Source organism: Apium graveolens, chromosome 11 (genome assembly GCF_009905375.1).
Source record: "Apium graveolens cultivar Ventura chromosome 11, ASM990537v1, whole genome shotgun sequence".
NCBI classification, from domain to species: domain Eukaryota; kingdom Viridiplantae; phylum Streptophyta; class Magnoliopsida; order Apiales; family Apiaceae; genus Apium; species Apium graveolens.
The window spans coordinates 143,513,118-143,585,206 of NC_133657.1; the positions used below are offsets into that span (position 1 = coordinate 143,513,118).

The following is a 72,089-nucleotide window of genomic DNA, read 5'->3' on the forward strand; positions in this document are numbered from 1 at the left end:
CTAGACTTACTCGGAAAACAGAAAAGTTTGTTTAGACAGAGAAATGTGAGGAGAGTTTCCAAGAATTGAAGAAAAGGATGGTATCGGCCCCAGTGCTGGCCCTACCAGACGATAAAGGGAACTTTGTGATTTATAGTGATGCGTCCCATAAGGGTTTGGGATGTGTGCTGATGCAGCACGGTAAGGTGATTGCCTATGCATCCAGGCAATTAAAGGAATATGAAATGAGGTACCCCACCCATGACTTAGAATTAGCCGTCATAATGTTTGCCCTTAAGATGTGGAGACATTACCTATACGGAGAAAAGTGTGAGATTTATACTGACCACAAGAGTCTTAAATGTATCTTCTCCCAGAAAGAGCTAAAAATGAGGCAGAGAAGGTGGTTAGAATTGATTAAGGACTACAACTGCGAAATTCTTTATCACCCGGGGAAGGCCAATGTGGTGGTCGATGCCCTTAGTCGTAAGGAAAGATTGAAAAGGATCACCACGTCAGAGGATTTGATCAGAGAATTTGAAAAGTTAGAGATTGAGGTCAAGGTCGCTGAACCAGGGACCGAAGGCTTGTATGAGATGGTTATGCAACCGGAGCTACTGGAAAAGATTAGGCGATGTCAAGAAATAGTGTTGAGGGAGAACAAGGAACTGGTAAGCGGAGAGGAGGCCAAGTGTGACCCAGACGAGAAGGGAATTATGAGGCATGCCTACAGGATATGGGTCCCTAACGTCCAAGAATTAAAGGATGAAATTTTACGTGAAGGACACAGCTCTAGATATACGGTCCATCCAGGAAGCAGCAAAATGTACCAAGATTTGAAGGAGTACTACTGGTGGCCTAACATGAAGAAGGATGTAGCGGAGTGGGTCAGTAAGTATATGACCTATCAGAGAGTAAAGGCAGAACACCAGCGACCAAGCAGACTCTTGCAACCCTTAGAAATTCCGATGTGGAAATGGGAGCAGATAACTATGGATTTTGTGGTAGGATTATCCCGAACTAAGACTAACCGTGATGCAATATGGGTAATTGTAGACCGACTAACCAAGTCAGCGCACTTTCTTCCAATCAAGGAAACCTACACAGTGGATAGATTAGCGGAGCTATACATTAAGGAAATTGTGGTAAGACATGGAGTGCCAGTAGCTATCGTATCTCACCGAGATCCCCGATTCAACTCCAGATTTTGGAGGAGCTTTCAGGAATACCTAGGAACCAAACTAAACATGAGCACCGCTTACCATCTAGAAATAAATGGACAAAGTGAGCGAACCATTTAGACATTGGAGGACATGTTGAGAATGTGTGTAATTGATTTTAAGGGTTTTTGGGATGAACACCTGTCTTTGATAGAGTTTGCCTACAACAACAATTATCATGCGAGTATCGGAATGCCCCCATACGAGGCGTTGTATGGCCGAAGGTGCCGTTCGCCCTTGTATTGGGATGAAGTTGGTGAGAGAAAGTTACCAGGTCCCGACTTGGTGCAAAGGACAAGGGACATAGTTCAATTAGTCAGAGGATGCATAGTAGCAGCCCAAGACCGACAGCGTAAATACGCCGATCTGGCACGGAAGGACAGAGAGTATGAAGTGGGTGACCAGGTATTTCTGAAAGTATCACCGTGGAAAGGATTGATGAGATTTGGGAAGAAGGGGAAGCTGAGCCCCCGTTATATTGGACCTTTCGAGATTCTAAGACGGATAGGACCCGTGGCATACGAGTTAGCTTTACCTCCAAATCTTCAGCAGGTTCATAATGTTTTTCATGTATCAATGTTGAGGAAGTATAATGCGGATGCCAAACATATAGTGGAGCATGAGCAAGTAGACCTTCAACCAGATCTGTCCTATGTTGAGCAGCCAGTCGAAATCATTGACCGAAAAGAACAAGTACTCCGGAACAAGAGTGTCAATCTAGTCAGAGTCTTATGGAGGCATCACAACGTCGAGGAGTCAACTTGGGAATTAGAGAGTCACATGCAAGAAAAGTACCCCCATCTATTTGTGGATTGATTCTGGGACGGAATCCTTTTAAGGGGGGAGACTGTAAGAACCCTGATTTTTGTAATATTTTAAAACTTCAGTGAATAGTACTGGAACTAATTATGTAATACGTATGGAGTTCATCACAAATATTAATAGTGGAATTTTGGAAATCCGAGATCATATTCTTGTTTATCGAGGAAAATAAGTGAATGCAAAAGTCGTCGGAATTCAAAGATTCACGATTATACTACGTGTTTTCATATCCGTAAGGAATGATGTAGAACCGGAAATACTACGTGGAATAAACATTATATCAAGGTGTTTCTATGATCAAGAGAAAGTAATAGAATTGGTTAATGGATTATAAGCGATAAAAGAATTCACTACGAAACGAAATGTTATACGATTAAACTATCGGAATGGAACGACAATCGCGTGTACGATAAATAATCGAATGAGAAATTAATTCAATGCAAGTTGGCCATGAAAAACCAAGCTAACTAGTGGTTGGGAGATGTAACTAGGGAATTAGAAGCTAACTAGAATGATTAGTGGAATAGTAGTAGAATAGTGAGTGAATAGTATTGGGGAGACAAGGAAGTGCAAGGCCATACCTCCCCATTTCTACTCATCTAAATTGTCAACCAAACCATTCCTTTTTCTGATTATTATGCCCATATATACACACTATCAAACCCATCTTATACACTCCACCACTTTAACAAAATCAAGCCAAACCCCCCCCCCTCACCTCTCTCTTACTCTCGGCTGTTCATGCTGGAAAAGAGGGAGAACCCTCTTCTTCACTTCACTTCTCCATCCTTCCCTCTATTAAAAATTCTATAAAAATTCACAAATATTCCTTACATCCTATTAAAGGTATGTCTATGATTTCATGGCCAAATTCTTTCTGGTTTGTGAGAAACAAATTCTTGAAGTTCAAGAACTTTATGGACTGTTTTGACTAACATCGTTTCTTGGTTTTGTTTCTTAAGGATATAGCCCTTCTAAGTGGTTTTCAAGCAAACCAAGCCCTAATCATCTTAGTACTAACCCTCCTAGTGCTCAAGAATGTATAACTTCCAACTCTTTAAAGTTTTAAGGGTGGGTTTAAGAGTTATTTATGATGTAGTGTCAATATCCAAAAGTTTGTGTATGTGTAAGGTTGTTTTGCTCATATTCTTGCTAAGTACTTGAGTTTGTGAGTTGTGATGCTTGTATGTAATGCTAGATGAAATATATAAGGTATATTTTGGTGGATCTTGAGAAGTAAAAAGTGTTGTGTTGGTCATAAGTAGTGATTGTGTCAAGAACAAGTAGTAGAAATGGAATGTGGAGCCTATTGCACTCGGTCTGCCTTCTGCAGTGTAATCGGCCATGTAAATGTTTGAAACTTGTGAGTCACTGGCCATGACTGGGTAGATCTTGATTTTTAGTTTCTGTACATGTGTGGATCGTCGCGAGTGGATTTACGGTTTAGAAGTTATGACCGTTTTAGTGTAGAGCGTTCATACGAAAAGCCCACTGCACATAGGCCACTTGCATGATGATTTTGAAAAACTAAAAATGATTTTGGAATCTTGGAAAAATCATGATAATTAAAGAAGACTGTCCAAAAAGAATTTTAAGAAAATATTAATTTTTCTATTTTAAAAAAATGTTTTAGTGAAGGGAATCGATAATCGCGTACTAACTAAGATCGTTGGTTATTGATTTTAGATCGCCACAAAAGCCCCGAGACCATACCACCCCTAGCACTCGAGGCAAGTTTACGAAACCCTATCACAGATTATCCATGCTATATATACTGTTGTAATATTAATGCCATGATTTACAGTTTGAAAATATAGGTTTGTCTGTGATATCAATACATTCAAATTATACGATTGTTTACGAAAACAAACTTCATTTTATACGAGTATGAGAAATTGAAACGTAATTTTAATATAATACAAGATAGTGGGAGTCAGAGATATTTTTTTAAATCGAGTTAATTCCGGAATGAGCCGGACGTGGAAGCTTTCTATTTTAATAAACAAATTACTTTCGCGTAACATACATATTAAGCGAACGATTGAGATTTGATTTATAACTATAAGAGATAATCGAATATTCACTCAAGGGATATCCTATTTGATTATTTATTTATAAGTAATACCTAAAGAGTTACTAAAATATCCGGAAAATACTTAAAGAGATATTGAAAAGTTTTTAAATCAATTCACTCTATCTAAAATGTATGTAACCATTCGAAGGATAATTATAAGATGTCAAATCATGTCTTAAGTATTTAATTAAGATGTTTATCAATTCATTGAACCTTATTGAGGAACATTTAGTACTTAAGGTTTTATCAATTCATTGAACCCTTCTTAAAAATATTATGAGAACGTAAATATTTAATATTCCGTACTTCTAAAAATCATTTAAAAATAGACATAATTCCCAAGGATATTTTCTAAATTATTCAAAATTCTTGGAAGAGATCAATCATCTGAAACCTATCAAAACCTTAGGGAACTTAGTCTAGAAGCATAAGGGTTTTGCTTCCTCGCTCAACGAAAAAACAAGTGAACAATATATGTAAAACTCTACTACAGTTAAGGGTTTGAAAAATGATTTTAAATTCAAAACTCCGACAACTCCCAAGGATCAATTGTATTAAAAGTGATGAATAAATCATCTTATTTAAAGGTCAACTCAGAACGATCTATTCCTTCGATAAAGGATTTTATGTAAATGAAATAATTATTTTGGGACTGGAATGTGGCCTGCCCGGCAAGGAGAGGTATCGGGTAGTGACCAAGCGCGGAGTGGCGCAGTATGCAGTTATATGGTCTCTGTGACCATTGACTTTCGGACTTGCACGAAAATGGGCAACCATCGTGTAATATCTTGATAAGCCCAAAGGCGGCTAGGTTTGTACTTCTTCTACTAGTAGAGAAAATTTCGTATTCGGCTGATCACCGGTACGTGGTTTATTCCAGTATAGTCCCTTTCCTCCACTTTGGATAAATTATTATGAAACCTACTGCAGAAGGCCGATAAGGCTGAGTTTTAAATAAGGATGTTGACGTATATATATCACATCCATATGAGAATCTTGGTTCAAGCATCATATTGAGATTTTGAGATGAAATGAGTATGAGTATAAACGGATTAAATTGATTCATTTAAAATTAAGTTTTCATAAAATTTGACAAGCATATAAACTTTTAGAAACCTTGAATATACAATGCTAAATGATTTTTTTCCCCTATTGATCATATTTAATTGATGGATATCTATATCTTGCTTAGCGTTAGTGCTCACTCTTTCCTGTATAAATATCATATCACAACAGATTACCAGCATGGCCCGAACCTGGACGACTGCCCGCAAGCGGGTAGGGGACGCACGTGAGTACCATAGACTGTTCGCCCGCCAGCCACCTCAGGTAGACGAGTAGAGATAGTTTCCTTTTGAATACTTGAACCAAGACTATTTGTGACCCGAGCTAGTCTCATGTAGAGCTGTTCTCGGCGTTCACCCTTTTGAGATAATTTCCTTTGGTCTGTAATAACTTAAATACTTTAACGTTAATTTAGTAATATTTCTGAGCATATAACCTGTGTGTGTGTGTGAGTTTGATTAAAAGGTCGAGTAATGATGTGACAAGAGGATTAATTATTTATTAGACAATATTAAGTGATCGTAACAACCCGAATTCCCGACCTTGAATTTGGGGGTGTTATTTTACCATCTTTATCTTCTTATAACAGCTTCAGTCTGTATATACTTCAAAATTTAAACAGTTATAGATCTTTGACTTGGCTTCAATTTTTGATCTCTTTGATATCAGGAGTTGTTCTGAGATAGTTCTTCAACAAACATCTCTCAGCATATTCAAGTTCATAGACCATCCTCCTTCTAGCATTTATCAATTCAGCTGTATCTTCACCAGTTTGAAAAATAGCTGCTCTGAGATCATTTATCTTAACTTTTCTTATCTCATGATCTAGTCTGATTAGATATGCCTTGTCAGACTCTAAATTGAATTCCACAACCTTATAACCCAGAAATAGTTATGATCTTAGCAGAGTTAGGCTTTATTTCGACAATATCACCTTTGTGATCTCTGTACTTGGGACAGTATGTTTTGTCAGACTTTACAGAATAAAGCTTCTTCTGTCTTTGAATTTGAGACTTTAAATAACCTGCAGCACTATCTGTTAATCTGTCTTTCACTTGAAGTAGGAATAGAACATGTTCCAGTTCTTCAAAATACTTCAGTGGTATAGCATTCTGCCTAATATGGTATACCCTTCCATCTGTCATAAAATATAACAAGATATGTTCTTTCAAAAAGGTATGGTAAACCATTTGTACAGATTCAAGTCGATTCAATCTTTCAGGAGTTGCTCCAACACCTGGTTCACTTAAGCAAGCTGGATCATTGGTAGTGTTGTGTACTCTTCTTTCATCAGAACTACCCAATCCAGATTTATCTCTTGCTTCCTTTCCTGTAATAACTCTTGCTTCAAAACCACTTGTTGCAGTCTTCAAAGTTTGAGTCTGTTTAGCTTTGGTGAATCCTGGTAGGAGTATCTTTGAAGGTTTAACATGAGCAATGTCAGAGGTTTACTTTTTCTTAACTTCTGATATCAAGCCAACTTGAGCTATGTCAGAGGTTGCTTGCTTCACTGTCATATAGAACTTACTACATCTTGACTCTGAACAACATGAGCCATGTCAGAGGTTGTTTGATAAATCTTCTTTTGCATCAGAGTAAGACTAGCATCTTCTTCATCATCAGTTATTTCTTCATCCATGACCGGCATATAAACCTTTATAGGTTCATCAACCTTTTCTTTGCTCTTGGACCTTGGATCAATTTCCACTTGTGATTTGACTTTGGTTGCCTCAGAATTTGTTCTTTCCTTTATCACAATACCCTTAGGTTTTGGAAATTTCTTTTCAACAACAAAAGCTTTAGATTTTGTCTTGACACCTTCTGCTTTGAGTCTAGCTTCTTCTTCCTTTAGACTCTCAAAGTCCATTCCTGTATTTTCTTTAAGAAATAACTCCTTTGAAATTTCTTCATCAAGTTCCAAATGTTTACCAGAACTTATCCTTTTACCAATATCAGAACTTATTCTTCTCCCAGTATCAGAACTTGTTCCTTGACTTGTAATTCTATCTTTACTTGATGAAAATCCTTTGCCTTGACCTTGACCTCTACCCTTGTTAGAGTTTCCCTGGTCATCATTTCCATCATCCTTTCCCTTCAGTGTCTGAATAGATTTTCATTTGGACTTAATCATTTTCTCCCCCTTTTTGGCATCAGCAGGTAAAAGAAGAGAGACAAGCAATTCCACTGAGGATTGGATCTCATTGAGTTTAGTTTGCTGAAAAGCTTGATTCTTTAGAATTTCATCAATCTAAGTTTGTTGCTTCTCCTGAGTTTTCTCAATGTAGGCAATTCTATCAAAGGCTGGCTTGAAAAATCTGTTCTTTTCAAGTTTCACATTCATATCTTGCTGGATCAAGGTTTCTTGAATTTTGTTCACCTTGGCATGAGTTGTGGAGTGTAGACCCTGAAGGTGCCTAGTACTCAATGCAGTAACTCTCAGATGTGCCTTGAAATCATCATTTATCAGCATTTTATCAGCTTTTGCCAGATGCTCAGCAAGAATCTTTTCAGAAGGAACAAAACTAACTGTGTTCCATTCCTTAGTCCACTCCTTTCCTCTAGGAGTTTCACTCCAAGGTACTGGTGCTTCCTTAACAAACTTCTTGATTAGATCAGCTTTATTAACTATTTGTTGAGGTGCATGTCCTGATGGACCAGCTGCATCAGCATCTAAATTAGTAGTAGCTTCACCGGTAGTTTCTTCATTGGCAGCATCAGAACTTGTAGATCCTACAGTATCAGCATCCTTTGATAAAATAGCAATATGTGAGGCTATAGAGGCTTCAACATCATCCTCTAAATTCTGATCTGCAGCCAGGTTTCGATCAACATCCAGAATTGATGTTGTTGGTGGAGTGAGTTGAATTGGTGGAGCTTCCAAGTACAAAACCTCAGGCACAATCAAGTTATGAATATCAATTTCAGCACTTGTACCTGGTTCTTCAGTATGTACTGGATCAACTATAGGTGACATAAGAGGTGTAGATATTCTGTCTTGAACAGTTTTTGGTTATGCAGAAGGAAGTGATTCAATAACAATTGGTTCCATTGAGATCAGAGATTCCTGATCCCCTTCCTTAGCTGCTTCCATTACATCCTCTGAATCTGACTCAACTATGTCCTTGTGAGCTCTCTGTTTCTTTAATTTCTTCAAAGGTGGAGACACTGTAGGAGCTTTATCATCAGAATTTAACTTTCTAAGCCTTTTGAGGGGCCTAAAACTCCCAGTTATAATATCTTTCTGAGAAGAAACCTTCTCAGCTTCTACAACAACAGGTTCTGATATGGGAACCTATTTCTCAGTTGTTTCCTCAAACCAACAGAATTTAATCAAAACATTCATCACAAAATAAAATTAAAAGTCGATGAAGTAAAGATTAATAAATTGCAATTAAACATGCACAGTCATATAATTTGAGAAACAAAGAACAAATCTTGCAATTTAAAGAAAATTTCATTGATATATCAGATGATTACATTTCATGAAATTTATCAATTACATGCAAAAATTACAAGATAGTCCTATTCTACGATTCTTAACATCAACAGCCTTAGTCCTAGTCTAAGAAGACCAAACGACTACTTCTTCTGCTGCTGACAAAGAGCACTGCAAGACGAATGATTCGTTCTTGCTGACAGAGAGCTTCTCTCCTTTCCTCTTCTAACCTATCAAGATGGAGGTGATACTCCATTGATAAGAACAAGAGTTCTGTGTGAACCTCTTGTGGAACTAAGTTCCAAAGCTTATCGGGAATGGCGGTGACATGCCACTCCTGTTGGCATTCATCACAACTCAACTCGATGTTAAAGGTTTCATAGTTCAGGAACAAGTTGAAACGAACCATATTTGTTGAGGAAAATAAAAAGAGAGTGAGTTTGTGAGAAAATGAAAGATGTATTGGCTGGAAGGAATGGTCGATTTAAATAACCAATAGAATACCAAGGGACGCGAGGACTGGTTAAAAATTACATGTAAAAATAATGACCCCTTGACTCCCTAGACTGATGTGTAATAATAACAGTCAGTAAAAGATCTAAAGCCAGAGTTAATGGGCACGGGATATAATAATTACTGTGCGCATGCAGTTTTTCAAGACATACACGCTAACCACTAACCCATAATGAATATGACTGATTTATCTCACTTAAACCAATATTCTGAGAAAATATAACCGTTCAAGTAATGACCAAAAATTAACCAAGTAAATAGATACTGCCACGTCAGCATCAGAACTTGATTATTATCAGGATTTAAAAGTCATCAGAATATGGCTCCTTAACTCGAAAAGTGAATGTGTATTCCTGTAATTCTTCACACAAATACTGAAATGGTTTCATCAGAATTTAATCATCAGAACTTAATCATCAGAACTTTCATCAGAACTTGTCCTCAGAATTTATGCAATCTAACAAATAGACTGTTCATCTAAAACAACATTTATCACCACGGTAATTTTCATCATTCATATGGAGTGTAAGTATGTGCATTAAGCTAAATATCAGACAAAGAGTAAAGTCTGATTCACTTCAGTATATCTTAGAAATAAGGCATAACTAAGAACTTTACTCAAAATCTGTCATTATTCTGAAGCCTACTATTGAATGAGTTCATGCACGAGTCCACCTCAACTGTTTTGTGCTCATTTTATGCATCTTTTGAAATTCCATTTTACAGTGGCTTCTCAGTGTAAGTGAGTCACGACTGCTTATCAGAATTTATGTTGTTATCAGAGTATTTCTCCAGTAATCATAGAGTGTGAAAAGTCACCAAGAAAATTTTATTTTGCTTTTCTAATGCATATTACTTAATACCAGCAATGCACTTGGGTATTCCCTTCCACATTTTTACTCTAGATCTCAAAGGAGTACCTGATTTTTATTTCTTTTCTTTTCTTTTTCTTTTGATAAGTGAGGCTTATCGGCACTTAGTACATCCATCAGATTTACTAACATCAGAACTTAACAGATAAGAAGCACTATTCTAGTTTTTGACTTAGTAATAAGATACACAAAGTAAACTCAACTAAGCTCAATATCGGAATTTGCTTGTGTTAAAAGATTTCCACATAAACAATTACTTCAAACATGGGATCTTTAGTATATTAAAGACTACTAGGTCAACATCTAGCACAGTTATCCTCATTGGATTGAATAGTCACAGAAACATTCATATCACTATCAGAGTTTAGAAATTCACATCAGACAACAATCAGTACTAAACAAATTTCAATTTAAGCACAGAATACAGAAAGATAGTAATATCTGTAAATACTGATCATAAAGTCTGATGTATCAGAACATAAACTAGGCAGATTTAGAGAAAGAACCAGAAACCATTCCAAGTTCATTTACCAATCTTGTAAAAGTAGCTTCACATAGTGGTTTTGTGAAGATATCTGCTAGTTGTTGATCTGTTGGAACAAAATGCAATTCCACTGTACCTTCATCCACATGTTCCCTTATGAAGTGGTACGTAATGATGATGTGTTTTGTCATTGAGTGTTGAACTGGATTACCTGTCATAACAATAGCACTTTGATTATCACATTAAATAGGGATTTTAGAAAATTCTAACCCATAATCCAGTAACTGATTCTTTATCCAAAGAATCTGTGCACAACAGCTTCCTGCAACAATGTATTCTGCTTCTGCAGTTGATGTGGAAATTGAGTTCTATTTCTTGCTAAACCAAGAAACCAATCTGCTTCCAAGAAATTGGCAGCTTCCACTTGTGCTTTTCCTGTCAATTTTGCATCCTGTAAAATCTGCATCTGAGTAACCTATTAGCTTAAAGTTTGATTCTCTAGGATACCACAATCCCAGATCAGTTGTACCCTTAAGGTACTTGAAAATTCTTTTCACAGCTGTTAAGTGAGGTTCTCTTGGATCTGCTTGAAATCTTGCACAAAGACAGGTAGCATACATGATATCAGGTCTACTTGCAGTCTGATAGAGTAGAGAGCCAATCATACCTCTGTAATCAGTAATATCTACTGATTTACCAGTATCTTTATCCAACTTTGTTGCAGTGGCCATGGGAGTGGATGCACTTGAACAATCTTGCATTCCAAATTTCTTCAATAAATTTCTGGTGTACTTAGATTGACAAATAAAAGTTCCTTCTTCATTCTGCTTGACTTGAAGGCCCAGAAAATAGTTAAGTTCTCCCATCATACTCATTTGATATCTTGACTGCATCAACTTGGCAAACTTCTTACAAAGTCTGTCATTTGTAGAACCAAAAATTATATCATCAACATATATTTGCACCAAAAGTAAGTCATTTCCATGGTTGAGATAGAATAAGGTTTTGTCAATAGTCCCTCTATTAAATCCACTTTCCAGAAGAAACTGAGCTAAAGGCTCATACCATGCTCTTGGAGCTTGCTTAAGGCCATAAAGTGCTTTACCAAGCCTGTAGACATGATTGGGAAATTTGGGATCAACAAAGCCTGGAGGTTGTTCAACATATACCTCTTCTTCCAATTCTCCATTGAGAAAATCACTTTTCACATCCATTTGAAAGACTTTAAACTTCTTGTGAGCAGCATAAGCCAAAAATATCCTTATGGCTTCCAATCTAGCAACTGGTGCAGATGTTTCATCATAATCAATTATCTCCTGTTGAGAGTATCCTTTTGCAACCAGCCTTGCTTTATTCCTTGTAATTATACCATCACTGTCAGTTTTGTTTCTGAACACCCACTTTGTACCAACAACAGACTTGTTCTTTGGTCTTGGCACTAGGGTCCAGGCTTTATTTCTTTCAAATCCATTTAACTTTTCTTGCATTGCTTGCACCCAATCAGCATCTTGAAGAGCTTCTTCCACTTTCTTTGGTTCAGTCTGAGAAAGAAAAGAATGATAAAGACATTCATTTGATGTAGTTGTTCTAGTTCTGACACCTGCATCAGGATTTCCAATAATTAAGTCAGGTGTATGTGCTTTAGTCCACTTCCTTGCAGATGAAAAGTTATCTCTAGAACTGGATGCTCCCCCATGATCCATGCTGTCTCCATCAACATTTTCTGATGCTCCCCCTGAAATTATGCTCTCTGAGTTGGATCCTTCAAAATTTGAGTTTCCAGAAATATCAGAACACGAGTTTCCAGAATTATCAGAACTTGGCCCATCAGAACTTGAAGAGCCTGTTGTAGGTTCTGATGCTTCTTGAGATGTGGTTGGATCTTCAGTATGCTCCCCCTTCACAAGTGCATTTTTCTTAGGCGTAGTCACCACAGTTTCAATAACATCGGAGTTTAATCCATCAGAGTTTGCAGTATTAGGATTTAGATTGTCAGGATTTACAGAATCAGAATTTAAAACTTCATTTTCGAATCTCAGATGATTATGATCATTGAAATCTTCAAGTACAGTAATCTTCTTATCATCAAAAGAGACATTGATAGATTCCATGACAACCCTTGTTCTTAAATTGTAGACTCTGAAGGCTTTTTTGGAAAATGGATATCCAACAAAAATTCCTTCATCAGCTTTTAGATCGAATTTGGATAGTTGTTCGGGATGAGTCTTAAGAACAAAACACTTGCATCTAAATACATGAAAATACTTCAGATTTGACTTCATTTTCTTCACCATCTCATATGGTATTTTTCCATGCTTGTTGATAAGTGTTGCATTCTGAGTAAAACAAGCAGTCTGCACAGCTTCAGACCAAAAGTAGGTTGGCAACTTTGCTTCATCAAGCATAGTTCGTGCAGCTTCAATAAGAGTTCTATTCTTTCTTTCAACAACTCCATTTTGTTCTGGAGTTCCAGGAGCAGAAAATTCCTGCTTTATTCCATGGTCTTTGCAGAACTCTTCCATAATCAAATTCTTGAACTCAGTGCCATTATCACTTTTTATGATTTTCACAGGGTCTTTGACCAATTTATCCAGTTGCTTGACATGATCAATCAAGACAGATGCAGTTTCACTTTTTGTGTGCAAGAAATACACCCATGTGTATCTGGTGAACTCATCCACTATGACCATAGCATATTTCTTCTTTGCAATAGACATGACATTAACTGGACCAAATAGATCAACATGTAGTAGGTGATGAGGCTCAAGAATTGATGATTCAGTCTTGCTCTTGAATGAAGATTTTCTTTGTTTTGCCTTCTGACATGAATCACAAAGGCATCAGGAGCAAATACTGATTTTGGCAGTCCTCTCACAAGATCTTTCTTGACTAGTTCATTTATATTGTTAAAATTTAAATGAGAGAGTTTCTTGTGCCAATCTCAGCTTTCTTCAATTGATGCTCTACTTAACAGACAGATTGCAGAACCATCAGTACTTGTTGAAAGCTTGGCTTCATAAAAGTTACCATGCATGTATCCTTTCAGAACAATTTTGCCTGAAGATTTGCTTACAACTTCACAGTGTTCTTCAAAGAAATCCACATAATAACCTCTGTCACAGATTTGACTCACACTCAGCAGATTGTGTTTAAATCCTGAGATCAGAGCTACTTTTTCAATGATGACATTCCCAAGATTGATATTGCCATATCCCAGAGTTTTTCCAATGTTGCCATCTCCATAAGAAACACCTGGGCCAGCTTTCTCCACAAAGTCTGATAGTAGGGCTTTATTTCCAGTCATATGTCCTGAACATCCACTGTCCAGAACTAGGATATTATTCATGTTGCCCTGCAATCACAAAGACCACTTATGATTAGTTTTAAGGATCCAGACTTGCTTGGATCCTTTGGCCTTATTAAGTTTGTTAACATTTGCAGCAGATTTAGCATCAGAGTTTATGTTAACAGTTTTCTTATCAGAATTTGTAATATCAGACTTTGCATCAGAACTTACACTAGAAGGAATAATGCTACTTTCTTTAAAGAGGGTTTTATTTGATAATAATCATAGTACAAACTATGATATTCCTTACAAGTATAAATGGAATTCCATAAATTACCACAATGAAAACAAGGTTTTTGTGGCTTATATCTAACAGACTGACTCTTAACTCCTGATTTTGAAGGTAAGGAGTTTATATTCTTATTCTTCCTGTAAAAAGAAGCCAGATGGTTAGAACTTCCACCGTTATGACATGTTTTTCTAGGAGCATTAGGAACAGGCTTATAATTGTTACTTTTGTTCACACCTTCCTTTCCATTCCTATTTTTCCTAGGTGGCTTTACCTTGTTTACATTCTTAACATCTTTCAGCTTATGCTTAAGCTGCTTCTTGGTCATTAAGTTTATGTTCACTTCAGTTGGCTTATCCTGTTTAGGTTTGTCAGAAGTTACCTTCTCCTTAACTTCTGATTTCTCAATATCAGACTTTGCAGTTACAAACTTGACAGGATTTACCTTTGATTTTTGTTTAACAACTATAGGCTCAGTTTCTACAGTTCCCTTACTGTTCTTATCATCTCCAAAACCTAAGCCCTTTTTCCAGTTTCCACTACTAAGAATATCCTGAGTTGCTTTACCAGAGTTAGTCCAAGTCCTGATAATCTCTCTTTCCTTTTCTAACTCAATTTTAAGAGATTCATTCATTTTTAGCACTTCATCCCTAACATAAAAAGGCATCATCTCTATCTTTCTGAGTTTGATGGAACATGACTAACTCTTTTTCTAAATAATCATTCCTCTTTTTATAAGCAAGATTTTCAGAAGTTAATCTTTCACATGTTAAAGTTTGATCTTTATAACTAATGAACATGGTTTTAAGATATCTTCTCAACTCAGTAATATCATCAGTATGAAAGGCATAAGTAGTTTGAGGTACCTTTAAGTCAGCAGTATCAAAAACTGCTATCAGCATTTTCCATCAAGGCATAGTTTTCCTCATCCTCAAAATCTGAAGCATCTGACCAGCTTTTCTTCTTTGTGACAAGAGCCTTGCCTTTGTCACTTTTTCCTTTTCTGCAATCAGGAGATATGTGGCCTTTCTCACCACAGTTGTAGCATTTAACATTTGAGTAATCTCCTCTGTCAGACTTTCCTTCTTTGCCTTCAGATTTTCTGAAACCTTTCTTATCAGAACTTACACCTTCCTTGGAAAACTTTTTTCCTCTCCTGAATTTCCTGTATGCAATCTTTGTGATTCCTTTCACCATATGAGCACACAGCTTCATCATCTCTTCATCAAGGTCCATCTCAGGTATACTTTCAGTTTTTGAGTCATCATCACTATCAGAACTTGATGACTCAGTATCAGAATTTATGATGAGAGCTTTTCCCTTGCCTTTCTTTGAGGCAGCAACTTTGGGACTTTCCTCCTCAGCCATAAAAGCAATTGTCCTTGACTTTCTTCCATTCCTCTTGCTTCTTTGTTCCATCTCAAGTTCATGAATCTTGAGCATCCCATAAATTTCATCAAGAGTTGTTTCATCAAGATTATAGTTGTCTCTTATTATTATGGCCTTTAAATCCCATCTTTCAGGAAGAGCTAACAGGAATTTAAGATTTGAATCTTCAATATCATACTCTTTGTCAACTAGTGACAAATCATTCAAGAGTTTGACAAATTTGTCATATAAATCAGTTAATGACTCATCAAGCTTTGAGTCAAAGTGCTCATACTCTTGAGTGAGTATAGTCTTCATGTTCTTCTTGATTGAATCAGTTCCCTGACACCTTGTTTCCAAAGCATCCCATATCTCTTTTGCAATCTTGCATTGAATTACCTTGTTTGACATGACATTATCTATGATACTATGCAGCAAGTGTCTTACCTTTGCATCCTGCGCAATCGATGAGATATCTTTAGCAGTGTAATCACTTTTCTCCTTTGGTACATACTTTGCTGGCTGACCTGCAACTTCCACAGAGAGTTTGGTGGCATATGTGGTCCTTCATTAATCCTGTCGAGATATTCTGGATCTGTAGCTTCCAGAAACATAGCCATCTTCACTTTCCATATGGAATACTCAGAAGGTTTCAACATGGGAACTCTTATAGTCTCATATCGATTATGGGTTATGGTTTTTGGAGGTTCTTCAGTTTTGGTGGGCTTGGTTGGAGTTTCTTCTTCAGACATGATTGTTTTTGGATCTTAAACTGTTTGTGTGTTAACAGATTGCTCTGATACTACTTGTTAGGTCACACGCACTGTAGAAGGGGGTTGAATACAGTGTTTACTACAATCAAATCGAATATAAGAACTCAAGTAACAGAAAATAGATTTTATTCAGCACAATAAACTCTGTTACAATATGGAACTGTCCTCTCACAGTGATGAACAGATTATCACGAGAGCTGCTTGGGTTATAATGAATAATAACTTCGATAATGATAACACATATAGTGTAAACCCTATGCCTGTGTTTATATACTACACAGTTACAAGATAAGTTCTAATTGATATGGAATATAATTCTGCTTCCTAAAATATATCAACTAGTTATTTCCAAGTATTCTATTCTTCATAGAATTCCTTCTTCATGCATATTTCTTTCTGTCTTAGTCTCGATCTTCTTTCCTTTCAATCAGCCGCCTGCCTTATCTGAAAGTCATCTTAAGTCCTGATATTATCTCCTGATAAATATCTTCTGATAACTTAAGTTCTGATATCTTAAGTTCTGTCTTCAGTATAAGTGCTGATTTCCAGTTAAGTACTGATTTGTCCTGTTAGGTAAGATCTGAAAACTAAACACAAATCATATTACACATGACATTATCAAATATATCTAACAGACTTATTGACACATTTACGTTATGTGCATATTTTTGATCAAATGTGGAATATGTTAGTCTAATGTAAGTAGACTAGTATATTATATGTGATGTTTTGAGAATACTGATAATAGTTGAATTTATTTGACTGTGTGCTAATTATGCGTTTTTGAATTTATTCAAAATAAATATTTCTCAGTACGGAGTATTTGATTTGATTAGTGAGCTAGTGGAATATCTTTTGCGTATAGGAAGGGTTATCTTTTGTGAAGTGTTCTTGAGTACTTGCATGGGGAATAGTTAAACCTTTTGTGTAATTGTTCTTGAGTACTTGCATGGGGAATAGTTAAAACTAGAAAGTTAAGTCACTTTTTAACTGCCTAAATACGCGTAGTGTGTGTGTGGTTAAAACACTTATTCACCGGGAAACTCAAGTGTCTCTTCGGTTTCTTTCCGTCCTCTATAAATTCAAATCCTTCTTTCCTCATTATTCATCACTATTCATTTTTCTCAACAAACATCCTTACACCAAACCCTCATCTTGTTCAAATCTCTCTAATGGATGCTCCTGTATTCTACAAGCTTAACAATGGTGTTTATCTACCAGCCCTTCATTTGGCTGATAACCAGGTCTGCTATGACCCTTTTGGGCTTCGGGTTCGCATCAGAGGGATCATTTACAGCCCTTTTGATGTTCCTCTTGAAGTTTTTAACGAACTCTCTTGGGACGATAAGATAAACATTCTATTTTTCGAGGGAGAAGTCTTTCTGGAGCAAGAGATACGTGCTTTGGTGGCTGAGCAGGAATGCATTGCTGCTCTGGAGCTGCAAGAGAGAATCATCTCTCTTGCACACTCCATGTCCAAGAGCGTACCAACGCAGGGAAAGGAGGATTGAAGCAGAGAAGAAGCAGAAACTAGAGTAGTTAGGATTAAGGTTTAAATTGTTAAAATCTAAACCTTATGTACTCTGTTTCTATATTAATGAAAATATTTCACCTTCTCTATTTTAAAGCTGTTTGTGTCTTGTTTGCTATGTGTTTACAATTTATCTAAATATCATATTTTCTGTAATACTGCATGCAACCGAAAATCTCTCTGCATATGTCAAACTAAAATATCATAAAGTTACATATGTTCAATGCAGTACAGGGTAAACACAATCTCTTCAAGACAACAACAAGAAACTCGGACAAATCACTTGAAGCAGAGATAACATATTTGGTTTCAACTGATGCATCAGACATATCAACGGATAAGTAAAGTAGAATATTACACAAAATCACTCTTGATTTATGTTTGAAATCTCCTAACTTTTGAATGTAAACATCTTTGAAAATCAAATTTTTGCAAAATTCTCTGAATTTGCCTAATTGCAAGAAACTTGTTATTTACAAGATTTCTGAGATCTATGGATCACTCAACAGGCATTTATGCTAAACTGCAGTTTTTACATCTTTCACAACCAAACTGCAGTTAACCTAGGCACAGCAACCCAAACACAAACTCAAACACAATCCCACTCTGGTGACTCTCAAAAGGAACCTGTTTTATAAAAGGACAGAAACCTCACAAAATGTTTCTCATTTATTTTGTTGTTTGAGAAAAGAAGGATACAATAAGCTAAGATCCTCATGCTTTTATAAAACTTTCAGAACTCATGAAGGGGATACTTGTGCTTACTAAATCAAACTGTCTCAAGATATTCTGATTCATCTCCAACAAAAGTACCAGAACTTCATCTAATGCTGGTCTTCTAAGAAGCTCATCAACCCTGTTATGTCAGACTTAAGGGTTCCTACAACAGCAAAGTCAAAAGAGAGTAAAGAAGATTACTCTTGTACATGTAGATGAGACTATCAAAAGATTCCCACTTCCTGGACCATGCACACAAGAACCTATGTCTTAATGGGGCATAGCAGCAACATCATTTCCTGATCCATGTTCCACAAGAACCTATAATTCACATAGCATAGAAGACAAGGAAGAATCTCTTGAAAAATATGACACAAACGCACAACAAATAGTGTTAACAAAAGCTAAGAATTCAGACAGTGGAGTAGAGTACACAAGAACCTGGATGTCAAAGTCATACAGAAACTCTTGAATCTCCATCCATACAAGAACCGTTACCTCAAAATGGTGATGAAGGCAGAATCACTTAGAACACTATGAGAACAGTTGAAACTGATGAAAGATGCAGCTGCATACTAATGTTAAATTAATCAGCTACTTCCTCAGAATCTCACAAGGTATGAAATGCATACCTACTCTTCTAATGACATGAGTATGATTAGACCTATATGGATCACCCCTAATCATATGATCACAGAAAACTCTTCTCAGCCACCTCTTATTTCTGTAGGTCAAACAACATTTGATCTTTTCATGTGAGGGTGAGAGAAAAGATTGAGAGAAAAACAGAAAATAAGAGAGGCAGGATCCTTCCTGGAAAAAGGAGAGGTAGATGAGTGTCTGGATTTAGTAATCCTTGTGAGGAAACTCTGACTCTTAACAGTCATGAGACTAGTGTAGTGAGAAGTAGTGAGACTACTTATTAAAAGAACAGAGAGTTTAGGACTTTTGTTACCGAAAAACTTTCTCCGCATTTCTAAGTAAAGTCTCCTACTCTACCTGTTGAAATCACTGACGTTTGAAGCTGCAGATATTGTTCTAAATGGACAATGACAAAAGCTTGAACAACGTGTATCTAACTGATTCTTTCCACCTCAAGATAATGTCAAAAAGGGGGAGAATATATCTAAATGCAAAATTAGCTGTTGGATGTTGCCAGACAATAATACTATCTTCTTGATAGGGGGTGAGAAGAGTAAATCTAAATGCACTAGGAAGATTGACTTCTGCATTTAGCTAGAGTTTTGACATCATCAATCTGAACTTGTGCATAATTTCATAATAAACAAGTTGGGGGATATTGTAATATATAAGTGATGATGTCAAATATTATTGAAGATAACAATATCATTAGTGGCCCTGGTCAAAGTGTGAAGCATAGATAAATGTACATCTGATCTAGGGAGAATAATGAACTGTTACTTTTTATAATCTGTTAAGCTTGGGGTTAGTCTTGTTAACAAGCATGAATGTGTGTTAAGCAATCTTCTCACCAATTCGGAGAGATTGTTGTGCAAGACATACCTGTATCTAAACAAGACTAAGACATTTTGTCAACCCTAAGTAAGTTGTATTGTTATCTCAATTTGTATTTTGTACTTGTAATATTTAAAGTCTGTAAAAATGTCAAAGGAGCAGACTGGAGCCTTTTTTTATAAACAGTATCAAGCCTAAGAATTCTATTTGGAAGAAGATCAAGAAGATCATGTCTCAGAAGAATTATGAAGAAACTTGGAGTTGAATAAAGCTGTTTTAGGAAAAATACTCTAAGTCAAGATCTCTACAAGTCACAGATTTAGTGTTATTGAGAAGTCATTCGAGAACTCCAAATGACTTATCGAGAAGTCAGGAAAGCTACTAGAGAACTCAGTGAGATATCGACAAGTCAAGAAGACATGAAGGTTGGAGATATTGACAAGTCATTTCTTCACTAGAGAACTCAGAGTTATCGAAAAGTCTACATTCATTAGAAAACTATGAGTTATCGATAAGTCTAAGTCTACTAGAGAACTCAGAGATATCGATAAGTCAAAATTCACTAGAGAACTCTAAGTTGTCGACAAGACAAAGTGAAGACATGATGCTGAGAGATCTCGACAAGCTAAAGTTTCATTCGAGAACTCAGAGACCTCTATAAGTCAAATTCACTAGAGCATTGGAGATCTCAATAAGTCATTATACTTATCGAGATGTCAAGATCTCTATGTGCCTAATTGGAGATCTCGAGTAAAACTCTCAAAGTACAAAATCACAGACCAGTTCAATATTCAAGATTAACAATCAACAAACAATCCAAACAGCTGGATTGACAATTCTACAAAAAGCAGCTTGAAGAATGTGCAAGATCAATGGTGAAAATTAACTGACAGAGGGAGATTAAAATTATCACAGGATGCTAAAGATATGCTAAGCCAGAAATGGAAGATCTACTTTTTTATAAATAGAAATGACTAGTGACAGTTTAGAAAAGCTAATAGCATGTCTTATTGTACACTGTGTAAACCAGCAGTTAACTGTATTATAAAGTTAACACCGGTCCTTAAGTCAGAAGTAACAATTCAGATCAAATTCTCTTGCAACACTCTCAAGAAGAAGCTAAGCTCTTTATCAACGAAGAGCCTAGAAATTTTGTAGCAAAACAATCTTAATTTTAATATAATATTAAGTGAGTTTTGAAGATCCGTGTTCTTTATTCTCTACAAGTTTAATTTTTGCATGAACACATTTCACTACAAGATTTAATTTTTTTTGATCAACCATAAAGATTCAAGAAAAGCCCAAAAATAGTAAAACACATTCACCCTCCCCCCTCTCTGCGTGTTATTCATTTCCTAACGTAAGCTCTATAAAAATAGATAAATTATTATCAGATGATTTTGGAGCTCTTGAGATTTTCCTTTATATATAAAAAATTATTGATTTGTGTTCATTTTTTCTTACACTATTACTATCATGTTAAGCTATAATTATTTGCTCCATCGTGTTTAACTAATTTTACAATTCGTGTGAAGTATATACATAATTTTTTCTCATGTTAAAAAACATATATACTTGTGAAATGCATATTGATTTTGTTATTAGAAGCATTTTACTCCATCGAACTGAGTCATTTCTAAGGAATTTGTAGTAGTTCTAGGGGCACGAAGTGCTTGGACCCATTTCAATCAGCACGAAGTGCTCGTAAACTTCAAATTGAGGCGAGTAACTTATTATGCAAAGATAGTATGATTTCACATGTACATGGGTTTAATATTAGTTTTTTAAAATATTTTTTCATTTTCAGGTCATGACATCGTTTTATTCAGATATAAGTCACTCTCATGTATAACAATTCAGGTTTAGACTGAATATGAGTTATTGTCATTTTTCTGTCATGACTTGATAATTGGTGATCCACCTAACCTGAGTCGATTATGGTAAACTAATATATATATTTTCATTTTTATTTGTACAACTTATATAAATATTAAATATGTTTTTTTTAATTTTTTGTTAGAAAACCTCTACCAACATTTAACCAAAAATATATAAAAAAACATGCAAACTACTTGTGAATAAATATGGTAAACTAAATTACAAAAAGCTATAATATGATACTAATTAAAATTTTAATTCAATTTCTTAGTCCTTATATAAATAGTTATGTAATATTTATATCGGGTCTTTCACTAAAGGATTAGTCAATAAATCCATCTTTGATTATATCACACAATTACATCATATAATTTTTAAATTAATTTTTTTTGAAAACATGTTACTTAAATTATATATATTTGGTCGACCAGTTGTTTAGAATTAAAGCGATTAAAATGTATATTTGCTCTAAAAAGTATGTAAGTGTTGAAACAATACGCATTCTGTAAACTAGACAGTTTTTAATATCAATACGTTTATACTTTCCAAATGTATAAGATTTTTGAGATTTTCAATAAAATAATGAACATGATTTACAAAATAATATGTTTAGTTATTAACAATATTTAACTTGTCATTCAAATATGGTAAAAAAAAGTAATAATACTTATAAATTATGTAATAATGTGAATACCAAACACAAGGTGTTAGATATTCAATGTAACACAGGGGGTGAACGTGTTTCTTGGATTTTTAGACTTTTTAAACTTGTTTGAATTTTAGGTGAACAAAGAAGTTTAGATTTTGCAGAGAAATTGTGTTTACAGAAATAATCATCAAGCACGGTATTTTCAAAACTCACTTAATTTGTATTAATTAAGTTGATCTTGCTACAAATTATGGGTTCTTAAGAAAATAAGAACTCAACTCTTATCTTGAGAGAATACAAGAAAAGCTAGATTTGTTTGTTACTTATGAATTAAGGACCAGTGCATGCTTTATTCACTAGCAACACAGGTTTACAAGACTTGCACTAAAATGTACTAAACTACTTTCTAATGCAACCCTTTTCTATTTTCATTTCTAGCTTAGAAAATATGTGCAGAATCTTGCAGGTTTGTTACCATCCTTTCTTCAGTTAATTTTGGCCCTTGATCTTGTATTTTTCCCGCTACTTTGTAGACTTTTCAATCTAGTGAATAAATCATTTGTTCACTGATAACCTTCAATCTTGAACTTGTATGTATTGTATTTGAGAAGCATGTCGAGATCTCCAGTTTGTTCCATAAAAAAGTGACATCTCGATAAGTATAATAACTTATCGAGATCTCTGAATTCTCTATAGGTGTACTTGACTTGTCGAGATATCTAGATCCTTGCATGAAAAATGACTTGTCGATATGTATGAGATTTCTACATGTAGAAATGACTTATCAATATCTCTACGATCTCTATATACACATTTTGACTTGTCGATATCTCTGAGATCTCTATATGAGAAATTGACTTGTCGATATCTCCAATTCTCTACATTTCATTTGCCTTGCTGATATCTCTGAAACTTCTCTAAAAGCCATTTTGGACTTCTCGATAAGTCATTCTAGACTTCTAGAATGACTTCTCGATATAACTTTATATGTGGCTTGTTGATATCTTGATTTAGAACATTTTTCATATAACGGCTTTATTCAACCGCAAGCATCTACACTTTTCTCTGAGGCATGATCATGACTTGATCTTCTTCCAGAGTTTATCCCCTTGGCTTGAATCTGTTCACAGAAAAATCCTCCAATCTAATCTTCTAACCATTTTACAGACTCAAGAATTACAATACATAATACAAAATTGATTATCAAACAACTTAATTTTAGGGAGTCACATTGACAACACTAAAATTAAGTTGTTTGATAATCAATTTTGTATTATGTATTGTATTTCTTGAGTCAATCTTGTTATTGTACATGCATGTTTTGCATAACACAAGACACTAGATAGAACTCGTATAAATTGTATGAAAACTCATACTTGGTGCTATTGTAGTGTGTACTTGTATGTAAAATTAATTATGACACTAAACAGACAACGCATTATTAGTGTTAGTGGGCTATTGCAATATATTTTGAGAGTGTTACAAACATTTAATTGCAAAAGTTACGAAATTTAAGATTATATGATGTATGTCTCTATATACGTAAGACATGATCCAATACATAAATTTAAGAGATTTATAATATGTGTTAGAGTTTAATCTTACGTGCACGGTCAATTTTATACTTTACAAATATACTGTTATAACGTCAAAATCCCATCAATTAATAAATGTTTAGGTTATACACACGGACCATTAGGGGGAAATAAATAAGTTCTTGGACTCAATTATTTAATTTGATAAAGTTTTTTTCATGCTGTAAAAAATTAATAAGTTTAGCAATTAACAAATTATTGCGTGCTTTTTATAGTAGGATATTTATCCAAAATGATATGTGATCTTAAAAAAATATAATATAAATAAAATATAAAATAATAAATTATTATTGATCAAATTTTTATTATAAAATTATTTTAATATATACTGACCATTACGTACGAGAAATTATTTAAATATATATAGGCCCGTGTCTCGCACGAGCTTTTACGCTAGTATTTTGTTAATTCACCTTTATATTTTTAAATTTTCGGGAGGTATTTTCATATATTTTAGAAAACATTAGTGATAAAAAAAGTAAAAAAATTATTTTAGGGGAACACGTTTCCCCTGTATTCTTTACTAGATCGTCCATCGCATGTATAATAATTTTTTATTTAAGTTAGCACAATAAGATTTGTACAAAAATTTATCGGCAATTCGGAGATAATGTGTAGGCTATTGAATTTTTTTCTAGGCCAATTTTGTTAAATCTTAGTTTTAGTAGTAGAGTTTTTATGGGTAAATATACTGATAATTTGGTTTTGATAAAATAAACTTATGTAAGTTATATCAATTTTACTCATTAATGTGAAAATGAAAATATTAAAATTTTGTTATTAATATCTTAAAATTTTAGAGTGACCGATTATTTAATATGGTATCAGAGTTCGGTTTAGGGGATGGATTCAGGTTTGAGTCCCACAATCCCCATTAATTTAATTTAAATATTTTTTAGTGGTATGAGTATTAGTATTGATTATGTTTGTTGTTGTCAATCGTGGTGAAACGTATTGTACGACAACGTATAGTACGATTGAGGGGGATCTTTAAAAAGTATAAGATCTTTTTCGAATTTTCCCAACCACCTTAAGATTTTAAATGAACTGATTACTTAACAATATCGAATTCGGGTTTGAATATATTTTTGAACTAAAAATAACTTGATTATTGTATTGTATAAGTTATAAGTAGTGTAATAACTAAACTAAATGTATATCACTTTTTTATGCAAGAATAAAAAATGTGCATACATCACTATTTTAAAAAAATTGATGTCCACTATTTAAATATACACTCGTTCTATTGTTGCAAAAATTAGATATATATCATTTTTATTATGGAAAAAATAATGTGACCTAAATAGATATAAGTAGGGATGTCGGAAAGAAAAATATATATCAATTTTTTTTCAAACAAACTAATATCTAATATATAAATAGGCCTGGAAAGAACTTGATGCCTTAAAACATATATTATACATCATTTTAAAAATTAACCCGGGGTCGGGGTTAATTTTTTGTCTAGGGTGAGAAATAGAATATTTATTCTTATTAATCCGCGGGGTTAGGCTCGTTAAGCCCCAGCCAAACTCCTTCAATTAACAATTAAAACACTTTTTGGGATAAATTCGTATGAAATACCATTCTGCCTTTTGAGTTTTGACAGATGTACTTAAATAATTTAATATGATATGTAACATCCAGATCGAGATTTACCAACGACATCAATCGCATCCAAAAAGTGCGACCGCATTTGTATTAAATAACTTTATTTAGTTGATTTTATATCATATTTATGTAATTGTAAATTTCAGAAGCTGATGTCATTGAAATAAAAACAACCTGGCTATTTTTAATGAGAAATGCTAAATTATTCAAAATAATTTTATAAAAATTTCTTCAAATATGATGTGTTATATAATAAACAATTTTATAAATATTTTGATTTCTTTTTTGAAAAACTCAGGCCCAACTCATTTTTTATTTTGTACAGTAGTATAAAAAGACATCTCGTCGGTGGTAGAACTCTTCGAGTCATTTGACAGACAGTGTCGGGCTTCTCTACTTTATTAATTGAACAATTAAATAGAATCCTTATCTTCCCCCCACTAAGAGCAAGTTCAACAGTGTTCTAGTGAGTTACTTATAAATATTAGAAAATATTAATTTTTAGTGATTAAAGATATAATTTTGAATTTTAACTCCAACAATGATCCTTATTTTCCTTCCCTATCATTATTATATTAAATAAATTTGAAAAGATATGGACAAAAAGTGGAACAAAGAGAGAGAGAAATGTAAACATATATCACGCGAAAAATCCATGTTCCAACTTTTATTATTAATCCAAACAATTATCAATAATACAATTAATACATAACACCTTAATGATGTCTCAAACCGATACTTGAGCCAACTAATATTCAAGTATCTCCCACACGATACCTCAGACGACTGCATCTCTTACAGCATATATCAAACAATAACATGACTATGTATATATAGCCATCACAAACTTAACCAACAAGACACATATGTTCATATTATAATAATAATTGTCTACCCGTACAATTATTACTCAATCTCGTTATGATATTAATTGTCAACACATACAATTATTACCCAATCCCGTTATGATACTAATTGTCAACATATACAATTATTACCCAATCCAATTATGTCTTGTATCACCAAACCTATATCATATATTGGGTTTAAACCCAACAGGTGGATTCCAAGAAGGTGATTAATCAAGTTCAAGAACTTCAGATGATCATACATGACATGGAAGCTGAGGGAATACTCATGAATGAAGTCTTCCAAGTAATTGTTCTTATTGAAAAATCAGTCTATCGGATCTTCAAATGTTAATGTGGTGGAGGTCAAGAGGAATTCCAAGTTCAAGAAGGGAAAATCAGACAAGAGGCCTAATTTGGACCTAAGGCTGAAATTTCAAAGAAGAGATTTCAAGGAAAGTGTTTCAATTATGACAAGATGCATCACAAGCCAATTGAGTACAAACTTTCGAAGCGGATGAAGCACGAGACCCACATGGTAGATGAAGTGGCTCAAGACATGTCTGACATCGTTCTATCTGCTTAAAGTAAATTTCTCCCAAAATGTAATATTTGTGGGAAATGGTTATGTAACCTATTGGTTATTTAAGCTAGATGGTATGACTGTGGAGAATATTAATAAAGAAAGTTTAATAATTTTCTGCTTACTTGCTTGACTTTCACTTTGTGGTATGAGAGACTAGTCCATGTTAAATTTAAATAAGAAAATATTCTTAATGCTTTCAAATGATATGATTATGTTTCTAATTTGAGGACGCTCAAATTGGGTAAATAAATTAATGAGAATTGTAATTAGAGGACGCTCAAATTGTTATTCTGGTGAATTAAAATTGCTAATTTTTGGGACACTGAATGTTGGTAATATCAATTATGAATTGAAACTTTGATGATGACAGAGTCTGTAGTACTCTTTAAATGTATGCAAATTGTGAAGATTGGCGATTTGGTTAATTGGAAGAGATTGTTAAGGAATGTCGAGACAATTTTGTCGTCAGTATAATTCCGTCAAACAACTACTCTCAACATAAGTTATTATTATTGCATACATATTCAATTGAAAGGATAACAATGCGGATCTGCTAAACAGTGGTTAACAATAGAGATAGTTGAGAAATCATCAAGAGGGATGAGAATAAAGCCTGTAGTAATAGTCGTTACAAAGAAAACCCAACCTTATTGAATGGAGATACCAAGATCTTGGTTCAATAGGACAATCTAACTGTAAAAACTTAGTGAAATTATTGTGGGACCATTCTCAAGAACCAAAAAGACCGAGCTAAGTTGCTTTTACTTTACACCGGTGTGAGGCCCCCCAGATCCATTCTTATGATGAAAACACTAATAAAATATGGTGAAGACTAGGATATTTACACCGGTGTGAGACCCCCCCAGATCCATTCTTATGATGAAAACACTAATAAAATATGGTGAAGACTAGGATATGCTTTTAATGATTCTTATGTTAGTGTTTGTACCCTAGAGACAACACTCTAATATTTTAGTTTAAGACATTTGAATTATTAGTGTTTATGTTCTATCGATTATTCCCTTTATAATTTATCATGTCTTAATTTACTGTGATATAAATGTTAGATTAATAAATGTCCTTGGAATATGATGTGAATATATATCTCTAAGTACTTACTTGGAAATGAGATAATGAGAATAGTATCAATATTTTTAAAGGTCCCTATTCGAGTATTATTATTAATGGACAATAATAATGCATTAAGACTGGTGTGTTTGTTGATTGATGATCACATCTCATTGATCATAGGTATAGTGATACTAAAGTAAAAAACACAGGCATATGTAAATGTACATGGTGATGGATAGACCCAATGAGATTCTACATGTCTGTTGTGTCATAAGTAATTCTCATTGTGATAATGATTTAATGGTCCTTATACTTGAAATCATTATATTTTTATACGAGAATTAATGCACTTTGATTACATTAAAAGTTACCTTTGATTGGGTAATGATAAAAGTGTATTTCGGGTATATTATGAATCGTGTGAGAAATATGAATGATTTAGAAAAGATCTAACCCTCCTAATTTAAGGAGTGATATTATTGGGCTCTTGTGTGAGCTAGACTATGAAATGCGTGGTCAAGCTCAAATGTTGATTTGATATGATAGTCTACTCATTGTTCAAGGAAACTTTGATTAAACTATGATGAGGATGACACATTACATGCCTCAAGTTTAATCAATAATATTTGCTTAAAGAGATTATATATTGTACATTATCACGAAAGGTTTAATCGAATCACTGATTTAATTATTATTACTTGGGTAGCAATGATGTATTACTAGATTCCGCTCATTGTTTATAATTTTAATATGAGATATTAAAATTATTGCCAACGTAATAATAACCTACAGGGTCACACAGAAAGAACGCTTGAAGGAGAAATAATATAAATTATGAATTTAAATTAAATAATTAATTTATTTTATTTATGATATTAAGTAAGTATGACTTAATTAAATAAATAAATAAAATAAAGAAATTACTTAAACTAATTCCGAAATAAGTTATTAATTAATTAAGTGTGACTTAATTAAATAATAAATTGAGATTCCGAATTAGTATTAATTTTAATTAGAAAACTCATTCTTCTCTTTATATAAACTCTTTGGGGGCTGATTTATATAGATAAATCAAAAATGATACATGGTTTACAAAACCCTAGCCGTTCAAGGAGAAAGAGAAGGAGAGGTAGATATGGAGTTTTCGGGTGCTAGTACACATCAATCCTTCAAGAAAAGCGTTCGTGTGGATACCATAGAGCGTAGATCGCGAGAGCGGGATACGTGATGATTCAACAAGGTTTGGAACTCCATTAATCCTTCGTTAATAAACTCTTAAAGCTTCTTTAAGGTAAAGATTCTTACTACGAATTAAATATCTATTTTTGCATGGATCCTGCATAGAGTTTCGATTTTATTCTGGTTTTAATTTAATTCTACATCGTTTCCGTTGCGTTTATGTGCTCGAAACCCTTCATCTTATGTGTCGATATGTCGAACAAATAATTCTTTTGTATTATTTTAGAGATCGCGTATGTGAGTGAAGTGAGATCGCTTTAAAAAGAAATTGTGGGGGCTAATTCCGGGTAGAACTTACAAAACCAGGTTAAAGTTCAGGATCAAAATGAGATTAACGGTGAGAACTGAACAAATATATGATATAATCCAGTAGGGAATATATCATCATTTCACAATACAGAATGACACTTCAAGGTCAACGCGACTACTGAAATTTAAAAAATGTAAATATGTTCCTCTAAGGGAATGTTAAAAGGGTAACGCCTACCTATCCTATGCTGATTTTTACCATGACATTCTATCTCCGTGTCAAAAGAGTCATTTTTTGTAACGTCAATTTTATTCATTGAGGGGATTGTTGGACTATTCTTTTTTAATAAAATTAATTTGCATTATTTTCTTCGATTTGTAACTCATGAATTTAACATTTGTAACTCCGTAATAAATATAGAATATTGATTTGATCATTATTACATAAATTATAAAGTTAATATCATATGGAGGTTATATATTTCCCCCTTATAAAAAGAAACTCTTGCCTTATTGTTTTATACGTCAAAAAAATTATACAAGTATCATACTTTTCTTGCATTTCTCATAGAGTCCTGGGTTTTGTCTCTGTGAGATTGAAAGTTGTATTTGATCGGCTCGAAAAAGGCGGGTTTATTAAGTACTTAAAAATCACCTTTATTCATTGTATCATGTGAGACAGAGATAATTAACCTTTAAATATCACACGAAAAAGGCGTATTTGTTTTAAGAAGGGTGTGATTTTTACGTAAATTAACAATATTTTCGGTACTTTATTATTATAATCTTCTGTACATGTATGCATGTACTCCATATTCCCTAGAAGCAAGTGTCCCAAACAAAACAAACATAAAAGAAGAGAGACATGCTCTCACATTTAGAAAATGACTATTTTTTTAATTTTCTTTTTTAACATTTTTATTCTTCATTGTGCAAATAAAAAACTATGTAACGAAAAGATTAAAAAAATTATTCAGATTAATGTGGAGACCGAATGTAGAACATAAAGTCCACTGAAAGGGACCCAAATACCGAATACTTGTACACACATTTATAAAAGGAGTTGAAATATAATAGTCTAAACAACATATATTATATTTAGGAACCTACAAAAAAGCTTGAATACACTTACCTGAACATAATTAAGAATAATATAGAAATTTGTAAGATTAAACAATAAAAGAAAATGAAAGAATATAGAAATGTACTTCCTCCGTCCCAATTTATCTGTCTTGTTTGACTTTTGATGGTTAAATTGACTGAACTTTGACCGTAAATAAAAATTTAGGGCCCGTTTCTTTCAACTGTTTTCCATAAAAAATTTCTAAAAAAACTGGGAAAATTCAAAACATGTTCAAAAGCTAAATTTTCAAAATAAAAAACTGGAAAAATAGAAAACACAGTTTTCAGTGTTTTCCAAATTATAACTACACATGTGAAAAGTGTGGAAAACAACATTTTGATGTTTTCTAAATCTAAAAAAGTGATAAACACGACTTCTGTTTAAACACGTAACCCACTTAAATACTTGTCACAAAAACATTTTTATTTTTTTATCTTTTTAAATTTATATGATCAATTGACAATTTTGTAAGTTTACTTTAAAAGTTAACAAAAAAAAATAGTTTACAACAAATATACTACTAATTTAACTTATGAACCTTATAATTTTTTTATAATCTAATATTATATTTTTAAATTAAGTATAATACATATTTGTAATAAAAATTTCAAAATAGTTTAATTTTTAACAAATATTTTGTAATTTGATTAATATTAAAATTTATATTATAAGAGAAAGCTTAATAATATTATAACTAAGAACTTATATGTTTGAAAAATAAAGAAGAAACTCTTGATTACAACTTAGTTATGAGTTATTTCGTATAAGATTTTTAAAAAAATTTGTATATAATTATTAATTGAAATATTTAATAAAAGCTACAAAATCTTTATATATTTAGAGTCATATAATTAGAAAGTTTCATTATTCAACCTATTTTAAAAGATTGCTTCTATACTTTATTTGTCATCTTTAATTATATTTTATCTAAAAAAATCTTTTAAACATGTTAAAGAAATACGTATATACAATTAAAATGTGGAATGTTAAAATTATATTATTAGTTACTCTCCTATATATTTACTCAAATTATCTTGTCATCTATATTATATTTTTAAGAAGACAAAAAACTGACCATGTATTATTTTAGCATTTGAAACATATTCTCTCAATTTTTAACTATTTTATTAGAAATGAGAATTTCAGAAAATTTTAGAAAAACAGAAAAATGGAAAATTTTTCTACAAGTAAACAACCCCTTATTCTTTCATTATTTTCAAAAATTGAAAAATACTTATTAAAGTATATTAAACATCCTTTCAATTGATACATTTTTTTGTAAATACTTTCGATAATCAACTATATATAAAATTTTTAGTCAAAATTAAATCAATTTAACTATAAAAAATCAAATAAAATAAACAAATTAGGACGGAAAGAGTACTGTGTACATTATTGAATGTGGCCGGGAAAGAATCCAAGGACCGTGCATCTTTTGCTATGAGGGGCCACCAGGATCTTTGTTGTGCCCCCAATATTAATTTCTAGTGATTCTTTCGTACCCCATTTTGCTTCACCATTTGTCCCCTCGCCCGTCATCGTAATAATATAAAAACAACAATAAATCATATATCAAAACATATGTTAATGACAAAACTGGGTTTGAAGGTGAATACAGCCACCACCGGCGCATTCACAAATATACTCATAACGAAGTATAAATATTTACTTTATTTTAGCCAAACACTCATAATATATATTAGTTTACCCACCAAGAAATATTTTCTGTTCGACTTTAACCAAGTAATATAGATAAACAAGAAATAATTAGATAAGGTTATTTAAGTAATACCAAAATATATAGATAATTAAGTAAAATAATTCAGTACCATAAAAATAGATACAGCCATTATAATATAGAATAAAAACAAATGAGCTAATCGAGATTTTGAAAATCGGAACTATTCAGTTGAGGTACCGATTTGCGATTTATCGGAAATTATTCAAACCAGAAAAATATTTTTGATTGATTTATTGGTGATTTTTGAAAGATCGGCCTTACAAAGAAAAAATGAGCTGATTGATGTTAGTAACGAAAAGAAGAACAATACAGATATAAAGGGCTTTTTTCAAGAGGGAACCCTCTTATATAGAGAACCTAGGGAACCCTTGATTCTATAATAGAATTTCATGAAATTCGTTGTTAATGTAGATTAATTATTATATTTTAACATATTAAAATGTTTAACAATTGAAATTTGAAAAAAAAATTGATATTAAAACTGATTCTACTGCGGAATAAATTTGGTTAAATATGATTTTATTGTGATTCTACTAAAAAACCACTTTAAACTATTTCATCACATTTTAATGATTTTTTAAATAAAAAAGATTGTGCAACTCGGTTTTTAATTTGATAATTAGACCTTGTAACTATATATGATAAAAATGAAATAAATTATATATTTATATTTTTTAAATAATGATTCTGTACAAGGTCTATCGCACTCTAGGAATTGTCACCCAAATACCCAGATATAAATATCATCATCTCACACAGTATATTACAAGACATCATTAGCCATGCACTCCCTAGTTGTTGCAATTGTGTATGAATGAAATGATGAGGCTGCATATATAAAATGCTGCATGGGCCATGAAGTCCGTAGTGCTGCTAATTTTCATGTATTGATAAATTTCCTAAATGACCCACAACTTTGGCTCTTTTCCAGTCAATAATATTCATCTATATGTGTACTGGTATAAAGAGGACATTATAGAAATGTATAACTGATGATAAAGTCTAATTTACTTTACACAACTTGCTTGTCGATTCGTCTAGAAAAAAGAAACTGTGTCGCACTTAAAGTTTGATTTTGTGTGCGATCTTTGTGTTTTCTTCTTCTTTTTAGCTGTAACCTTGGCGTTTCCATTACATTTTCTGGTTTATTTTAATCCCAAGAATCATATCTCCAGCTCTTGACTATCAAATTTTCAATTTAGCTTTACGATGATATTTTTTAATGCAATTTGTTTAAAATGCGAACAATTGTTAGTACAATTAATATACCTAGATCAAAAGTTCGATGTGTGTGTGATTAATTAGCAAAAATACTTGTTCCCAAGAGATAAACTTAAGTGTGATCTAACCATCTAAGACATGATTCAGTGTTTGTGATGAGCTGAAATTAACAATGCCAGGTCCAATCTGTTTGACAAAATCTTTAAAATGGAATGAATTTGTTTTCTTAATCTGTTGAACACCAACAAAAACGTAGCAGCAACTTGAAAGTTGAAACACATTGGCCTATACCCCCAGATTATTGTTATCCTATTAAAGCTTCATAAAGTATCATATTCATTTAAGATCTGCATTCAAGGAAGCAAATAATACTGATTTTACATACTAGGTCGGATATATTACTTCATAGTGCCTTATTACCAAAAAGAAAAATAGGAAGAGAAGAAGATTGTATTCTAGTCGATATCCATATCCCTATTAATCTGAAATTGGTAACAAGAGGCCGTTGGTTCAGGTATGAATGGAAGCCATGTATGTGAGGATTAGGGCATGGGCTTAATAGGGTTCTATTAAAAACAGAATATCTGAATTTTCTGGCTCCTGCCTCTCCTGGAGGAGGTATTAACATATCAGTTTGTTCTTTGGGTTTTTCTGTGCGAGTATAGGCACGTGCTAAACACTCAAAATTATAAAATTGGCTCATTTTGATCGATGAAAACTTTGTGTATGCGGAGGGATCCCCCATCATTAAAGAGTAGTAGTCAATCAAATATAGTTAAACATATGAAATTTAGTGCTTAGTGTGTGGCTATGTGCGCATGAGCACACCGCAGAAAAACCGTTGTTCTTTTAGTAACGATACTAAATGGCATTTGAACTTTGGTTTCCGCGTGCCTGACAGTGGCCCTGAAGTAGAGGGATATAAACTGTTGTATTATGCTTTGACACTAGCTAACAGAGAAATAATCGCAAATGAATTGTATTTTCAGCACTTCTTGGTACCAGAAAATTGAGTGTATATATACTGAACCAGCCAAACTTGGATATGTGCAGCTAGCCCAGAGAGTGGAAAATCACCCTTCCTGCGGAAGGACAGAAGCAATATATCACACTCCCTATGCAGGCATTATCCTGTTCAGGTACACAGCGACTTCCTCAGCCTGACCTGCTCATATACTGGCTCAAGAAGCCGGTGCTGAGGCAGATACAGACACCCTCGGTGCGTTTCTTATATCAATGGAAGAGATAAAGAAGTAACAAAATAATTAAAACACGCTTCAAAAGGAATTTCACGTATTATTGGCACAATCTAGTTCAAGGACGTTTTCTCTTTTCTCAAACTATTCATCAAACAACTCTTACAAACATACCCAAACCTAGAAAACGATGATCTTGAATAACCAGTCTACGGAAGCCCATACATTAAGGATCCAAGAAGTTGCAAGCAAGTTTTTATTCTTCAAAAGGTGGTCCGCTGGTCCTGCAACAGATATATTAAAATATAATTAAATGGTAACTGTGATGCAAGAACAGTAGATGATCATTCAGAATATAGAAGATATTAAGTTGGCGGCATCTCACGCTGAAAAGCTCCTTCCGAAAATCAATAGATAACCTATTTTTTCAAGATATTGATGTATATGTCTGTAGTCTGTACTCTTAGCACGACTGTAGGAATCATAATATGATAATTGTTTCTGCAACTTTCTGGCTTATATTTTTATCTTTTTTTGAGGTTAAATAGCTAATTTGACTAATAACATCCTACACCTGAAACTAATAGTGCAAACAATTAAATAATACTGACCTTTAAATCTTTGCCGAATTGATATAATCTGCAGGCAGGTAGATTTCTCCGCCAGTTTCACCATGCTGCTCACCCCTCACAGTTTTCCTGGCTGCCAGAAATTCAGCACTCATAGCATCCATCCCTTGCCGAACAGCTTCTTCGGCACTGCCATAACCATGCTCCTCAGCATACTTGCGAACATCTTCTGTTATCTTCATGGAACAGAATTTTGGCCCACACATTGAGCAGAAATGTGCCACTTTAGCACCGTCTGATGGCAAGGTTTCATCATGGAAGGATGTGGCAGTCATTGGGTCCAGTGATAAAGCAAATTGGTCCAGCCAACGAAACTCAAATCTAGCCTTGCTTAGTGCATCATCCCAGTCTTGAGCATGTGGATGACCTTTTGCTAAATCAGCTGCATGAGCAGCTATCTTATATGCAATGACCCCAGTTTTGACATCATCCCTGTTGGGCAAACCAAGGTGCTCTTTTGGAGTGACATAACAGAGGAGTGCAGTACCAAGGGCGCCTATGTTGGCTGCACCAATGGCTGATGTGATGTGATCATAGCCAGGAGCAATATCAGTAGTCAAAGGTCCAAGGGTATAGAAAGGAGCTTCATTGCACCACTCCAGCTGTTTTTGCATGTTCTCTGGGATCTTGTGCATTGGAATATGACCAGGCCCTTCATTCATCACCTGAAAATAGTATACATAGTTGTCAATTACAGAGGGAAACATGGTAACGCGACAGCATGTAAGCTCTAGCCAACGTTCTTCTAAAATATTAATGATAATGATTGATTTACAACAAAAATGTAGATTTTTACAAGGTTCTGGATCTAACATCTATTCCTATATTTTTATCCACAATTTGCAACAATTTATATACCATCCACAAACAAAACACTAAACAAAGTAGATGTGGAGAAGCTACACAATCAGATGTTGACCTACTTTACTGAAAACATCTTCAAGTGGACAGAAAATTCAGTCTCTAAGACATACATTACATAATAACTTGGAGTAGTTCTTGTACCCGTATGCTGCTACAAGTACTTAGAAGTAAGAACATGGCAACCAAAAATAAATAAGTCAAAAAACACCCCCCCCCCCAAGCTTTTTGCGATAGATCAACCAAAACTTCAAAATGTAGAAAAACGAGGCATCACCATTAAGTATTCCTTTAATATAGAGTGAAAATAACTGCTAAAGCTGAAATGTCATATACATTATCAATTATAATATATTAGTTAGCATTTAGTAAAGATATCTGTCTTGCAGAGGATCGCATGGTGTGAAAATCTCATACCTGTAAAGAAAACATATATCGATATACTTCATTAGGTCACTACCTGTACATCTTTCTCCCAAGCTCTGCGTGTCAGTTCTCCTTGAGTTAAGAGCTCTGCAAACTGAGCAGTGTCATTAGCATCATATATCGACCCTGGTCGGAGTCCATCACCTATAGACAATGCTATATCATATTGGTTGCAAATATCCAGTATGTCATCCCAGTGTTCGTAAGCAAAATTTTCCCTGTGATAAGTCAAGCACCACTTTGCATGAATAGAGCCCCCACGAGAAACAATTCCAGTCATTCGTTTTGCAGTTAGAGGGACGTAGCGAAGCAGGACTCCTGCATGGATGGTGAAATAATCTACACCTTGTTCAGCCTGTTCGATCAAAGTCTCTCTGAAAACTTCCCAATTAAGATTTTCTGCAATTCCATCTACCTTTTCAAGTGCTTGATAGATGGGAACAGTGCCAACAGGAACAGAAGAATTACGTAAAATCCATTCTCGAGTTTCATGGATGTGACGTCCAGTAGACAGATCCATAATAGTATCAGCACCCCACATTGTAGCCCATTGAAGCTTGTGAACTTCTTCCTCGATGGAACTCACAACAGCAGAATTTCCAATATTTGCATTCACTTTGACTAAGAAATTCCTTCCAACTATCATTGGCTCCAATTCTAGATGCTTTTTGTTGGAGGGAATGATAGCACGACCACGAGCAACCTCTGCCCTGACAAACTCTGCATCAAGCTTCTCACGAGCAGCACAGTACATCATTTCCTCTGTTATAATTCCTTTCTTAGCATAAAACATCTGTGTGAATCTTGGCAAACCCAATTTCTCCCGCCTGTCAATCCATTCCTTGCGCAACTTTGGAAGTCCTTTATAAGAAAAGAAGATACGCGAATTAATAATTGAACTCCAGAATAAGCAAGATCGTATGCTGGAATATTAAGAATTGTATGATTTTATTACACAGACGTTTACGTTTCAAAAGTTAGAGAAATAAAAAGAAGTTGCACTTATAATACAAAACAGATTTAACAATCACAGGAATACATAAACGTAAATCCCAGAGAAAAAACTATCAAAATCATACCAATCTGAGGGCTTATGTCTTGGGGACCACTTGTATCATAGGTATCAAAATGTGGTTCATCTCCAGATAAATGAACACGTCTAAAGGGGACTTTAAGCACATGACCAGATTCTTCATGAATAACTTCCCTGTAATTAAGAACTTTTAAATTAATATTTACGAGTATAAAAAATATCTGAGAGAAAGCATACATGCATTAGTAATTCAGTATCTGCGCAACATAGCTTAAAAACTACAGATCCTAGATGAAAAAAATAAGCTAAACAAGGTAACACGGATAAGGAAGAAACAAGAACAGACCTGTGTTCTTTCGTGCTCCTTGGAAAACACTGCTCAAACGATGGAAGAGGAAGAAAATCAGGGGCTGCAGGATCAACAGTGCGCTTCCTTTGTTTGCTTGTCGTTTCCTTATTAGTTGAAGGAGGATCAAAGGTTAATGTCGCTCTAGCTCCTGAAAAGGAAAGGTGATGGTTTTCCTTCTTCCATGTACTTGCAGCATTTCCGCATACATCAAAGCCAGGCAAAAATGTAGTATTTGGCAACTTTGACAAACCAGAATGTACGCCACTCTTACACAAGAAAGATGTCAAAGCAGTATTAACCGACGCCATAGGACTAAAAGAACAAAGCTGCAACGTACAGCGTTACATGAAGTCAAGTTTCTCTCCTAAAAAATAGTCACAACGGCAAGATCCGAATTTTACAGTAGAAAGACATAATTGTACAACATGTAACAAGGTGAGCAGTGAGTCAAGCATATACAAGAACCTGTACAGATCATAATTGCTTCATTAAAAAGTTTTTCTTTTTCTAATTAAATTTATTTCACAATTGTAAAAGTCATATTTCAACCCAAGTTGCAGGATCAAGCTAGTACCCGGGTCTTGTACACTTTTAATAGGGGATCCAAAATTTTTCAACAATGTTTTTAAAATTCAGCAGGAGCTAAAAAGAAAAATCAGTAGCATCACATTATTTTTCACAACCATATAACCTTGTGTGCTAACATGAATTACACAATTAAAATTATGATGATTCAAACAAACACTTATAATTAAACATCATAAATCTAGTTTGACAAAAAAAAAGATCAAAACACACAATAGTTATAAGTTATACTGATTCTCATACAAAATTATGTGTTTATTGATAGAATTACCATTAAAGCTTGATCATAAAAATGCAAAATGAAAGCGAGATGATCATATATACACAAATAAACAGACATGCAATGAGGTACTTATAAAACAGATACAAAGAAGAGGAAATGAAGGCAAACCTCAAGTTATGTTTTGTTCTTAAATCTTCACCTTGAGTCTCCTTCTTCCAAACTGAGTGAGCGAGCTTAGTGTACTAGGAGCCTCCTTTTTTGTAGTGCAATTTCCACTTAAAATTACACAAATTAAAATGTCAAAGTAAAAAAAAAAGATAATAATATCTTCAGCATCTTTACTTGTTTCTTTTTCTGGGCCCCTTGTGCCAAAGACAATTCGAGAAATGAGTGAGCTCATTTATGGGTCCCATTGTCTTGTACAATACTCCCTCCATCCCAATTTATTCATTCCAATTTATATGTAATATTTGACTTTTTACGGTAAAAAATTGACCAAATTTTGACTGAAAATTTCATATAGTATATAATTGAAAAAAATTATAAAAATTATATTATTAGAAAGTACACGTAATCTACTTTAATACGTATTTTTTGTTTTTTCAAAATAACGAAAGATTGATGTTTAATTTACGATCAAAGTTGAGTCAATTTGATCACAAAAAATCTAATATGACAAATAAATTGGAACGGAGGGAGTACTAAATAGAAAATAGAAAATTATGCAATCTTTTTCTGGTGTCTTTATGTTATGGGTACTAGGGGTGTACACAGATCGGGTTGAGCGGGCTGGGAGAATTTAGCAACCCAACCCAATTAATTCGGGTTTTCAAAATTTCAACCCAATCCAAACCGTTTAAAGTTGTAACCCAAACCAATTTGTATACTTCGGTTTGGTTCGGTTTGGATCAGTTTGATCGGTTTATTAAATATACAAAATTAATATAAAAAATTATAATAAAACATAAGGTTTCAAAGTTTAAAACACTTGAAAATAGTTCAAAACAATATTACAATCCTCCATATTAAATAGTCTTAAGCATCTAATTTTCGACATCAAAAGTACTAATAATATTGCTTACGCGTTAAATATTGGAATGAATCATAAATGTAAAAAATATAACACTAATCAAACATCTATTGTTGTTACGAAATGAACTATGAACACGGAGGTTATAAGTTACCTTTAGAGTTAGAGATATATGGATTTATGTAAATGGCCTAAACATAATTTTGGATTAACTTATTAGCATGTACATATATATTTTAATCGGGTTGGGTTGGATTGGTTTAAAATTATTGAAAACCATATCCAACCCAATTAAATCGGGTTGACATTTTTTCAAACTCAACTATATATCGGGTTGAAAAAAATCGGTTTGGTTCGGCCGAAATAGGGTCGGTTCGGTTTGGATTGGTCGGGTTGATCAGACCGTGTACACCCCTAATGGTACTCCCTCCATCCTATAATAAGTTTCCTATTTTGATTTTTGACACTATTCATGATACGCGATTGACTTTTAATTTACGTTTAATCTGTAAGATCAAATATAGTCACGAGTGATCTTGTTGAATTCGTATTTATGAGTACTTTAATACAATAAAAATTTTATATTTAATACTAATACGAAATTAAAGATATTAACAATCAAAAATGTGTTTTGGCAAACATGTCCCACACAAATAGAAAACGTTTTTAGTGATGGAGAAGTACCATATTTTGGATTTTAGGAAACATTGTCATTGTAGCCTGTAGGGTGATTATAATGTGACCGGAAAATGCATTTATTCATAAACGCTCATAAATTAAAATTCGATAAATATTAAGCTAGGTCATTTGTGAGAAGTTTTGGAAAATAAATTTGGGATACTTTATACTATTCTTTTTTTTTTTGAAAAATGCTAGGATCCCAAAATAGTTCTCAAAATCGTTCTCAAATAACGACATGAAATGAACATACCTGATAACTTTTTTCTGATAAGCCAGAATTATGCTTACATTCACATGCGCCCTTAAATTAAATGTGATAATGCCCTTAAATTAAATGTGATAAATATTACGCCAATTTATTCGGAACAAGTTTTAGAAACAAATTTGGGACGTATCACTCCTATTTCTTTTTTAATATAGGATAAAATTTAGGCTTTGCATACTTAAAACTTGAGAAATGCCCTTTGAGTTTCCTAATTTGCAAATCAATATTTTCACGTGCACATTTTTAAATTTGTTACACTTTTCAGTTTTTAACAAATTTCATTAATTATTATCGTTAGTGCTAGTCAACGAAATGTTTCGGTCGTTAACAATATTTTTAATATTTTATTTTATTTCCTCTGTCATATACATTGTAACTTGTAGGCCCCCAAACCCAAAAAGATTATCATATTTAGTTTTGCAGAAAATAGTTTAATAAGAGCATACTTTAGTATAGTAAAATAGATAATTTTTAAAAACAATTAAATACATTAAAAATAAGAATACAGAAATTCTTTAGGGAATAACTTTTTATATTCTGTATAGTATAAAATCTAGAAAAAGCTGAAAACGACTTCTGCTTAGTGATCACTAAAAAAAAAGGTAAAAACACCCTTTATCTCGGAAAGCAACATTGATATTTACAAACATAAAATATCCCTAGCCAGCCATTTAGTTTGATCAAAAATCATATCATATATAGCAAGTGTATAGTATTTTTCCATATTTTCATCAACAGAACACTAAATCTGCAGACATTTTTCATTAACATAAAAAAATTATAATGATTAAAAGAATATCCTAAAGATATTTCCCGTAATTTGCCGATATCAGGATTTATTAGCAAGTTTAACCATAGGAAGGAGAGAACAAGAAATTAGACATCACCCCCCCCCCCACTCACACACAAAGGAAAATGAAATGCTAGGACATGGAGAGCAGCTTAGCAAGCATCAAATTAACATCTACAGCCTTTATATCTGCGCATAAACAACTCGAATGTATGATAACCATTACCATTTGCTAGTTGATAACAATATACATGGTCGTGTATTACACGTGCAGACTCCGTATATTTTCTATGAAGGAAAAAATGCATGCTATTACATCCGGCATAGTAAGATCACCGAGTCAGATATTTACACGCCTTTTTTTGACGGTTTTGGATCAATAACGTGTTCAGAATTTACAGCAGCCATACACCACCAGTGGTATATAGGTTCCCATAAATGAGCTAAAGAATTAGCATGTGCAGCTATACAAAGATGTGAGGCTGAGTTGGTGCCACAGAGAAGTTGTGTCAGCCCGACTTTATAATGTCAAGAACGACATTTAGGTTTGTTTGCTTGAAACTGATGGTGGTGTGGCTAAATCAAGTGTCAACTAAAAAGCAAATATTCTCACTGAACATCAAAGAGACGCTGTCCTGGACTTGCTTGCAATGGGAGCATAGACTCTTGCTTACCTGAAATGAAAATTGCAAGTTCTGCTGGAGCGACCACCATTTTTAACCATTCATGAAGTTCTTCACCTTCTACTTTCTCTTTTTCTGAAATTAATATATTGTAAGTCTGACAAGTTAATCTAAAAGGCAGTTTATTTTAAAATCATTTCGAAATAAGAACCTAATAAGATTTAATAAATGTCAGTAACAAACCAATCAACGGTATGTATTACCTTCAAGATATGCACCAAGACCCTCCAAGACGGTAGGGTTAGCACGCACAACACACAGTGCTACTTCAAGAGCTGACTGTAACAACGCTTTGACCTCTCTTTGAGCAAGATCATCAAGATGTCCCTAACATATTCAGGAAAAGGATATCGGGAGATATAAATGGCGCGTCTCAGAAAAACAATAAGGGAGGTACATGAAAAATTATTTGAATAATAAAGATAAATAAAAGGTCAACCTGATCCCTTCCCCACGGAGAGGCTCCAGAAGAGTCATCAATCCCGCCACTAGAAAGTGTTGACAATGAAACAGGGCCTATTGTCTGATTAAGACCGTACTCAGTAATCGCCTTGTATGCCATATCAGTTGCACGCCGTATATCATCAAGTGCACCGGTTGATACACGGCCTGAGTAAACAACTTCTTCTGCTGCACGTCCTCCAAGGAGAGTAACCAAGCGCCCACGCAACTCATCAACAAAGAGTAGATATCTATCCTCAGTGGTGGGAGGAGTGTAAGTAAAACCCAGTGCCCCTCCTGATCGTGGTAATATACTCAGCTTCTAAAAAAAGAAAGTAGTAGGAATGGGTCTTCAATTAATAATTAGTTATCAAAGAAATTAACTATGATCATGAAGGCTTTAGTATTTTAACAATAAAAGGAGAAAAATCGGATTAAACGGTTTACAACACATACAAACAGAAAAATGAGTGGTAAACATGTCATTAAGATTTTCTTTATTACATAGAAATCCATGATTCTGATAATGCTACAGATTGATTGATTACCAGTGTTCTATGTTACTAGGTGGGCATAAAAGATAGCATCAAGGCGTTTTCCTAGGTTATCCTCTTTAATTATCATTAAAGATTAATTTTCTGTATTTTTGCATGTGTGGGCTCTTATCTCCAAAGATTACAACACTCTTTACTTCACTACTTGGTACTTTAGTTGGTATAAAGATGAGTAAATGGTAATTAGCGGCAATAGTTGAGAATCACAACGACAAGCTACTCAATGTACCCCACCCAAAAAGGATTATAAAGCATAGGTCATAACAAGTGCACAAGACTCCCATGTCAGTAGGGTCTGAGGAAGGTCTCAATGTATGCATCCTTGCCCATATTTTATAAACAAATTACTTTTAGGGTTCGAGCCCGTGACATACTGAATAGCAAGTAATCATTTGACCATTGCACTAGGCATGTCCCTGAAATTAAATAAATAAAAATAGGAAAGGAAGACTATTTACCGAGACCCTTGGTTGTCCAGGAATGAGATTTGCAATGGCCGTCCCTACAACAGCGTGACCTGCTTCATGCCTGGCAACCACACCTTTTTCAATACCCTGCAGCTTAGCAGTCTTCTTCTCAATACCCTGTCATATTGATTCAACCATCTACAATCTTAGAATAAATCATTATTGCATTTTTTTTTATATGAACTGTACAAGCATCTAAAGCAAGATTAAGAAGGTAAAATAATGACAAACTGCCATAAGAGCCGATACCCTATGGGAAACAGTAAATAATGCTACATCAAAAACATGGTTTTCACATCGATGAGTCGAGGCGAGTCGATGGACCTCCAGCTAGTCGACTAGTCGTAGACTAGTCGATAAAAAAGTAATATAATATTATAAATTATATATATGTGATTTTATATACACATATATATTTGCATTATGTAATTTGGATTTTTAAGTTCCATAATATTTTTTTTAGATTCCATAATCTTCAGAGTTTCCTGCCATTAGCCTAAAACAAGCAAGTATTCTGTACAAGTTCATATAAAATCAATTCACAAGTCACAACACTCAACCAGTACACATATATATAATAAACAATCACCACAATCAGTTTAAACTTTAAAGTTATCAGGTACAGTGTTATCAGTTATCACATATGTATAATATATATAATTATACATACATATATTCATATGATGATTTGTAGAACTAGACACAAAAAGTTGATACATATTAGGCAGAGAAGAAGAAGAAGGTAGAATTAAAGATTCGTAGAAGGAAGAGAAGAAGAAATAAGATTTCTTAGCCGTTGAAGAGGCAGCCGTCAGTTGGAATAGAGAGAGGAGGCTGTGTGTACTAGGGTCAATCTTTTTATTAAAGATTGACCAGGTATGGACCATTTTTGGTCCAGGTTATAAACCAGTCGGTGATCCGAACGACTTTGCAGCCCGACTAGTTGACTAGTCGACAGCTTAGTCAACCAGGCGACGAAATATCGACATTCACCTAGTCGACATGTTGAGTCGACAACCATTTACTGCTTGGTCGACTAGTCGGCCAACATGACAACAATGATCAAAAATCTTACCGATCCCCTCAGACCCCCACCCCTCAAAAAAAAATCATAAACAAATCAGTACTTCATCACACAAAGAGCTGCATTTGATTTACGGAAAAACTAAAAGTATTTCTTCAAGTTATAGTCACATCATGATATATTTTGTTTATCATGAGTAAACAGTCAACTAAATACAATCAAAGTTTCCATGCAACACAAACTATTTATCCACAATAATATAGATATGCTATGTCTTTAGTAAAACAATTCAATTAATTCACATACTATGACCTTGATGACTTGCCGGTACAAGGCTCTGGCATTAGACTATAAACTACGCCCGGGATGATAAGAATAAAAAGGGATTGATGCAACAGAGTACGACTACCACAAAAATCAGTCTCACAAAGACAAAAGCACCTATATGCATGACTGTGTGTGCATTTTTTTCTAAGCCTTCTCATGCACAAATTAAAGTATGCAGCCATACAGAAGGAGAGAAAAGTTACAGCTATTGATCGCTCCACAGCATGAATGAAATCTATTTTCTCAACAACATCTTTATTCTGTCTTCCTGCTAACAGAGCAGCTTCATTCACTAAATTTGCAAGGTCTGCCCTGCAAATCATCCGTACTTCTCAAATAATTTCTGAACTGCCAACTAAGGAATTCTGAGAGCAATATCGTTAAACTAGAAAGTACATTACCCAGTGAAACCAGTCGTCATTGAAGCTATATCGCCTAGATCAACATTCTCTCCTAGCGGAAGCTCCTTTCTGGAAACATGTACATTCAAAATAGCTTCTCTTCCAGTTCTATCAGGTGTTTCTACCTAGAAACCAAATTACCTTAGTCAATTTTGTTCATGCACATAATTGCTTATCAAAGATAAACAACACGGACCATAACAACACGATCAAATCTTCCAGGGCGGCGAAGTGCAGGGTCCAAAACATCGGATCGATTGGTTGCTCCTAAAACAATTACTGCTGAGTTACTGTCAAAGCCATCCATCTCCTGCAATGTAATAGTAAACATGAAGTAAATACTCAAACTCTGCAGATCCGAAAGCAAAGCAAAAAATATCTTACAGTAAGTAGCTGGTTTAGAGTTTGCTCTCTTTCATCATTGCTGACAATGCGAAACTTTCCATCACGACTCTTTGCGACAGCATCAATCTTCACAGAATAGTAAAAGGAGGCTAAGAATCACCCAGGAAACACCACCGAAGAGAAACATTTAGAGAGATTAGTGAATTCTAACCTCATCTATAAAAATAATAGATGGAGCCGCCTTCTTTGCCCGGGCAAAAAGATCTCGGACACGGGATGCTCCCATGCCAACATACAATTCAACAAATTCACTTGCGGAACAACTTATAAATGGCACTTCTGCTTCGCCCGCTACAGCCTTTGCTAGAAGAGTTTTACCTGTCCCAGGAAGTCCCACCTGTAAGATAACCATTTGAGTACTTGTAATTTTAGAATCATATAAAGCTACAAACCTTGATGCAAAAAATATATTGGGGCACACTGCTTCTAGGTTGTGCAGTACCTCCCTAATCTTATATTCATAATAAAAAAATCTTTAGCGTAGAACATCTTTTGAATATTAAAATTGGTTAGTCCGAATCAGATTGATAAAAACATATTACATATATACCATTACACATGTACATATATATCGTATAATGCACGGGTGTATACTGATGAATTTTTCAAGTTGAAACTAATATTTAATTATAAGTTAGCTTTACTTAGCTTCACACCCCTTTCTGTCTTAAGATTTACTCCTAATTAAGAATGATTAAAATTATTGCTTTTCATAATCATCCATCATAAAGATCAGTAGTCCTGTATCTAGATCTCTGCGAAAAGATAGACCTGTATCATTAACTCACCAGGAGAACACCACGAGGAGGACGAGCACCGACTCGGAGATACCTGTCTGGATTCCTCAGGAATTCCTGAAGATATTGATACTAGTAAGACCTTCTTAGTGGAAATGAATTATACATAGCATGTAAATTTTTAAATTAAACTCCACATCAGCAGGTGATCAAATAACAATCAAACTTAAAATGAGAATGGTAAGAACCACACCAAATTCATATACACAAATCACCAAATTTTAATATATCATTCTAAAACTTTTGGTCACTTTGGCTCTCACAGTTTTCATTGGAGTATGACCCTTTATATTTTTATATAACCACAGTCACCACAGACGAAGGCCAACTATTTCTAGTATGTTAGTACTGTTTTGAATACCACAATCTCTTCAAGCTCTTCCTTAGCTTCATCAACACCAGCTACATCAGCAAACGTTATACTTTCCCCCTTTTCAGTCTCGTTAGTTCTGCTAGAGCTCCCAGACTTCCGGTTCCTTAGCTGACCAGCTGTATTCTGTACACATGCAAAGACATCACTAAAACTATATACAAGAAAATGTGTGTACTGATTAGATAGAACACATTAATATATGCTGGTCCAAACCTGAGACAATTTGAAAGGGAACCTTTGAAAAAGCCCTGCCAGCACAGCAACATAGAATAAAGTAATCTGCACCCATCAGAACAAGGACAAAATAACTCCCATCAGTAATATACATCTAAAAAAGAAAAATAACAGCAACTTATACACATAAGTTATCTATCTATACTATTACTATATTATAATAGATGAAACCTTGAAAGTTTGGTTGGTACGGTCCTTCGTTAATTTACTTAATTACCATTACTTAATGATTTTATTATTTTACTTGATTACCCTTACTCAATTAGTTAATAAACCAATTACCTTTTTTAAGTAAAACATGTTACCTATTTTATCTTCTCCAACTAAAACCCGTCTTTTTCCAAAAATATTACGGACAATTCTATTTAATAAAATATTATAATTACTAATAACTTATCAATTACATTTTTCTACAGAAACACATTACGTTTTCTATTTTAAATAACAAAACTTGCTATGCTTCCGAAAATAAAATGGAAATTCTTTTTAATAAAATAAAATAAAAACTTAATGATTATTAATAACTAACGAGTTACCCTTTCCAGCCCAAACACGTAATTTTTTATATTTTCTAACTAAAATACCTTTATTTCGAAAAATATCACTAACATATCTATCTATACTATATTATAATAAACATTAAAAGTCTATTCAGAACAGTATTTGTTGTTTTCACTAAATTACCCTTAGTTATTTTAATGATATTATTTTAAACCTATTTTAATCATAATTTGTATATAAACCTGTTACTTTTTTTAACTTAAACACATTACCGAATTGGAGATAATATGTTATTTGGTATAAAGGTATCGGGCAACAAAATAATATATATTATTCACCCGGGCTAAAACTATTCAACCAGCCTCGAACAAAATAAAAATTAAAATATAATTCGTTGGTCGGGCCTGGGAATAAAGCAAAATAGTATCCACTACTTATCTCGGCTAAAAAAATTATACTATCGATCCTGACTAAAATATAATTAGTAAGATTTGGCCGGAATAGAATAATGGGTATCGACCTAAAAAAACATAATAAATACAATTGATCCGAGTAAAAGAACTCTAAATGTTGAATCGTTCTAATATAAAATTAAAATCGAAATATAAATCATTGATCGGTATAATGACATCAGGATAAAACAAAATAGCATATACTATTCATTCGGGCTTAATTAATATAATATTTAATCGAGCTACAATAAAATTATAAGCAATCAAATCATATTATGTATAAAAAAATATTCACATAGCATCTTAGCTAGTATCAAGTAATATATACACACACATATATATAATATATTTCAAAATCAAAGATTTGTTTCAAGGTGAAGAAAAAAAATCCTATATTAATAGATATTGGCCTTCTCACATTTTTGTAAAAGTAAAAAAAGTGCTACTACAAGGCTAGAAAAGGTACTATATGTGTGTGTCCAAATTTTTTTCCCTTGGGTTCAGTTTTGTAAGGATGATCTTGGACGACTGGTCGTGGGAAAAAGGCCATGGGCTCAGATAATGTCTTGCACACTTTACCAATTATGTTTCTTCAAAATTGATAGTTAAATTTTATGATATATTGGTATTCCTCGTGTTGCTACTTTTCATTTATTAGGTATCACAATTACACATTTATCCACTTATTTTCTAGCACTAAGTCGGGGTTACTCCCAAGGGTTCTCCTTCGGAGTAAGGACATCGTCTGCGTACATTTTTTATCCTCCCCACCCACCCTGCTGATGTACTGGGTATGTTTAGTTTGGTTTGGTTTATGTGTGTGCAAAATTAAAGATTTGTTTCGAGGTGAAGACAAAAATCTTATATACATAAATATATGTTTGCTCACATTTAAAAGTAAAGCAGAAAGTGCTACTACACGATCTCAGCAAGGCCAGAAAAGCTGCTATCAACCATCACGAGAAATAATATGGAGAATAATATATTATACTTTACACCGAGTTCTCTTTTCTAATTTTATTTAATATCTCAATCTTATATTTACTATTAAAACTTTAATTCACACAACATTATCATATGTTGCACAAATTAGTATATTATAGCCACTAGTAGTTTGGAAGCACGATATAGTTTCAAAAAAACAATTGTAAGATGAAAGTGCCAAAACACATTAAATTTGAATCTATCATTTTTTGTTAAAGAGTATTTCCCCCTTCCAACAAATGTTAAAATATTTGATGGGATGTAATTACATTCAATAGGAGAGCACAATTTATTTAAACTGAGAATTTCCGTGGACTTCTATTTCATTTATTTACAGCAAAAAAATTAGAGTTAGTTTAAATAGAGCCCTGGCCTTCAGGGGCTTATCAAGCTATCACGTGTAGGTTCAAATATGGTCTGACCTTCCCCTCCCAAGAAACAAAAAAATAGTCCATCACTGAATCGCCTTTTGTCCCCCATGAGTCATGAGTGCATCTAGAAATTAGTGTACATTACAAAACCCAAGACGAAAAGATTAATGATAATTACCAATTTTAATGCTATCGTTTCTATTCGATTAAATAAAAATCAAACTTCCTTGTAAACAATATAGAGAGGACGATGCTTTTAGGACCATCTGCATTATTCCGTTAAAGGCATTAGTTTATATACAAACATCCGTTATCTTTCAACTCATATTAGAGCAATTTCAACAGCTTAGATAAATGAACTCCTAACTTAAAATTTAGGGAATCTAATACAACATAGAGCTCAAACAGTGTTCTAGCGGTTCCTTAATTCATCTTAGCTTCTGACCTTTAGGGCAAGTCCAACAAACATACCCAAATGAGCTCCTAAATTAAAATTTAGGAAAATCAGCACAAAATAATGCACAAACAGTGTCCTAGTATTACGCTAAAACTAAAACCTAGGAAGTACTGACACTACAAAAAGGATGTCGTATGCGTGTCAGACACGGCAACACGGCTGAGTACGTGTCCGACACGCCATGTGGCGTGTCGACAGAAAGCGTGTCGACAGAAAAAGGCTACCGACATGGGGCGACCGACACCCGACCGACACGGGTCCGACACGCGACCGACACGGCCCACCGACCCAGCCCATATAAAAAAGCCCAAAATCAGTTTTTAAAAGCCCAAACCATCTTATATTATCCCTAATTTTATGTCCCTTGATGAACCGGAAATGGAAGTTGCTCTTTTTACACAAGATGATCATTTGAATGAAAATGTAGAATAGATCTTATAGTAGTTTATCACTTATTATGAAGGAAACACTATTATTATTATGAATGAAGTTGTTCAATATTTGACATATACAAATCTTATATTTTATATATTTTTTTTTGCCGTGTCCCGTATCCAGAACACTTTGATAATTGACGAATCCCCGTGTCCCGTGTCCCGTATCCCGTGTCGCCGTATTAGTGTCGGTGCTTCCTAGACTAAAACACTAGGACATTCATAATTCCTAATTTTTGAGGAACCCCTATCCATTCCCTACTTCATTTTTATGAATAAAATATTCATTTCCCTCCTTTTTCACACTTCTTTTTCTCCATCTTCCATTTTTTTCTTCAAATTTAATATTTTTTAATTATAATGAGTAGCAACTATAAGCAATATTGTTTAAGTTGATACTCAAAACCCTGTTTCACTAGAAGTTTTTATTTTATAATATTTATAGGGAACACATGAAGATAGTGTTACACGTGTATATCCATTCCTTATGCCATTTTTATCATCAAAATAATCGTTTGCCACCTTTTCTATACTATTTTTCTCTCTACAATACATAGTTGGAGTTCACATATATAATACTAATAAGAATAAGCGTGATCAAGTACAAGGATTGTTGTTGGAGTTAATATACAAATTATTGTCCTAAATCACTAGGAGTCATTTATTTATGATATTTATAAGACAGCAGGAGTCCTAAATCACTAGGAGTACTTTACAAAATATGGATGTCTCCCCAAGGGAAGGGAAGCCTACTGGACTTGCTCTTATCGTACTTTACAAAATATGGATGCCTCCCCAAGGGAAGCCTTTGCATTGCGCTTGATATGATGGTCATGTGTCTACTTGTTATTCACGGGGATAGGTCATGGAAACAGACTCTTTATAAGAAAAAGAATAAGGCACTCTGCGCATCACATTCATGCATTTACGATTCATGTGACGGTATTAATACTTCTGAAGCCTACCGGATTAGGAAAGCGAAGGCCTTTAGGAGACCGGGGAAAGCCTATGATCTCTGAGAATAATAGAGCGGGATCATTAACATTATTCTTCTTGACAGCGTAAACAAAGTTTTAAACCTTACGTTGTTGTTTAAGCCTTGTACTAGATGGTGAAGGCATGTGAATTAAAAAATGTTAAGAATTCAGTTTCTATACTTTTGGTTGTGGTGAAGGTACTCGCCTAACAAGGTAATGTGACGATTAAATAATATTTCATTCTGGTTGTTGCCACCGAATCTCTTACTCTGTTAAGTGGCAACATATCAAAAAGAGGTAGCAGGACTTGGTGAAGCATTAAATTGGTAAAAATTATGGAATGTCGAGCATACTAGATACGAGGTCAAAAAACTACTTTTTCTACACAACTTTAAAAATTAAGCATGTTTAGCACCATAATATTATCTATACTATACAATCTCATAAGCTTCACAATCATAGCCTAATTAATACACATGTTATTATCATATTCCCTTAGGGTCGCTAAAATAAATGCACAGTTCCAAATAAACTCTCGTTAAACATAAACAACAACATTAAACTCTCGTTAAACATAAACAATAACATTAGATGCTAAAATAACAAAACAAGACTTACCAATGCTGAATTCAAAAATCCACCCGACCTCTTATCAGGCGACCCAAACTCAACACCATACTCAACCATCTTCTCATAGGGAGCCTTAATATCACTAGGACGAGTAGTCGAATAAACAACTCTCTTCGTCGGCACCACACTCCTCAACAACTCCGAATCCTGCACAGCATCACCACTCCCAATCCCTTCACTCCCAACAACATCCTTCAACTTAAACATTATATTTACACCATCAACCTCAACTTTCTCAACCCGATTCCCATTAACCTTACTCAAAAAATCACTATAAGGAACACTAATCAACGTGGTTTGAGGCTTTGGGTCCGAACCAGGCAATACAATAGTAGGCCTAAACAACCTCATAACAAAAATAAAAATTCCTAACTGTAATAACAAAATACCAATTTCTTGAGCCTGAATTATAGGTTTCCACTCCCATTTCCTGCTTTTCCCCCACCACCCACCTCTCTTTTTCTCCTGTTTTCGACTCGAACCCGAAGAACTAGTCCTAACTCCATTGTTCTTGGGGTTCTTGGTATCATCCTGCTCAGAATTGGACTCACTTTCTTGTTCAGCTTTGGCTTGAATTCGATAAAGATTGAATCTTTGTGAATTTCTCAACAACCCAGTTTGTCTATACAAATTAATCGGTCTAAAAGATGAACTAGAGACATAAAGATTGGATTTTTGACATAAATATCTGAATTGATTGGTAAAGAAAGGGTATTTATGAATGGGTTTTGGATTATGAGTTGAATTTATGTAGAATTGTGTGTGGATTATGGGTTGTAGAGGGTGGATTGTTGACATGTTTTTAGGTTAAATTTAAAGAATTGAAGAAAGAAAACATGTGCAAGTGTTTGTATGTATATGTTGTGTAAGGAGATTATGTTAGAAGAGGGTTCAGAGAATGTGGGCTGTTGGATATCAAGTTTTGTCATCATCTTTAACTGTCACCGTTATTATTTTGTGTTTTGCTTCTCACAAAATAAAATAAAATTGCGTTTTGCCTTATTATAATTTTTTCAATTTTTTCAAAAGGCTAAATTGTTATACCTCACTTCCATTTCTAGGGATTGATTTGACTTTTTAATGATCAAATGTTAAAGAATTTATATAAATACATATATTATTTTGTGATTAATAACTGAATAAAAATTATAAATACATGCTATTGAAATACATATATTATTTTCACTCTTCATAATTCTTCTAAGGCGTAATCTTCTTGATCTTTTTCCAGATAGAATTCTTAGGCTTGATACTGTTTAAAAGAAAAAGATTCCAGTATGCTCTTTGACCATTTTACATACTTTAATGTTACAATACAAAATGCAAACTAAGATTACAATACAACTTACATAGAGTTGTCAATTTGACTCAGTATTGTTATTGTCCAGGCATGTCTTGCACAACAATCTCACCCAATTTGTTAAAAGATTGCTTAACACAAATTCATGCCTGTTAACAAGACTAAACCCAAGCTATGATGAAAAATAAAGTAGTTAAATGAAAATTGACACAATTACAACTTTTACACATTAGAAGATTTACAAAGTTAAAGTAGTTACAAGCATCAGGTAAATACTATTTTTGCTTCTGTTTCTTCTCTAAGGATATCCTTTAACTGAACAAGAATTTCAAGTTCTTCTACAATAGGTGTCCCACCTAGAGCTTCTACTAGTTTGATCTTGTCTGCTTTTGGATAACCACTATCTAGTAAATCAATTCTAAATCTTGAGAATTTGTCAGCTTTGATGTTCAGAAACTCTCCATCTTTTAAAATTCTGCTCATTCCTTTAGCTTTGAGCTCTGTTAGGACGTTAACACGCGCTAATAATACACGCAAGTATACGTGTTCGCAAGTAGTATAAGATTTAGATCAAATTCGTTCTCACAGAGACTCTTTGGTTAATTTAAGAATATGCACCTATGCAACAATGATATGATTATTATCCAATGTTAAGACAAATAACAAGTTGAGATTGTTTATAACTAAGAATTAAACTAACAATTATAACTAAGAGAACAAGAATGGTTGAATTAATATATATGACAAATATGGGATCCTAACTTCATTAAATACTTCATTCAATAACCTTTTTGTTCTTAACCTTAGCATGCAATGATGATGATAACTAATCAGATAACACGAAACTAGTAAACGCCAACTTTTGTTGCACGGATACACTACTATAAGACATCTACAAAAGAAATAGAAGCTGAATAGACACCAATTATGTTGAGACCCTATATGTCTATAGAATTTGACAACATAAAGGTTTAATGAACAAGTTATCTATCGTGATTGCATAGAGCAAGTAAGATGGTTAAAATTACTTACGAATCATGCATAACAATTATACATGAACCTATGCTAGCATGGCAAGTTCTAAATCTCTATATTTACTTTCGCTTCAATAGAGATTAACACGTTATCTTTTATGTTAGCTACGCACATAAGACGAATAAGTACAACTAATACTAGGATATCAATCAATAATCACACACCAAGATATTGAAACAAATTAACTATAGAAATCCATAAGTAAATTCGTTAGAACCCCACGATAACGATTAGTTCATAATCGAACTCATCATCACCATGGGTTTCAATGAAAGCATGATAATAAACAATATAAGAGTTCTAGGGTTCAAAGACAAATCAAAAACGAGCATCCAAGTATCGCCTGAATCAAAGAAAACAAAAGTCTTCTTCTCTGTAGCCGTCTCGTGCTCTCTAGGTCTTCTTATTACTCTCCCAGGCCTCCTTGTTAAAAACATCTTTTTATTGGTATATATAGGCTCCACTATGACCAGGACTCTCAAAATCTTCAATTTCGACAAAAATCAGGATCCTGGGGCAGAAACCGGGCGCAGGCGCGCTGCTACAGGGTGCGGCCCCGCTGGAATAGTGTTTTCAGCAACGCGGGCGCGCTGGTTCTGGCGCGGGCGCGCTAGTTCTGACGCGGCCGCACTGACATTCTGGAAAAATTCTGACAATTCTTCTTTTGGCCGTATCTTGAGTTCTGCTCATCAGAATTAGGCGATTCAACTGCCCACGCAAAGCTAACGAGATTTTCTACAACTTGAGAATGGCCTAAGCTTCCAATTCTGATCTCTTTTCAGAATATATATTTGAAAATCTCCTTTCTTCATTTAACTGATGCCTGAAACGCAATAACACAAAAATACATCAAAAATACCAAAAACTTGAGTCCAAAATATCAACTTAAGCCTATAATGAAGCGTTCTAAGTAGATATAAAGTCCACTTATCACACCCCCAAACTTGAATTCATGAATGCCACTACGTGAATGCAACTAAATGATAGTGCAATCGATCCCCTCAAAATAACCATAACCAAATGAATAAGCCACCGTCTCTAAGAATACAACGACTCAAAAAAGAGATCGAATAAATCTCACAAACCAACTCACAAACCAGAAACTTGCGTGTGTGGGATGTTTAACAGATATACTCCCGATATTAGATCAATAACTATAACTCATCAATCATCAAAACAATCACAAGTTTATAACTAGAATAGACGTTAAACGCATAATGACTCACAACACCTCCTTTTTACTAGAGTTATACAAGGATTCATGCTATTATTGAACATATAACAAAGATGCTTATTTGACCGTGCAATGAGTGAGGTCCCAAAAGACTTATACAATAATACCCATGTAGCGAGCGTTAGGTTAGCGGATCCCAGAATATAAAAGCCTTAGGTCACTAGCACAAAGTCCCCTAGAACTTAATAACTCGAGTATTAAAGAGCCCACTCTTGATCAATTATGCATAACACATACTTTTTTTTTCTTTTTTTTCTTTTTTTTCCAACAATTTTTGAATGAGTGTGTTTCGCTCCATCTCATTCAACCCTAGACTACTCATAAAAATATGAGCCGGCTACTAGCCATTTGACGCCTAGCCTTATTTACAGCTAGCAATGAAATCCTGCTTTTCTCCAGTTTAAAAATTAGTGCTTTTGCGTCATTACGAGAATAGCAAAAATTCTAAATATAACCAAGTGATTAAATTTCAACAAATAAACAAGTATGATCATGATCTAGATCAAAAGCAACCCTATAATACTTTGTGAAAAAATTTATTTCTGGCATGCAAATCAATTCATTAGGACTTAAACATCCCTCTATTCGTCATCACCACACTCAAATCAACATCAACTTATTAAATAACATAGTTCATCTTAAGGGATCTTGCTAAATATGCATGCAAATACAACTATATGAAATCACATAAAAATTAAACAAATATGTCCTAGATGAACAATCATGCAATACTACGAATGAAATACAACTATATGCAATCATGAATTTATATGAACTATATGAACACATACAAACTAATCCTTACATTATCACCCCCAAACTTAAAATTTTCAATGTCCTCATTGAAGGTAATAATAAGGATTTCAGGCATACCTAGTTGTCAGGAGGATCACCCTCCTCGGGTGGAGAATCAGGTGGCCAATCAACCTCGATACCAGTGGCTCAGAAGATAGTGCCCAAAGCCTGTGTCAAATCTACAGTAAAACGACGGTGAATGTCGTGCATGGCCTCCATACGCCTAGTCACTCGCCTGTACTGCTCATCACCAATACCCGTCCTATCAACTGTCTGCTGCACATGAGAAGAACCGTCTGTAGGCAAGAGAAGATCCGTCAAGCCACTCTCCACATCATCAAAAATATATCCCAACCCCTTATCATGGGGTGCACCTAAGAATGAATAACTCAAGTGATCTGGCAGTCGGTTGAGCTCAAGTGTGGGAGCTTCTTCAATAGATGGTTCAAAACGCTCCTGAGAAATTTTCCGCTCTGCTAACCCAAAAGAATCGAATGGCATATCCAACTTTCTCTTCCACAGAGGTGCATTCAAAACCTGCATTTGCTTTGCTCCTTCTTCATCTTCAATAACTGATTCCCCTATTAAGGATCTTTTTAAGGTATCTGACTTTCGCAATTGCTCAAGCTCCGAATTCACGATAGAGTCGACCCGCTCTACTTTAAAGCACTGCTCTTTAGTTGTGGGTAACTTTATTGCCTTGAACACATTAAAAATGACCTTCTGATCATGAACCTTCATCGTAAGCTCTCCTTTTTGCACATCGATCATAGTTCGGCCTGTAGCCAAGAATGGTCTTCCCAAGATGATGGGGATCTTCTTATCCTCCTCAAAGTCAAGAATTACAAAGTCAGCATGGAAGATGAGTTTATCCACCTTGACCAAGACATCCTACACTATACATCGTGGATAAGCGATGGAACGATCAGCTAGTTGTAATGACATGTTTGTCGGCTTCAGATCAGGTAGACCAAGCTTCTTGAAGATAGACAAGGGCATCAGATTGATGTAGCTCCCAAATCACATAAACACTTGTCGAACGACAAGTTTCCGATGGTGCAAGGAATAGTAAAGCTTCTAGGATCTTTAAGCTTCGGAGGCAACTTCTGTTGCAGCACAACAATACATTCTTCCGTTAGAGCAATGATCTTTAAGTCATCGAGCTTTACTTTTTGAGAGAGAATACCTTTCATAAACCTCGCATAGCTAGGCATCTGTTCAAGAGCTTCAGCGAAAGGTATGTTGATATGAAGTTTCTTGAACACCTCCAGAAACTTAGCAAATTGCTTATCCAACTTCTGCTTCTGCAGCCTCTTAGGAAAAGGAGGTGGAGGATAAACCTGTTTCTCCCCTGTATTACCCTCAAGAGGAGTGTGTTCCAAAGTTTTCTTCCTTGATTCCACTTCTTCTTCCTTCTGCACTTCTTCTTCAACCACAACTGCATTTTCTGAAACTTGAGATTTTTTAGGCTCTTCGTCTTGCTGAATTTGGGGGCTTACGACCTTTCCAGACCTCAAGGTGATGGCGTTCACTTGTTCTTCAACTTCCCTCTTGCCTGGATTGGCTTCTGTATCACTAGGAAGCGTTCTTGGTGGTCAATTTAATAAGGCATTAGCAATTTGCCCTATTTGGTTCTCCAGAGTCTTGATAGAAATAGCCCGGCTTTGGCATATAAGAGCCTGGTTTTTGCACATAAGTCGCAACTCCTCCAATTCAGATTTTTCATTCGAAGATAGACCTGCACCTCCATGAGTTTGATGTTGGAGTTGTTGTCTTGGGGCAAATTGTTGCTGAAAACCAAAAGAATTAAATTGCTTGGATCCAAACTGTTGATAAGGCTGTTTTATCGTATTCTGATTGTTGCTCCAGCTGAATTCAGGATGATTCCAGTTGTCAAGATGATAAGTGTTTGGAACTGTTTACTGCGATATCTGAAAGTTGCTTATAAACTGTGCTGATTCATTAGATATAGTGCATTGCTTCATCGCATGCGAACCTGCACAAAGCTCACAAACACTCGTCCTCTGATGAACTCCATAGTTAGCCAGCGAATCAATCTTCATAGACAACACCTTTAGTTGAGCAGTGATAGCCGTAGCTGTATCCACTTCAAGAACTCCTGCTACCTTGCCCTGTGGCAATCTCTGGGTTGGATACTGATATTCATTAGCAGCCATCAGTTCAATTAGATCATAAGCTTCCTCATAGCTCTTTGCCATAATGTTCCACCTGATGTTGCGTCGAGCATGGGTCTTGACTGTGCTCCCAACCCGTTATAGAAGCAATTGATGATCATCCAATCAGACATTTCGTGATGAGGACACTTCCTAAGCATCTCCTTATAGTGCTCCCACGCTTCACAAAGAGATTCTCCCGATTGCTGCGCAAATTTAGTAAGAGCGTTTCTGATTGCAGCTGTCTCCGCCATAGGGAAGAATTTAGTAAGAAACTTCTGAGCAAGATCCTCCCAAGTGGTGATAGAACCTGCTGGTAGAGAATATAACCAACACTTAGCTTTATCCCTCAGAAAGAATGGGAAAAGCCTCGGCTTTATAGCATCTTCAGAAACACCATTGAACCTGAAGGCGTCGCAAATCTCTATGAAATCCCTAATGTGCGTATTGGGATCTTCCATTGGAGCACCCCCAAACTGAACTGAATTCTGTATCATCTGAATTATGCCAGGCTTGATCTCAAAGGTATTAGCTGTGATAGTTGGCCTGACAATGCTAGATTGAATGTCATTGATCTTGGGTTGAGAAAAATCCATCAAGGCTTTCGTTCGTGCTGCTGGATCTCCCATTGTAATGAGTACCTGAAACACAACAAGCAAACCGTGAAAGTAAAATATTCCGAGTCAGTGAACTTTAACGACTACTGGTGATAAGCACATAAACTAAAAATTAACACCGAGTCCCCAGCAGCGGCGCCAAAAACTTGTTAGGACGTTAACACACGCTAATAATACACGCTAATAATACACACAAGTATACGTGTTCGCAAGTAGTATAAGATTTAGATCAAATTCGTTCCCACAGAGACTCTTTGGTTAATTTAAGAATATGCACCTATACAACAATGATATAGTTATTATCCAATGCGAAGACAAATAACAAGTTGAGAGTGTTTATAACTAAGAATTAAACTAACAATTATAACTAAGAGAACAAGAATGGTTGAATTAATATGTATGACAAACATGGGATCCTAACTTCATTAAATACTTCATTCAATAGCCTTTTTATTCTTAACCTTAGCATGCAGTGGTGATGACAACTAATCAAATAACACGAAACTAGTAAACGCCAACTTTCGTTGCACGGATACCCTACTACCAGACATCCACAAAAGAGAGAGAAGCTGAATAGACACAATTATGTTGAGACCCTATATGTCTATAGAATTTGACAACATAAAGGTTTAATGAACAAGTTATCTATTATGATTACATATGACAAGTAGGATGGTTAAAATTACCTACGAATCATGCATAAAAATTATACATGAACCTATGCTAGCATGGCAAGTTCTAAATCTCTATATTCACTTTCGCTTCAATAGAGATTAACACGTTATCTTACATGTTAGCTACGCACATAAGACGAATAAGTACAACCATTGCTAGGATATCAATCAATCACCACACACCAAGGTATTGAAATAAATTAATTATAGAAATCCATAAGTATATCCGTTAGAACCCCACGATAACGATTAGTTCATAATCGAACTCATCATTACCATGGGTTCCAATGAAAGCATGATAATAAATAATATAAGAGTACTAGGGTTCAAAGATAAATCGAAAACGAGCATCCAAGTATCTCCTAAATCAAAGAAAACAAAAGTATTCTTCTCCGTAGCCATCTCGTGCTCTCTAGGCCTTCTTATTGCTCTCCCAGGCCTTCTTGTTAAAAACGTCTTTTTATTGGTATATATAGGCTCTATGATGAGCAGAACTCTCAAAATCTTCAATTTCGACAAAAATCAGGATTCTGGGGCGGAAACCGGGCGCGGGTGCGCTGCTACAGGGCGCGGCCGTGCTGGAATAGTGTTTTCAGCGGCGCAGGCACGCTGGTTCTGGCGCGGTCGCGCTGACATTCTGGAAAAATTCTGACAATTCTTCTTTTGGCCGTATCTTGAGTTCTGCTCGTCAGAATTAAGCGATTTAACTGCCCACGCGAAACTAACGAGATTCTCTACAACTTGAGAATGGACTAAGCTTCCAATTATGATACTTTCAGCATATTTCTTTGAAAATCTCCTTTCTTCATTTAACTGATGCCTGAAATGTAATAATACAAAAATACATCAAAAATACCAAAAACTTGAGTCCAAAACACCAACTTAAGCCTGTAATGAAGCGTTCCAAGTAGATATAAAATCCACTTATCAAGCTCTTCTGATCTTTTCATGAACATTTTAATCTCTTCATCATATTTTCTTTTTATTTCCTCATATTCAACCTCATTTCTTTTTCTTCTTTCTTCCCTTTTCAATCAACCACTCAGCCAAAACTAATCTCCATGCTCTTGTAGCAGTATCCTTGTCTTTTATAAAGCTTATCACTCTCTTGGTTTCTGTGGGAGAGAGAGAATCCATCAAAGTATAGCCAAGGAAAGTGAATGACCCATCTGCATAATAAATTCTGACTTCCTTTAAAAATACAACCCTGACTCTAACTATTTCTTCAGCTAATTTTTGAAAATAATCTTCATCTGAGATGCACCAATTCAAGGGAAGAAAGTCATTTTGCTTGAAACAATTCCAGAGAGCCCTTTCAGTGACTTCTACTTTTTCAGTAGGCTTGACTTTTCTAGGTTTCTTCCCAACAGACTTGAAATTAATTTCGAGTGAAGGCTTGTCTAAAGGTAAGGTTGTGATTTTCTTGAGACAGGTTTGGTTTGAGATGATTGGTGTTTTAAGAAAGTTGTTTGCAGTTTGTTTGTACAGAAACTTTAGCTTAGAGGCTTGAGATGGTTTGATGTTTGAGATAGTTGTTTTTGAAGGTTGAGCTAAAGGTTGAGATAGTTGTGTTTGGATTCTTAGGTTTTGTTGATGTGGTTCAAATCCATCATGATTCTTCTTGCTTCTTCTCTCACTCCCTCTCTTCTTCTCATCATTCTTCTTCTCATCACCCTTGCTCTCAGCTTCCCTACTGGATTGACTTGGATATGAGCCAGAAGGTTTTTGATTATCATCCTTCTGCTCATCATCATCCTTGTCTTCCTTCAAATTGTAGGCTGTTGTGGGCAACATAGTTTCAACATTTTATAGATATCTCCCCAAGATCCTGATCATTTCCTCATCTTTAGGCTTTTTGTTGAATTTGGTCTTTAGATCAGTTTCAAGGGTCATGATCAATCTCAAGTTATTCCTCACATAATATTTAGGAACTGTGAAGTGTCTGCACTTTCTAATTTGTGGACATATGTAGGCAATCCCCCTGCTTGGATGAAGATAGGCTTCAGGGAAAGCAGCTATCTGAGCATTTCTGAGTTCCTTTAGCAGCTGAGTGTCCTCTGGAATAACTCTGTGTACTTTGTCAATCATTACATGCATGTTAGATGCTATCAGTTTATGAAGATTGGTGAGAGACACCTGGAGACATCTGTCCAGTCCACAGTCATTTATATTTGCCACTATTCTCTTTTCTAGAAAGTTGTCAACCTTGACTAGCACCACTTTGAGAAAATTTATATTATTGGCCAAAGCTCTCTTGTATGTAACATAATTGTTGTGAAGAGACACTCTCAAAACTGTCAGAAGTTCATTAAATTCATTATCTTGACAAGGTCCTTTTACAACTTTTATGAGTCTTTCTTTTCCAACATCATGAGTGATTTGAACTGTTGGAAAGATTTGACCATGCTGAGTTGTAGAGATGACTTCTTTTGACTTACCAACATCCTTGGATTGTTGAATCCTAGCTTCTATCTCCCCTTAGTCTTGGTGACATGCATGATTAGGGGAGTTGGCAGTTCTGGCCTCACAGCTTCAGGCAGTGCAGGTAATAAAATGTTTAGCTTTCCCATAATGGCTCCCAAGGCAACAGAGTTTTACATTTGAAGGTGTTTGTGGGAGTCCACCAAGGTTTGAATGTCAGCCTGTTGACTCTACACCAAAATAGTGAGAGCTTGCACCTGAACTGTGAGATTGTCATTAGAAGTTTGCAGAGTGGAGACTTGTTATTGAAGTGCTTGAATTTGAAGATTTGTTGAAGTAGATGCAGGTAGATGAGAACTTGAGGAGCCAGAGGTTGCTTCCACAACCTGTTTGCTGACATCCATGAGCAAGGCTGAAGGCTCATATCTACTTTGATGAAGTTGTTCCAGCTTGACTTTGTGTCATTTGAATGAGTGATTTGCTGTTGGAGCACTGTATGAAGAGAGATAAAGGATTGTTTGAGATTTTTGACTTCCTTTTCAATGGTAGTAAGATCCATCCTTGACATTTGATCAGCAAAATGCTTGTACTTGGAGGTGATCTGTACTTGAGATGGGATGATCTCATCCATTTTGTCCTTTACTAACTTCCTTATTTTGTCTTCATGACCAGTCAACTTGAGTTCTAGGGATGTACCAAACAGGTTAAAATCCTTGAGTTGAGCTTTATAGACCTCAGTAAATGCATCATAGACATCCTGTGGAGTTAAGGCCTTAGCATTGCTCCCAAGAATTGTGACATACTCATCCCTGAATCTAACCAAGACTTGATCCATCTCCAACACAAAATCCTGAGATAGCCAGGCATCTACATTTCCATCCTGTTCTTCATCATTTACAATCCTCCCCTTCTGTTTTTATAATCTTCATTGTATGTGAGCATGATGGCTTGATAGTCTTGATTGCTCATATCAGAAGTGAGTAGATGCTATGAGATATTTGCCAGTCCAGAAATCTGTTCAACTAGAAGGTCATCTATAGATGAAGGTTGGGAACCAGATTCTTGAAGCCATTGAGATAGAATGTGTGGTTGTTGAGGTTGTGAAGTTGAGGGTTGAGCTGTTGAGGGATCAGAACCACCTGTGACTAAAGTCACAGTTTTACTCACAGATTGCTCTGTGTTTATGACAGTGTGTTATCCTCCACTTGTAGTGGGAACCTCCAATTGAATTGGAGGGGATTTGACTGGGTTACTTGTTAGTGTTTGTACGCTAGAGGCAACACTATGATGTTTTAGTTTAAGACATTAGGATTATTAATGTTTATGTTCTATCGATTATTCTATTTATAATTTATCAATTCTTAATTTACTGCGATATAAATGTTAGATTAATAAATGTCCTTGAAATATGATATGCAATTCTATATCTCTAAGTACGTGACTTAGAAATGAGATTATGAGAATAGTATCAATATTCCTAAAGGTCCCTAGTCGAGTATTATTATTAAGGGACAATAATAATGTATTAAGACTGGTGTGTTTGTTGACTGATGATCACATCTCATTGATCATAGGTATAGTGATACTAAAGTCAAAAACACAGGCAGATGTATATGGTGCTGGACATACCCAATGTGAGATTCTATATGTCTATTGTGTCATAAGTAATTCTCACAGTGATAATGATGTAATGGTCCTTAGACCTGAAGTCATTATATTTCTATACGAGAATTAATATACATTGATTCCATTAAAAGTTATCCTTGACCGGGTAATGATAAAAGTGGACATTGGGTATATTATGAATCGTATGAGAAATATGAATGATCTAGATGGGATTTAACCCTCCTATTTTAGGAGTGATATTATTGGCCTCTTGTGTGAACTAGACTATGAAATGCATGGCCACGCTCAAATGTTGATTTGATATGATAGTCTACTCATTGATCAAGGAAACTTGGATTAAACTGTGATGAGGATGACACATTACATGCCTCTAGTTTAATCTATAATATTTGTTTAAGGGGTTATATTACATTATACATTATTCACAAAAGGTTTAATCGATCACCGATTCATCTATTATTACTTGGGTAACAATGATGTATTACCAGATGCCACTCATTATTTACGATTTTAAATTAGATTTAAAATTTGTTGCCAACGTAATAATAACCTATAGAGTCACACACTAAAAATGCTTGAAGGATTATTTGATTTAAATTGGATTTAAATTATATTAAAGTAATTCGAATTATTTATAATATTAATTAAGTATGACTTAATTAATTAGATAAATGTTGATATTCGAATTTACTAATATTAATTATAAAATCTATTTGTTAAATAATTAAGTGAGACTTAATTATAATACAAATAGGATTTTCGAATTAATAATAACTCCTAATTAGTTAAGAGTTATATTTTGTTTTCTACTCTCTATATAATATCTCTTGTGTGGCTGATTTTTGGATGAAAATGAAAAAAAGACTTTTACTAAAACCCTAGCCACCAAGAGAGAAGATGGAGAGAGCAAGAAGAAACGAGTTCATGCTAGTACACATCCAATCCTTGAGTTCAAGCATTCGTGTGGATACCGATAAAGCGTAGATCGCGAGAGCGGGATGCGTGGTGATTGAACAAGCTTTGGATCTCCATTAGTCAACCAATTGGTAAAGCTTCTTAAGGTAAACAATCTGATCTACGAATTAAATATATGTTTTTCGCATGGATCCTGCGGGGGGTTTCGAAAATTCTGTTTTTTTTACATTTTTAATTACTATTTATGTTGTATTTATGTGCTCGAAACCCTTCAATGACATCAGAGCTACTTGCGAAAAGTGTTTAATTCATTTATGTGTTTACTGGTTTTATGATGATAACATGTATACCATATTACATAACTGTTATGTATGTGATTTTGTATGTTTTACATGTTGTTATGTTTATATATATGCGTATGTATATATATGTTTTTGAATATATGATATTCATGAGAGTTGTATAATCATATGATGATTATATAATCTATATATATACTGATATATACATGTTTTGTGTTTGTTCTTATTATAAGAATCATATTTGATACGATTCTGAATCGGATGCAGCGGATTTGCTGAAATCTGGGTCTGGTGTCTGATTTTGGTGAACGAATATGTTATTTCATATGGAATCGAGCGTCTGAACAAAACTGATAGATAAAGCTATCATCGACTGATCTGTAAGACGTTTGACGTCGTTTAGACCCTGTAATCTGCAATTTAATGTTATCAGATTTAATTTTGAATTTTCTGATTTTTGCTATATTTGGTTTTTATGATTAGATCATGATGGGTATGATATGTTAAGATCATATTATATGTTTTAACATATTCTTATGTGTTAATTGAGCATGGTGGATGGTTATGGCTTATGATCTTAGGTTAATGGTTTTTTTTAAATACGGCTTGCATGTCGTTTGATCTTGTAATTAATAAATCTCGAATGTAACTCGAGTTCTTATTGTAAGTACATTAGATTAGATTTTATTTTTCATTCGTGTAATGTACATGAAGACATGAAGATTTGAAGATCAAGGAAGGGTAATCTCACATGGAGGCCATCCAAGGAAGCAATACAAGAAAGAAGACATGTAATAGTTAGCCTGTATTTATTTTTCACCTTAGATTGACCTAGATCTTTGTCATTAGCTTGATGAAGATCACATAGGATAAAGCCAAAACCAACCATGTTTATTTATTGCACTTTATATATATATGAGCATATGATGAATGTATGTTTAGAGTAGTTTATAAAGATGCATGCTTAATTAGATTGAGGATGTATGTATTAGATATGACACCCATGCCACGCTTTCTAAACAAGATAAAATCTGTAACGACTCAAGATTTTAAAATGAACAAATGATTATGAGATTCTCGTGTTTATAAAACACGAAATAAAATACAAATTTTCTTTATTTCTGACATGGGGCGATTTTTTCAAAAGCGAGTTCTTTGAACTTGTAAGGTTGTGGGTTTTAAGCGAGACCGTTGTGACTCCCTCACTACCTGGAAATTAAACCATTGAAGAATATTGATTTGAAGTATTTTATTCAAGGCAAAATTGGGAATCTCTTTATGATGGGATCATGATCATTTTAAAATTAACAAAACCCTAAAGTTAATATTAAGTTGATCAGATGCCTTCCAATGAGTCCAATGCGTTAACCCCTAGACCGACCAGGAGTGGGTTCGCCAAAGTGAAGTACTCCTATCTATCGTGGGAGATGTGTTGAAGTATATTAATACTTTTTGACTATTGGGTTTGACTTAACTAAGTTATCACAATAGGATTGTGAACTTAGAGGCATAGAGTTTGGCGAGATTTATTAGATAAATATGAACAAATGTTGTTCCACCAAGCTATCCAAGAGTTATATTGTTGATATAATTGACAAATGTTGTCTACCTAAATAATCATGTTTTAGGAGAAAAGCCAAACCTGACCTAACGCATGGTGAAATATGGATCGTGGCTCACTAGAAAGGATATAGAAGATGTTATTTCCGAATTAATAGTTAGGGCTATTGATTTGATAAAAATAGTGGGAGATATATATTGTGAATATATAATGAATAATCACTTGAACATAATTTAATGATCATCTGTAGACTAAGTTATTTTATGCATTTTTATATTGTAGATATCAAATGACAAATAACACAAATAACTTCTCTATGTAATATCCTTGAGAAGGATAAGCAAATATGAAATGATTTCCTCAATTGACATGGGAACTTGAGGATTGTCCTCAGGTTCAAGGATGTCACTCAAACCCCTCCCTTATTTCTTTATAGCTGAGAATGAAACATGTGCTGAACAAAATGCTTACCAGAAACAAATTGATTATGCAACTGATATTTCATATCTCATGCTTGTAATTATGAGTGCTGGGCTTTAGAAGCAAAAAGAGCATAATGATGCTTATGATATGATTGAGCACCTTCAAATGATGTTTGAAGGATAGGCTCGTCAGAAAGATTTGACAATAATAAGGCACCATATTTTTGCATTAATGAGAGAATGATATTCGGTTGGACCACATGTTCAAAAGATGATAGGTATATGTACCTTGATATTTTGGGTTTCAAGAATAGTCTAGAGACTCAGCTTGATTTGATCAAACAATCTTTGAACAACTTCTATTCTTAGTTTGTTAAGAACAAAAGGAATGAGATAAACAGAACATTCACTGAGTTGTTAAGCATGTTTAGAACTGCTGAAAATAACACGGTAAAGGCATGAATTACGTCCATATTGATGATGTACACATGGAATGCAAATGGGAAAGGAAAGTGGACAGGAAAGGTGAAGATTTGATCTTATTCGGTGCCAAAACAAAGTCCAATCCCAAAAGGGCTTTTGAAGCTTAATAGTGGTGTAGCTAAAGGAGATGATTGTCATTTCTGTGAAAATAACTGGATGAATGGAAGTTAAATTGTCGAGCTTATTTGGAAGATCTAAAGAAGAAGACTAGTAATGGTCAAGCTTCAGGTATAGGATTAGAATTGGAGCAAAAGTTGTTGCTCTAGTTAAAGGAACTCTATACCTAATGTTGCCCATAAGGCGAGATTGAGAACTTGATAAATTGTTATTATGTTCCTGCCTTTAACGGATACATTAAGTCAATTTCTTGTCAGGACAAGAAAGGTTTTCATTTTAATTAAATAAACAATAGTTGTTTATTCTAATTCAATGATAAGACTTATAATGTTGCATAATTAGTTAACAATTTATATGTTCTAAGTTGACTCAAATCAAACATTACCTCTAGCATTGTCGTTAAGCCATATTAATGAGAAACGCATTTCTGAGTTACATATAGATGAATACTTGGATAAGTTTGATTTTGAATCATACGGAAGATACGAACTTTGTCTCATTGGCAAAATGACTAAAGCTTCTTTTACCTGATTAGGTGAAAGGGCCACCGAACGATTATGACTTATACATAATGATGTATGTGGTCAAATGCGTATGATGGCAAGGGGGCTTATACTACTTCGTAACATTTACTGATGATTTCAGTAAATATGGATATGTGGTTCTTATGAAGAACAAATCTGATTCTTTTGAAATGTTCAAAGAATATAAGGTCGAAGTAGAAAAGAAAACAAGGGAAAAGTATAAAAGTTTTACGATCAGATCATGGAGGAGAATACTTAAACCTCAATTTCAAGAGTTTCTTGAAGGAGTGTGATAGTGTATCATAACTTACTCTTTCTGGAACACCTCAATGGAATAGAGATTCTTAGAGGAGAAATCGTACCTTGTTGGATATAGTGCGATCGATGATGAGTCAAGCAGATCTTCCATTCAGTTTCTAGGGTTATGCTCTAGAAACGGCTGCATATACACTTAACCAAGTTCCGACTAAAGCGGTTCAAAATACTCCATATGAGATATAGAGTGATAAATGTCAAAGCATGTCATTTATGAAAATTTGGGGACGTGAAGCGTTTGTAAAACGTTTAGCCTCTAACAAACTTGGACCAAAATTAGATAGATGATGTTTTGTGGGATACCCAAGTGAGACTAGGTTATAGTTTTTATAATCCTTCCGGGAACAAAGTGTTTGTTGCTCGGGCCGCTGTTTTTTTTAGGGGAGAACTACTTTCTAAGAAAATCAGTAGGTGGATAATACATCTCGATGAAGATTGAGAACCATAAGATAATATTGAACCAGAGTTGGAATAAGATCAGGATGTACATCAAAATTGTTGAAAGTAATCCTCTCCAAGAAACACAGGTTATTCGTAGATCTAGTAGGATTCACCATGAGCCCGGGAGAAATTATGAATTTCTTTTGACTCAAGATGGTGATATGATGCTTACGGATAATGATAAGCCTCTCACCTACCAAGATGCTATAAACAGTTCAGACTCCAAGAGATGGCTAGAGGCCATGAAATCTGAGATGGAATCCATGTATCAAATTAAAGTACTGACTTTAGTTGATCCACTCGAAGGGGTAAAACCTATAGGGTGCAAGTGGGTTTTCAAGAAGAAAACTGACATGGATGGTAAAGTACAGACTTATAAGACGTGACTAGTGGCAAAAAGGTTTCAAACAAATTCATGGTATAGACTATGATGAGACTTTTTTATCGGTTACTATGGTCAAGTCTATCAGAATTTTGTTAGCAATAGCTGCTTACTTTGACTATGAGATTTGGCAAATAGATGTCAAAACTGCTTTCTTATATGGGAGCTTTGAACAGGATGTATATATGATACAACCTGAGGGTTTTATCGATCCAAAGTTTGCTAAGGTAGTTTGTAAGTTGCTTCTATCTATTTATAGATTGAAGCAAGCCTCAAGGAGAATGAATATTCATTTTGATGAAACGGTCAAAGAGTTTGGTTTTATTCAAAATGAAGATGAACCATGTGTTTACAAGAAGGTTAGTGGGGGCCATGTGACATTCCTAATATTATATGTAGATGACATATAACAGATATAGAATGACATATCTTCTCTACAGGTTGTTAAGACTTGGTTGAGAAATAGTTTCTCGGTGAAAGACTTAGGCGATGCTACCTATATATTAGGGATCAAGATCTATAAAGATAGATTGAAAAAATTAATCGACGTAGTCGGAGTACATACATTGATAAAGTATTACATCATTTTATGATGAAAGAGACAAAGAAAGGATATGTTTCGATGTCTCATGGGATAGCGATCTCAAAAGATAATTGCCCCCTAAATCATTAGATGATAAGGGCCGTTTGAGAAAGTTTCAGATGCGTCAGTAATTGGATCTATAATGTGTACAATGATATGTATTTATCCTGAGTTTTTGTATGCTTTGAGCATGACGATCAAATACCAGTCTAATCCTGGTGAGGGTCACTTGATAGTTTTCAAGAATATTCTTAAGTACTTATAGAGGACTAAAGATTTATTTTTAGTGTATGGAGAAGATAGGGAACTAATCGTAAAGGGTTACACTGATACTAGTTTCTGAACCTAATTTTTGGATAGACAAGGATGATTACGAATTTATGTCTGTTTTGTGTTTTGTCTAAATATAATTGATGTTAGCTTGAATAGTTCACAACAAGAATATTGATGATTCTACGGAAGCTGAATATATTGATATTTTTTTGAAACAACCATGAAAACTGTTTAGGCATGTCCTTAGGCAATATCGCCTTATTAATGAGATTAATGATTAAGGAGATATAAATGTAAAGTGCATAGTAATGATAGTATTGCAGACTCACTGACTAAGGCTTTGTCGCAGCAGAAGTATGATGGTCATACTAGTTCCATGAGTATTAGATACATGGGTGATTGGCTCTAGTGCAAGTGGGAGATTGTTAGTGTTTGTGCCCTAGAGACAACACTATGATGTTTTAGTTTAAGACATTAGGATTATTAATGTTTATGTTCTATCGATTATTCTATTTATAATTTATTACTTCTTAATTTATTGTGATATAAATGTTAGATTAATAAATATCATTGGAATATGATATGCAATTCTATATCTCTAAGTACGTGACTTAGAAATGAGATTATGAGAATATTATCAATATTCCTGAAGGTCCCTAGTCGAGTATTATTATTAAGGGACAATAATCATGCATTAAGACTGGTGTGTTTGTTGACTGATGATCACATCTCATTGATCATAGGTATAGTGATACTAAAGTAAAAAACACAGGCAGATGTATATGTACACGGTGTTGGACAGACCCAATGTGAGATTCTACATGTCTATTGTGTCATAAGTAATTGTCACAGTGATAATGATGTAATGGTCCTTAGACCTGAAGTCATTATATTTCTATACGAGAATTAATATACATTGATTCCATTAAAAGTTATCCTTGACCGGGTAATGATAAAAGTGGACATTGGGTATATTATGAATCGTATGAGAAATATGAATGATCTAAATGGGATTTAACCCTCCTATTTTAGGAGTGATATTATTGGCCTCTTGTGTGAGCTAGACTATGAAATGCGTGGCCACGCTCAAATGTTGATTTAATATGATAGTCTACTCATTGATCAAGGAAACTTGGAGTAAACTGTGATAAGGATGACACATTACATGCCTCTAGTTTAATCTCTAATATTTGGTTAAAGGGATTATATTACATTGTACATTATTCACAAAAGGTTTAATCGATCACCGATTCAATTATTATTACTTGGGTAACAATGATGTATTACTAGATGCCACTCATTGTTTACGATTTTAAATTAGATTTAAAATTTGTTGCCAACGTAATAATAACCTATAGGGTCACACACTAGGAATGCTTGAAGGATTATTTAATTTAAATTGGATTTAAATTATATTAAAGTAATTCGAATTATTTATAATATTAATCAAGTATGACTTAATTAATTAGATAAATGTTGATATTCGAATTTACTAATATTAATTATGAAATTTATTTGTTAAATAATTAAGTGAGACTTAATTATAATATAAATAGGATTTTCAAATTAATAATAACTCCTAATTAGTTAAGAGTTATA

General features: G+C 34.3%; 2 protein-coding genes and 1 non-coding gene across 3 annotated transcripts; 1 reads left to right on the forward strand and 2 right to left on the reverse strand.

Annotated features, from left to right (window-relative positions):
- Window positions 1–34,992: 34,992 nt before the first annotated feature.
- On the reverse strand, window positions 34,993–39,316 carry LOC141697210 (phosphomethylpyrimidine synthase, chloroplastic). The gene is made up of 6 exons (XM_074501488.1): window positions 39,187–39,316; window positions 38,208–38,536; window positions 37,908–38,035; window positions 36,863–37,689; window positions 35,524–36,206; window positions 34,993–35,196 (listed from the first exon to the last, which is right to left on the reverse strand). The coding sequence occupies exons 2-5, from the start codon at window positions 38,516–38,518 to the stop codon at window positions 35,526–35,528; spliced, it is 1,947 nt and encodes a 648-aa protein (XP_074357589.1). The 5' UTR covers window positions 38,519–38,536; window positions 39,187–39,316; the 3' UTR covers window positions 34,993–35,196; window positions 35,524–35,525.
- A 2,677-nt stretch (window positions 39,317–41,993) lies between these two features.
- LOC141697002 (ATP-dependent zinc metalloprotease FTSH 7, chloroplastic-like) lies at window positions 41,994–53,201 on the reverse strand. Its single transcript, XM_074501179.1, has 13 exons — window positions 52,285–53,201; window positions 47,470–47,535; window positions 47,245–47,379; window positions 46,875–46,940; window positions 46,238–46,423; window positions 46,066–46,152; window positions 45,878–45,991; window positions 45,682–45,806; window positions 45,484–45,592; window positions 43,921–44,046; window positions 42,907–43,230; window positions 42,671–42,794; window positions 41,994–42,542 (listed from the first exon to the last, which is right to left on the reverse strand). The coding sequence occupies exons 1-13, from the start codon at window positions 53,092–53,094 to the stop codon at window positions 42,394–42,396; spliced, it is 2,421 nt and encodes an 806-aa protein (XP_074357280.1). The 5' UTR covers window positions 53,095–53,201; the 3' UTR covers window positions 41,994–42,393.
- Window positions 53,202–58,966: 5,765 nt separating this feature from the next.
- LOC141699584 (small nucleolar RNA R71) lies at window positions 58,967–59,073 on the forward strand. Its single transcript, XR_012566030.1, has one exon. It is a non-coding gene; the product is annotated as a small nucleolar RNA R71 (small nucleolar RNA).
- Window positions 59,074–72,089: the final 13,016 nt, after the last annotated feature.

Excerpts from the sequence above, each read along its gene's own strand:
- LOC141697210 (XM_074501488.1), bottom strand. The coding sequence starts at position 38,518 with ATGGCGTCGGTTAATACTGCTTTGACATCTTTCTTGTGTAAGAGTGGC. Across the intron at positions 38,036-38,207 it reads AGGAGCACGAAAGAACACAG|GGAAGTTATTCATGAAGAAT; the intron begins GTCTGTTCTTGT and ends TCTTAATTACAG. Across the intron at positions 36,207-36,862 it reads CTTGGGAGAAAGATGTACAG|GTGATGAATGAAGGGCCTGG; the intron begins GTAGTGACCTAA and ends TACTATTTTCAG.
- LOC141697002 (XM_074501179.1), bottom strand. The coding sequence starts at position 53,094 with ATGTCAACAATCCACCCTCTACAACCCATAATCCACACACAATTCTAC. Across the intron at positions 45,992-46,065 it reads CTCTAAACCAGCTACTTACT|GAGATGGATGGCTTTGACAG; the intron begins GTAAGATATTTT and ends ATTACATTGCAG. Across the intron at positions 45,593-45,681 it reads ATGACGACTGGTTTCACTGG|GGCAGACCTTGCAAATTTAG; the intron begins GTAATGTACTTT and ends GATGATTTGCAG.